This window comes from Macaca fascicularis, chromosome 5 (assembly GCF_037993035.2).
Source record: "Macaca fascicularis isolate 582-1 chromosome 5, T2T-MFA8v1.1".
Lineage (NCBI taxonomy): Eukaryota > Metazoa > Chordata > Mammalia > Primates > Cercopithecidae > Macaca > Macaca fascicularis.
The window spans coordinates 63,927,733-63,990,514 of record NC_088379.1 but is presented as its reverse complement, the minus strand read 5'-3'; the positions used below and the strand labels follow the sequence as shown (position 1 = coordinate 63,990,514).

The following is a 62,782-nucleotide window of genomic DNA, read 5'->3' as shown; positions in this document are numbered from 1 at the left end:
AATGGCAAAGATATCATTTGGACCCAGGTTGTCTGACTACATGTGATTCTGGTTGATCACATGTGAGTCCCAGAGCCCATGTCTTAACCCCCTGATTTTTAAAATAAAATTTATCTATCAATGTAGCATTTGGTGGAAATATGTAGAATTTAATTATGCCTGAATTGGAAAAGTAAGGCCTCTGTGCTGAGTGTGGCAGGGGAGCTTGCCATTAAGGAACTGCTCTTCTAGTTGAGCCTTAGAGAATGAGTAGAATATTGAGAGATGATTAAATGGGGATAGGTATTTTGGCTGAAGAAAACACAGGAACTGAAAGAGCAATATACCAAGTTTGGGGATATTCAGAGAGCATACAATACAAGTTACAATTGCAGAGTCATCAGATCATGGATGACTGTGCATGTCAGACATGCACTGTGACATAATTCACTAGAAGCAAATATATTAGAGATTTGAAAGAAAAATGGATTGTAAAATTTCTTGGATTCTATAACTTTATGACAGTAACTCAGGTAACCTAGTAAAGGAAGTTGTTATGTGATGTTATTACAGTAGCCTAAGACAGACATTATGATGATCTCAAGTAGGGAAGTGGTCCTGGGCATCTTAGGCAATAGAAAGACAAACGTCTCATTAAAATGTGAGAAATGTGAAAAATTGGGGAAATGAATTAATATATTATTCCTGAGTGACTGAAAAGTTAGCCATGTTATAAATCAAGATATGAAACCAGGCTGAAATTAGAAATGAAACACTGAGTAAAATCTCGTACATGATAAATTTGAAGGTGTCCAGAAGATGTTTTAAATTAAATGTGATACTCAAGAAATAATCATGAGTATAATTTTTAAAGGTAATTTCTCCCCTCAAAGGAGTAAGTGAACGTCTCTAGGGAAAGAGTATCAAGTGAGAAAAGAAATTGTACAAAACAAAATTCAAGTATCCTTTCGTTTACAGGGACTGGTATAGTGAAAGGACATAGAAAAAAAACAAAACAAAACAAAACAAAAAAACACAGTATCGAGAAGAAGAGAGTACAGAGTCCGTCCCTTCTCCTTGATACCCTGCATTGCTAGAGGAAGAAACTGAAAGTCAACAGTGAAATGCTACACAGATGATTGAGATACACTCCAAATTGTTAAGAAGTAAGTAATTTGTGAGGAATTGAAAGCAACTTACGTATACTGCCCTTCTGAGAAATTTAGAAAAGGAGACAAGGAGAACTATAAGATTGTGACTAGGTATACAGGGATAGTCAGAACCACGGGAAGGTATTTTTAGGGTAAGGAAGACTTGTAGCTTACAAGAAAGAGGCCACTAAGGAGAGAGTAGAAACATACCAAAGAAGTTGGAGTAAATTAATGGAACAAGTTCCCATAGAGTCATGGTGAAAAGAATAAGACCTATAAAAAATGTACCAGTTTTCCTAAGAAAACAAAAAAGGAAGAAGATAAACAGATATAATACATGTTTGAGATAAAAGGTAGAGAAGTTGATGTTGAATGGTCTTAATTTTCTAGTGAGGTGAAAGCGGGAGTTCTCAACTGAAATTGAAGGACATGGTTATACATAGTTGAATCTTTAAGTGAACTAAGCCAGATACAGAAGAACAGATATTACACAATGTTATTTATATGTGGAATCTTGTTTCAAAAGTTGAATATATAGAAACAAAGAGTAGAATGATGGGTATCAGGGGTTCAGGGTGGGAGATAGATAAGGAGATGTAGGTCAAAGGAAACAAAGCTGCCGTTATGTAGGATGAATACGTTTAGACATGTAATATACACTGTGAGGATGATAATCATTAATATTTTATTATATAATAAAAATTTGCTGAAAGTAGATTTTAGGTGTTCTTACCACAAGATAAAAAGGGTAACCTATGTGAGGTGATGGACTTATTAATTTGCTTGGCTACAGTAATCATTTCACTATATAAGTATCAAAACATCATGCTGTACATGTTAAATATATGTAATTTTGAAACAGTAGAAATTTTTGGTTTATGTGAAAATGAAAATGAATAACAAATCCACAAGCAATAATTATGACTTATATGAGATTATATATCAGATTTTTTATCTAAGTAGATGGATGGCAAGATGGCGGAGATTTAGTATCAATAGGTTAAGAGAATTGTTAGGGTAGGGTTGGGATTAATAGCGTTTGTGTTAAAAATGGCAAACCATGAGGTACTGGTTAAGCTAGCATACTAAAAAGCGGGCTTGAATGACTAGAGATGGCAAGAAAGGCAAAGACCTGGCCTAATAAGAGACCAATTTTGAGAAGTACAAAAACAGATTTTTTTCAGTTGGGAATTTCAGCATTAGAAAGAAGAGAATTTCTGGATGATGACTAGATCCAAGGAATAGCCCTGCATTCAGAATGCTGAAAATAGGTGAACATAAAGTTTGTTAGGGGAAAGTGTATTTCATATTAAATATCTATCTTTGCAGGCATTTCCTAAATTATCCAGAATAAAATGATAAATAAAAGGTGCATATGACCACAAGGAGGTCAAAACCTTCATGAGAAAACAGATACAAAAATCTACTTGTTACAACATGTAAGGGATATGTTAACAAAGCTGTAAGAAGGTGAATTGACAGAAGGAGAATAGCTAGTTAATTTTAGTTGATTCATGGGAGAGGAAAATAGAATCTCCATGAGGCCGTGAGTCCTGAGCAGAATCCTGAAGCCAGATAAATCAGTTAATCTGAAGAGGAAAGAGAATTCTAGCTAAAAGTAGTTAAAGATTGTAGTCTTGGATATGAGAAACAAGTAACCAGAACTAAATCAAGTAGTGAACCTGGATAATGAAGTGCAAGGAAGAGAGTGGATGAAGATGTGAACAGAAAAAGAGAAAGGGATCAGACGTTGATGGAAAAAGCATGCATTGCTCCTAAGGAAGGTGCATTTTATTGTGTAGATGGAGGGATCTATTGAAGGGTTTAAGATGGACAGTAACATTTAGAGAATGGCTAGTTTTAGAGAACAAATGATACAGGTACACATTTATTAAAATGAAACTAACAAAGTTTGAGCTCACGTTCTTTGTTTTTGTTTTCCAGTAGGTAAATGTTGATTGCTAATGTTTGTGAAAGTACAGAAAATGGAGACAAAAAAAAGGATAATGAATCATAGAAAAGAGCAGGGTCTTGGGCAAAGTATGAAAGTAGAGGCTGAGATAGGCTTCAAAATATTTGAGTTGTACCCATTTACAAAATCGGTCTGCAAATTTCCTTGCCTCTTTAGTGATTGCTATTCATAAGTATTTGGCTGACTGTGTTGCATGTTACTAATTCTTATAATTTTTTTTCTATTCACTGCCTATGACACATATATTCAGAACTTAAGCACAAATAGATGCCCTTCTAGATTAAATAAGCAGAGTGTAGATCTAAATAACTATTTTTCTTTATAATATATCTTGCATTAATATCATGCTAGATCTATGAATGAGGGGGACACTCCTGATTGTCACATATATTTCACATTTCTCAGAAAACCCAAGTCAATGTCTACTATACATTTGAATTGGTCAGCTGATATTCATTTTTTGTTCAAACTGAGCCAGGAGGAAGTCAGGAAATCAATGATGAAATTATTCCAGTGTCCTAAGACCAACTAGGAAAGGCCCTAGCTACCCAGTGTGGCTTTGTGGTTTAGCTCTGAGCTGCCAAGGCCACAGGCAACAAAGTAAGATTTCTAAGAAAATAATACAAAAACAAGCATGCTTTATCCATTCTGCTTATCATTTCTATTTTCTTAGAAAAATGCTTTATGCATTATTCTATAAATACAACGTATCCTTGTAATGCTCATCAATTTTTAGTCACGCTAATCAGTATAATTACAGACTTGATTAGGGCAGAAAAGCAGGCAAAACCATGAACAAGGAAAGCTCTAGAATAAGAGGCTTGCCTAAGGAAAAATTGAAAAGCCAGAGATTTAAGAAAAAGCCAGGTGCTAAGAGCCCAGTAAGCATCAGAACACAATGACAAATAAGCAAAATGCCACATGGGGCAACCCAGGCTTTCACAATGAACAATTTAAGAATTGTTATTTTCAGAGGTAAAATTAGAACTGCACCCACTGAAATTTTATAAGACAGCCCTGAATGAGAAGCAGGATATAGTCAATGCAAAGAGTTCTAGTACTACTTGTCAGCAACAGAATTTGTTCACCCAATGCTCTCTTCTATATTGGGTGATGAATATGAGATACGCAAGCATGAGATGTGGGTGAAGCATAAAGGTAATAACTGAAGCAATGTAAATAAAGCCTTGAAGAAAGAAAGCAGGTATGAAGGCAGGATAAAGAGTAAAATAAAAGGACATCAAATGTTCAAGGAATAATAACTGGAAGAGAGGCTACGTATTATCTACGTAACATTCTAAGGTTATTTTAGAGAAGGAAAAACATTAGACCTGCAAAATTCCATGATTTGTTCAAGATTTTATCTCTAATTTAGAGATAGAGTTGGTACTAGAAACCTCTTTCTTCTAACATTTGGAATACTGTTTAAAAACTTCATCAAAATATAGAAGGAAAAAGCAAAATAAATAAATCATATGGATTTATATAATGATTCAAATTTATGAAAAATATGACATGTAATTAACAAATTATTATATAAAGAGAAATAGTGTAGCATTTCTTATACAGATAGAGTATTTTAATTCCTTCAATGGGATTATTTGAATATAATAAATGACATCTCTGAAATATGGCCACTAAAATTAATTAATAAAGGTAATCAAGAATCATGGAATAAGAAAAACGAGCTTAGAGAACACGTTCATGAAGCAAGTATCATGAATGCATAAAGCCCATAACCCTGATTCGTAGGACACACTTCTCATTTGATACTAACTGCTCTTATTTTACATATAATCATAAAATTTCATTCCAGCTCAGGATACACTTATGAAGCACATACTATGCTTTGGACCAGAGTTTCTTAACCTCAGCACTATTGACATTTTAGGCTGGATAAATCTTTATTTATATTTATCGAAATATTTGCTTCACTGTGGTGATCTGGAAGTGAACCTGCAATGTCTGTGAGGTATGCCTGTAAATTTTTTCCTTGATTTTTATTTATTTTATTTCTCTATTTTTTTTCATCTTTTGTGTAAGGTTCAAGGGGTACATGCACAAGTTTGTTATGTGGGCAAATTGCATGTTGTGGAGGATGGGTATACAGATAATTTGGTCACCAAGATAATCAGCGTAATACCCAATAGGCAATTTTCCAGTCCTCACTCTCCTCCCAACCTCTAGCCTCAAGTAAACCATAATGTCTATTTTTCCATTCTTTGTGTCCATGTGTTGCTGATGTTTAGCGCTAACTTAAAAAAGTGAGAACAAGTAGTAGTCTTCTGTTACTGCATTAATTTGCTCAGGATAGCCTCCAGTTCCAACCATGTTGCTACTAAGGACATGATATCATTCTTTTCTATAGCTGCACAGTATTAATATTATATGGTGCATATGCATGATATTTTCTTTATCCAGTCCACCACTAATGGGCTTCTAGGTTGATTCCATGTCTTTGCTATTATTAATATTGCTGCAACGAACATACGTATGCATATGTCTTTATGGTAGAGTGATTTGTATTCCTTTGGGAATATAGCCAGTAATCGGACTACTAGGTTAAATGGTAGCTATATTTTGAGTTAATTAAGATTTCACCAAAATGCTTTCCACAGGGTCTGAACTATTTACATTCCTACCAGCAGAGTATAAGCATTCAATTTTCTCTACAACCTCAACAGCATCGGTTATTTTTTGACTTTTTAACAATAGCCATTCTGATTGGTGTGAGATGGTACCTTACTGTAGTTTTGATTTGCATTTCCCTAATGATTAGTAATGTTGAGCAGTTTTTCATATGATTGTTCACCACATGTATGTCTTCTTTTGAGAAGTATCTGTTCATGCCTCTTTCCCATATTTAATGGGGTCGTTCATTTTTTGTTGTTGTTGATTTGTTTAAGTTTCTTATAGATTCTAGATATTAGACCTTTGTTAGATACATAGTTTCTAAATATTTTATCCCATTCTGTAGATTGTCTGTTTACTCAATAGTTTCTTTTGTGTGCAGAAGCTGTTTAGTTTAATTAAGTCCCACTTATCAATATTTTTTGTTTGTTCATTTCTTTATTTTTTGCAGTTGCTTTTGGAGATTTTTTGGAGTCTTTGCCAAGGCCAATGTCCAGAATGGTGTTTCCTATGTTTTCTTCTGGGATTTTTAAAGTTTTAGACTTAGATTTTACATTTAAGTCTTTAATCCATCATGAGTTAATTTCTATACATGGTGAAAAGTAAAGTCCAGTTTCAGTCTTCTGCATATTATTAGCCAGTTATCATTCAGTGACTAAAAAGTCGGTTTATCAACCAGAAAATCCTTTCCTCATTGCTTGTTTTTGTCAGCTTTGTCAAAGATCCGATCGTTGCAGGTGTGTGGCTTTATTTCCACTTTCTCCAACCTGTTCAATTGGTCTATATGTCTGTTTTTGTACCAGTACCATGATGTATTGATTACTTTAGCCTTGTAGTATAGTTTGAAGTCACATAGTGTGACGCCTTCAGCTTTGTTCTTTTGGCTTAAAATTGCTTTGGTTATTTAGGTTCTTTATGGTTCCAAATGAATTTCAGAATTTTTTTTCTAATTCTGTGAAAAATATCATTAGTAGTTTTATAGGAATAGCATCAATTCTGTGAATTGCTCTGGGCCATATGACCATTTTAACAATATTGATTCTTTCTACCTATGAGCATGGAATATTTTTCCATTTGTTTGTGTAGCTGCTGAGTTCTTTCAGCAGTGTTTTGTAATTTTCATTGTAGAGATATTTTACCTCCTTGGTTAGCTGTATTTCTCAGTATTATATTCGTTTTGTGGCGACTGTGAATGTAATTACATCCTTGATTTGGCTCTCAGATTGGATGTTATTGGTGTATAGAAATGCTACTGAGATTTATACATTGAGTTTGTATTCTGAAACTAACTCAAACAAAATTTGCTGAAGTTGTTTATCATATCTATAAGTCTTTGGGCAGAGACTATGGGGTTTTCTAAGTATAGAATCATAAAATCTGAGAAGAAAGATAGTTTGACTACCTCTCTTCCTATTTGGATACCTTATATTTCTTTTGTCTGCTTGCTCTGACTATGACTTCCAATACTATGTTGAATAGGAGTGACAAGAGTAAATATCCTTGTCTTGTTCTGGTTCTCAAGGAGAATACTTCCAGTTTTTGCCCATTCATTATGAGGGTCTGCCAGAGATTACTCTTATTATTTTGAGGTATGTACCTTTGATACCTAGTTTGTTAAGTGTTTTTAAAATGAAAGGGTAATGAATTTTATCTAATGCTTTTTATGAGTCTATTGAAATGATCATATGGGTTATGTTTTTATTTCTGTTTATGTGAAGAATTACATTTATTGATTTGTTTATGTTGAACCAACCTTGCATCCCAAGAATAAAGCCTACTTGATCATGGTGGATTAGTTTTTTGATGTGCTACTATATTCACTTTGTTAGTATTTTATGGAGGACTTTTGCATCTATGTTCATCAGGGATATTGACATAAAGTTTTCTTTTGTGTGTGTCTCTGCCTGGTTTTGGATGAGAATGATGCTGGCTTCATAGAATAAGTTATGAGCAAGTCCCTCTTTTTTGATTGTTTGGAATAATTTCAGGAGGATTGGTGCCAACTCTTCTTTATATGTCTTGTAGAATTCAGTTGTAAATGCATCTGCTTCAGGGCTTTTTCTGGTTGGAAGGTTTTTTATGACTTACTCAATTTCAGAACTCATTATTGTTCTGTTCAGAGTTTCAATTTCTTCCTGGCTCAATTATGGGAGAATTTATTTTTCTAGGAATCTCTCCATTTCTTCTAGTGTTTCTAATTCACGTACTTACAGGTGTTCCTAAAAGCCTCTGAGAGTGTTTTTTTATATTTCTATGGAGTTGGTGGTAATGTCCCCTTTGTCATTCCTGATTGTGTTTATTTGGATCTTCTCATTTTCTTTTTTCTTATTAATCTAGCTAGAAGTTTATCAATCTTATTTAGTCTTTCAAAGAACCATCTCCTGGATTCATTAATCTTTCATTTTTCTCATCTCCATTTAATTTAGTTAAGCTTTTATTTTGGTTATTTCTTTCTTCTGCTAGTTTTAGGGTTAGTTTGCTTTTGTTTTTCTAGGGCCTCTAGATGGGATGTAAGGTTGTTAATTTGAGATCTTTCTAACTTTTTGATGAGGGTGTTTAGCATTATAAACTTTCCTCAGCACTGCATCATCTATGTCAGAGATTCTGGTATGTTTTATCTCTGTTTTCATTAGTTTCAAATAATTTCTAGATTTCTGCTTTAATTTCTTTGTTTGCCTGAAAGTCATTCAGAAACAGGTTGTTTAATTTCCATTTAATGTTACGGTTTTGAGAGATCTTGTTATTGATAGCTATTTTTATTGCACTGTGGTCTTAGAGTGTGTTTGATATGCATATTAGTCCATTCTTGCATTGCTGTTAAAAGTACTTGAGACTGGATAATTTATAAAGAAAAAAGGCTTAATAGACTTATGGTTCTGCAGGCTGTACAGGAAGCATAGCACTGGCTTCTGTTTGTGGGGAGGCCTCTGGAAGCTTACACTCATGGAGGAAGGCAAAGTGGGAGGTTGAACATCACATGGCAAGTCAAGAACAAGAGTGAAAGAGTGGAGGTGCTACACGTTTATAAACTGCCAGATCTTATGAGAACTCACTCAGTATTGAGAGGACAGTACTAAAAGGGCTGATGCTAAAGCATTCATGAGAAATCTGCCTTCATGACTTAATCTCCTCCTTTCAGGCCCCTCCTCCCACATTGGGGTTACATTCCAATATGAGATTCTGTCAGGGACACACATCCAAAGTACATCAGTATGATTTAGGTTTTGTTTTTGTTTTTTGTTTTTTTTATTTGAGAGAATTGCTTAATGGCTGAGAATGTAGTTAATTTTATAGTATGTGCCATGTGCACATGAGGGGAATGTATAATCTGTTGTTGTGTTTAGTATTCTCTAGATGTATTTTAGGTCCATTACGTCAAGTGTCAAGTCTAGGTCTCGAATATTTTGTAAGTGTTCTACCTCGATTGTCTCTCCAATACTGTCAGTGGGATGTTGAATTTTCCCACTATTATTGTGTGGTTATCTAAGTCTCTTCAACAATCTTTAAGAACTTGTTTTGTGAATTTGGGTGCTTCAGTGTTAGGGGCATATTTATTTAGGATATTTAAATCTTCTTGTTGAACACTGCATTATTATGTAGTGCTCTTATTTGTCCTTCTTGATCATTGTTGACTTAAAGTATGTTTTGTCTGAAATAAGAATAGCAATCCCTGTTTTTGTTTTGTTTTGTTTCTGTTCCCTTAATAGATCTTTCTCTATTCTTTTACTTTGAGCTTATGAGTGTCCTTGCATGTGAGATGAGTCTCTTGAAGATATCATACAGTTGAGTTTTCCTTCTTTATTCAACTTGCCACTCTTTGCCTTTTAAGTGGGGTGTTTAGACCATTTACATTCAAGGTTACTATGATAGAAGCAGATTTATAATGTCATAGTGTTGTTAGCTGGTTGTTATATAGACTTGATTGTGTATTTGCTTTATACTGTTGATGGTCTATGTATTTGAAAGTTTTTTGTTTTTGTTTTGTTTTGTTTTGTTTTTGTGTGTGTGTGTGACCAGTGACAGTTTTTCATTTCCAAATTTAGCACTCCCTTTAATGACCTTTTGTGAGGCAGGTCTGATAGTAAAAAATTCCCTCAGTATTTATTCGTCTGAAGTATTTTATTTCTCTTTTGCTGGTGAAGCTTAGTTTGGTTGGATATAAAAGTTTTTACTGGAATTTCTTTTCTTTAAGGATGATGAATATAGGCCCCCAATCTCTTCTGGCTTGTAGAGTTTCTGCTGAAAGGTCTGCTGTTAGCCTGATGGAGTTCCCTTTGCAGGTGAACTGCTCTTTCTGTCTTCCTGCCTTTAATATTTTTTTCTTTTGCTTTGATCTTAGAGATCCTGATGAGTATGTGTCTTGGGGATGGTCATCTTGTGTAGTATTTCACAGGGGTTCTCTGAATTACCTAAATTTGCATCTTGACCTCTCTAGCGAGGTTGGGAAAGTTTTCATGGACCACATATTCAAATATATTTTCCAAGTTGTTTACTCTCTCTCCCTTTCTTTCAGAGACACCAGTGATTTGTAGATTTGGTTCTCCTTACATAATCCCATATTTCTCAGAGATTGTGTTTATTATTTTAATTTTTTTTCTTTAATTTTGTCCGACTGAGTTAATTCAAAAGAACCTGTCTCTAAGCTCTGAGATTCGCTCCTCAGTTTAATGTATTCTGTTGTTATATTTCTGTTTGTTTGTATTATGAAATTCTTGTAAGTGAGCTTTTCAGCTCTACCAACTCAGTTGGGTTCATTCTTAAAATGACTATTTTGCCTTTCATCTCTTGAATCATTTCCCTGGATTCTTTAGATTCGTGAGAATGGGTTTCAACTTTCTCCTAAATCTCAATGATCTTCATTGCCATCCAAATTCTGAATTCTATGTCTATCATTTCAGCCATTTCATTCTGGCTAAGAGTCATTGCTGGGGTGCTAGTGTGAACATTTGGAGGTTAGAAGGATACTGTGGCATTTGGAGTTGCCCAAGTTCTTGTAGTGGTTCTTTCTCAACTGTGTGGTACAACTTCAGTTGTAAATGCATCTGCTTCATCTGATGTTCTCTTAACTGTGGTGTAATTTGAGTACAGTCAGTTGCCTTCATTTCTGGATGCTTTCAGAGGGTAGAGGCTTTGTGCAGGCTCTTTATTTGTAGCTGAGTTCTTGTCTTTGATTTCACAGGGAGGAATATTAGCAAAGTATTTTTGGTGTTGGAGTTTGGGCTGTGATTTAGTAGATGGCGCTTAAGCATAATGGCCAGTAGGCCGGCTCTTGCTCCTTTGTATTTCCTTGCATTTTCAGCCATGCTTCCACTCAGTGCTCTGAGACTATGAGCTCCTTTCCCACTTGAAGGCTGGCTGCAGATCTCAGCATTGGACTCCCTGACTGTGAACTACAGCCCCATTATGAGCTCATACATTATGTTCTCTCCCCAGCTTGGGGGTAGCTAGGGTGGAGGCCTCGGCAGTGCCAATGGCAGAAGGTCTTTCATTTGTGTCCTGGGGCTTCACCTCTGAAAACACAGGGCTACTGCCAATCAGAATGATGAGTGTGGGTTGGGACAGCTGTGTTGCAGGCCCTAGTTGGGGGGTTCTGCCTAGTGATGAGCAGAAAGGTAGAGAGGGCTCATAGGAAAGAGAGACTGGACTCCTCTCCATATGATAGCTGTAGTATTCTGGAGGTGCCAGCAAAGCAGTCAGGCTCTTTGTCCCTCCTCAAACCCAAGGACAGCAAGGAAGGTACTCCTGCAGTAGGAACAGCAGAAGGAAGTTGCCTCTGGGAGCTCCACCCTAGAGAGACAGAGAGCTGCTATCAATGGAAACATTCAGCTAGGGATTGGGTGGCTGCACTGTAGGACCACACCTGGGCCCTTCCTGGGGAAGAGCAGAGAGTCGGGGGCTCACAGGGAACAGAGACTGGACTTCTCTCTGTATGGCATTTACAGCGTTGGAGGTTTCATCAAAGGGCTTATGGTCTCTATTCTTTCCCCAGCCAGAGGGCAGCAAGGGTGTTACAACTGCAGCCGCATTGGCAGAGAGCCTGAGGGTTGTCTCTGGGAAGTCCTCCAACACAGAGCTGCCACCAACTGAAGTGCTCTGGTAGGGGCAGGGCAGTTGTGCTGGAGGCCCAGCTAAGGAGGCCCTGCCCAGTAGGAATAGCAGGGGCAGAGACCCACACAGAAAAACATCCTTCCCACTTCTCTGTAAGTCAACTGCACTGTGATGGAGGCCTGCAGTAGTTCCTGGGCTCCCTCCTCAGCCAGATGACAGTAGTGGTTAGGGTTACAGAGCTGGTCTAGGACGATTCTTTATTGTGGGGGCTATTCTGCTCATTGTAGGATGTTGAGTGCATCTCTGACCTCCCACCTATCAGATGCTATTAGCACCAACCAACCAGCATGTAGAACCAAAAACGTCTTGAGAAAATTCCAATGTGTTCTGAAGAGACAAGAAAAGCCCCAGATTGTGTTAGATGATGCAAAAGACAACACTATAAAACAAAGATGAAAAGGCCATGTTCCCTGCTAATGAGTAGATCATAATTATAAGGTAACACATATCTGGATCGTGTCATATATATTATTTTGTTACTCCATAATTTTATCATTATCCTTCCTAGTCTCCTATGCTTTAAACCCTCTTTAAAATTCCAAAGAGAAAATTATTTGCTCCCACCAGAACCAAGTACCTTCCAATGATCTTGTCCATATTTGAATACCTTTAAACCGCTTATATGTGTTGTCCTTTGCCTACTTTGATTTTCATGGTAATAATTATTATCAGGCTCTTGCACATATACCCAAATGCCTTACTTGTCTCTGACTTTACTATACTGGCTTAACTAAATCATCTTCCAGATTAACCCAAATTATACCTTCTGAACCAGAGAAAATGGCTGAGAAAAAATATTCAGACATGACCACTGTTCTGACTATAAATTAAAGGTCATTAGCATATAATAATTCCTAAAGAAGATAGGCAGTCACATTAAATATTGGCTTCCACGTTCCCAGACCACTATTTCATCCTTAAAGCAGCAATAGCATTTCCCTTGTCTTCATGTTTAGTAGCAGAGGACCTTGCTTCCCATTTTACTGAGAAAATACAAATACTCAAAGTAAGATTTTTAAAAGTTGCATTACCATATCTTTCCCCACCTACATCTTTTTCCATGTTCTCCCTCAGTTACATGGTTCACTCTTACTCTGTTCTTTCTTTCTTTGGCTTTTATTATAATTTTTATTGACACATAATAATCATATGTATTTATGGGGTACACTGTGATTTCAATAAATGTATACAATGTGTAATAATCAAATCAGGGTAATTAGCATATCCATCACCTCAAAATAGATTATTTCAATGGAAACATTCAAAATTATCTTTTTCTAAACTATTTGAAAATATACAATAAATTGTTGTTAATTATAATCCTACTATGCTACAAAATATTAGAACTCATTTCCTTTACCTTGTTATAATTTTATATTGGGTAATCAGTGCCTCACTATTACCCTCATCCTCCCTATACTTCTCAGTCTCTAGTAAACATTACTCTACTTTCTACTTCTATGAGATCAACTTTTTAGCTTCTGCATGAGTTAGAACATGCAGTATTTGTCTTTCTGTGTCTGGCTTATTTTGTATAACATAACGTCCTTCAAGATCATCCATGTTGTCCCAAAGGACAAGATTTCATTTGTTTTTCTGGCAGAATAGTACTCTATTGTATACAAATATTTTCTTTTTCCATTCATTTCTTGATGGCAACTTAGGTAGATTCCATATCTTGGCCATTTTTAATAGTGCTGCAATGAACGTGGAAATGCAGATACCTCTTCAACATAATGAATTTCTTTCCTTTGGAATATACCTAGTAGTGAAATTGCTGGATCATATGCTACTTCTGTTTTTAGTTTTTTGAGATATGTTTATATTGTTTTCCAAAATGTCTGTACTAATTCATATTCCTGCCAGAGGCATTGAAACCAGAGCAACTCTATCTTGAAGAGGAGCTGGGTAAAATAAGGCTGAAACCTACTGAGTTGCATTTTCAGATGGTCAGGCATTCCAAGTCACAGGATGAGATAGTAAGTCCGCACAAAATACAGGTCATATAAACCTTGCTGATAAAAAATGGGCAACCAGCAGCCCTTGTGGCTGCTCTGTCTATGCAGTAGCCATTCTTTTATTCCTCTACTTTCTTAATAAACTTGCTTTCACTTTACTCTGTGGACTTGCCCTGAATTCTTTCTTGTGCAAGATACAAGAACCCTCTCTTGGGGTCTGGGTTGGGACCCCTTTCCAGTAACATTCCACTAACAGTGGATAAGAGTTCACCTTTCTCTGCATTCTCATTTATTACGTTTTGTCTTTTTGATAATAGCCTTTCTAACCAGGGTGAGATATTTCATTGTGATTTTAATAAGCATTTCCCTAATGATTTGTGAAGTTGAGCACTTTTTCACATACTTGTTGACCATTTGTATGTATTCTTTTGAAATAATTTATTTAGTTTATTCTTTTTACTTAAATTCAGGTTGAAAATTTGCATCACCATATCTTTCTATACCTAACAGTTTTAAGTTTTTAATTTATTGTCATAAAAGAAACGAGATATTTAAGTCAAGGATGTTATGCATATTAGACAGACTATCTGAAGCCTGAGATGAAAACCTTTCCCTTCTTCTTCTTGCCCCTTCTTTGCTCCCAATCTGCCCTATGGATTTGAGTTCACGTTCACTTCTCTCACTTTTGCCTCTAATCTCTAACCTTCTTAGAGGTAGAGGGTGGTAACTGTGGCCTGCAGGCCAAATCTGGCCAGAGATCATTTTAAAAAATATATTTAAATGTCTGAAAAAATTATAAAGAAAATATTTTACGGCATGTGAATAGTATATGGAAATTCATATTTCAGTGGCCAGAAATGAAATTTCATTGACACACAGTCACACCTAATTCTTTTACACATTGTTTGTGATGACTTGGACTTTTTGCTACCAAAACAAAGATAAGCAGTTGCAACAGACACTGTATGACTAGAAGATCTGAAATATTTATTCTCTGGCCCTGTACAGAAAAAAAAAAAAAAAAAAAAAAATGTTTGTTGACCCTGCTCTAAGACAAAGCCAGATTTACTAAACTGAGATTTATTGATGAATTCCACTGCAGAATTAGGAAAAAACTATTAACTACTCACTCTTCTGTAAAAATCTACATTTTTTTTCAAGGAGGAAATCTATTGTGTTCGTCAGAGCTGTGTAAAAGTCTGTGAATACACATCAGAATGTTTCTCCCAACTGGGAAGAGGTAAGACATTGGTAATCATGTTATATGTATGTATTAATGTAAATTATTATTAGTAGATGTATATTTGCTCTTTTTAATAAATGTGTTAGTTGAAAATATAATTTTTTTCTTTGATAGTGTCATTTTGGTACATAAAGAGTAGGAATACATTTAAAACATGAATACTTTGTATTAATGATGGTGAAAAATTTTTTTGGTTTAATGCCATGAATAATTCAGTTAAGCGAGGTTTATTCTTGCATAGCATCACTAGTCATCTACCTTCCCTAATTATTTTAAGTAATGGAGACCTTGTCATCGAGTGTGTTGCATTATTGTAAACAAGTGTTTCCCAAACTTACCATTTCAAAAATTTACCATTTTATTATCTACTTATGCTATATTTAATTATTTTTAATTAGTACTATTCAGTATGTTTTAAATAGAAAGTTTATGTAATCATAACCCAATCACAGGTTTATTATGCAAGTATATTTACATTTAAAAAATAATTATTAATACAAGCATAAAATGCAACTTCAAGTACTGCATGAAATAATCTTGTACTTTTATTTGTTCATTCATGTACAGAATATTCATAGAACACGTACTACATGGGGGATATTATTCCAAGGCACTGCAGATACAAGAGTGTACAAACTGAGAAAGTTTCTAACATTACAAATAGCAATGTATATTATTTTTAAAAAATGTCTTTATAGTGAAGAGAAAAGATACTCTTTAGCAAAACATAGGGAGCAGTGGGTCTAATTCTTCTTTGGTTTCCCTAGGGAAACCCGAAGGAAGATAGACAATGGGGTAAGATATTTCTATATATATGAAACTATTTAGAATTCTCAATATAATTTATACTCTCAAAACCTATCTGTAATATTTTTGTATGGTTAATAGGCTAGATCCCTTCTCAATTATACTGAATTCTTTCCATTAAGATATTTCTACCAAATGTAAGGTGTTTATCATATTTCTCATCTTCTTTTCTGGAAGCAATTAACATTCAAGAGCTAAAAAATACAGAATTTATTGATTTTCCCTGATAAAAATCCTTCCCTTTTACTTGTTACTCTAATAATTATGTTCATAATATAAGAAAAATCTAAAGTCATCATGACACTTGACAAGAAATGCTGACATCTCAATATCCTCCAGACCCCGGCTTTGTCTTTCTTTCTTTTTTAAAACTCATTATGAAGCATTCTAACAGCACATCTAATAAGGCAAGATTTATTTCAAAATCAAAGAATTAATTAATAGAGACTAGTGTTTATTCCTATTATTTTGTGGTATTATGTAACACTGCTAATTTTCAGCTAAATCAAACTTGCAATTAGGAAAAAGTAATACAAAAGTTATTACACACAAAATCCAAGTTATTTAGTGGGCTGAATGTGGCTGTCAGAACTACAGTGTGTCAAGGAAAAGAGTCAAATTCTGTGAAATATATAAAAGGTTTATATTGAGCCAAATATGAGTGACCAAGACCAGTGACACAGCCCCAGGAGGTCCTGAGAATATATGCACAAGATGGTTGGGTTATAGCTTGATTTTGTACCTTTCAGAGGGACAGAAGTTACAGTCAGACATCGATCAATACATGTAAGGTATACATTGGTTTGGTCCTGAAAGGCTGGATGACTTGAAGTAGAGGAGCTTCCAGGTCATAAGAGGATTCAAAGTTTTTCTGATTGGCATTTGGTTGAAAGAGGTATGTTATTATCTACATACCTGGAATCAACAAAAAGGAGTGTCTGGGGTTGTGAAAACAACATTCTACAGATGAACCCTCCAGGTAGCAGTCTTCAGAGAGAATAGATGGCAAGTGTCTCTAATCATACCAAAAAAGGTGAAAGACTCAGTCTCTCCTCGATCAAAAAAAGACCTGTAAAGGGAAGGGGATTCTCTGCAGAGTGTTGATTTTCCCCACAAGAGACAAATTTACAGGATAATTTCAAAATATTCAAAGAAATATATTTTTGAATAAAAATACTTTGATTTTTTTTTTTTTTAAGGAAAATGGATGTGCTGCCCTCAAGAATAGGCCAATGCAAATAGCTGGTCCAACATGACTCAGCGAGTTTGGAACGCAGGCACACAACTCCACTCATTATGTAACCTGTTTTGTGTAAGCTCATACTTGGCTCTGAGCCACTATTGTCTTTAAGGAGTATAACTGTCCTGCCAGAGATGGGGAGAGAGAGGGAGTAAAGTTGCTGATGCTGTGAATAGTGCTGCTGCTGCTAATGTGCCTGCATGCGTAAGACAGCTGGCCACCTTGGAGGCAGACAGGAGAGATGAAGGAAGGGGCATGAGCTCCAGGGAGTGCAGCTGCAGGTGTGGGGGCAGCAGGAGCTGTAGAGCTGCTGCTGGAAGGCGAGAGAGAGAGTAAAGCTGCTGATACTGAGGGCAGGGCTCTCAGAGAGAGAGAATAAGGCCATGTCCCAGCTACCTACAGTCCCCCAGGTGCTCTTTCAGCAACCCACTACCCCTGCACCCACTCCCCTCACACCTCAGCTTGGGCTATAACCTGACAGATTTCTTTCAGGGCCTGTTAATATATCTGATGTGATGCTATTCTAGAGTGAGGTTGGAATTTGGTATTTTATTGTTACAGACTGCTTCGTCAGTCTTAAGTTCTCTGTTTTAATGTTAATGCTGGTCAGTTTTGCCTGAATTCCAAAAGGAGAGGAGTATAATGGGGCATGTCTGACCCCTTCTTCCTATTATGGCCAGAATTAGTTTTTCAGGTTTACTTTGGAATGCCCTTGACCTAAAGAAGGGATTCATTCAGTTGGTTGGGGGGATTCTTAGGATTTTATTTTTGGTTTACAAGTGTCAGCAGGTAGTATTTTTATTTTTTACTTCACATTTTTTCCCTACTCCTTATCAATATACATCTGAACTCTGTCTCCAAGCTTATACCAATTGATGGCAATTGCCTTTACCTGGTCACTTTCTCAATATTGAAGGAGTAAATCAGTGGTTGGTAGGCCACTGACACAAGAAACACTTGGAGTAGATAGCAGTAGCAGGATGCACCTGCACCCCAGAAAGGGCTATTCCAGGAGAGACACAAAACACTTCTGGGGCACGGTCTAAGGGTTTCCTATGGAGAAATTAGTATTCACCCATTAACTCTCCTTCAATTTGGAGTAATCTGAGAGTCAGTGGTCATATATAGCTAGCAATTGTAACCTTAGAAAGGACATATATTTTAGCTGTACCAGAAATTTTTTTGCTTATTTTATATTTTATCTGCCTGCCCCCCACCCCCCACCCATGGACATTAAAAGCTCTGATAAAGCAGGTTTTAACTTATTTAATTCTTAATAAATTCCTATATTGGGTAAATTGGGACTTTATTTCTTTATTTTATTTACTTATTTACTTATTTATTTATTTATTTATTGAGATGGAGTCTCACTCTGTTGCCCAGGCTGGAGTGCAGTGACCCGATCTCGGCTCACTGCAAGCTCCGCCTCCTGGGTTCACGCCATTCTCCTGCCTCAACTTCCCGAGTAGCTGGGACTACAGGTGCCCACCACCATGCCTGGCTAATTTTTTGCATTTTTAGTAGAGACGGGGTTTCACTATGTTAGCCAGGATGATCTCGATCTCCTGATCTCATGATACGACCTCCTCGGCCTCCCAAAGTTCTGGGATTACAGGCGTGAGCCACTGCGCCTGGCCTAGGCCTTTATTTCTAAGTAGGGGTGGTTTCCAGTCACTGCCAGTAGTATTTTGAAAAGTGTTTTGTTGCAAACACTGACATGTCAATAAAGTAAATTTGATTCTTATTTTCCTTCCAAAAGGAATTTAAGAAATAATTTGGGTTGATTATCATGAAATGGGAGAGTTCCCTGAACCCCTTGCAAGATGTGTGACAGGTGTGTGGCTTGTCTGTTCAGCCACCACACCTGCTCAAACCTCTTACAGGAGGGGAAGCATGCAGATGGACAGGTACAGCAGCCAGATCAAGCGCTTTGGGACTCCAGCCCCATGGTAGCATCTAGGGGTGGGTGCCCATGACTCCCAAAGCCCAGGTGGGTGTGTATTACAGTGCACTCTTGTAGCTTTGCTGTCTGCAGATAGCTTGTTAACCACCTCAGTGCCCTCTTGGTACCCCGGTCCTTGTCCGGCGTCCAAGAAGAATCAGGTTGCACACAGACTTGAAGGATGAATAAGCAGGTGTTATTGAGTGGTGGAGGTGGTTCTCAGTGGGATGAGTGAAGAGCTGGAAAAGGGATGGGGAGTGGGAAGGTGATCTTCCCCTAGAGTTTGGCCGTCCAGTGGCTGATCTTCTCTCTGATCATCCCCAGCCGAATTCCTCTTAGCATTCAGACGCCCTTTCTCTGCCATCCCATTCTGCCATTCTTTGGCTTTTCTGCTCCTCTACTCATCTGCTTCTGGAGCTTGGGGTCTGGGGTTTATACAGATACAGGATAGAGGGGCATGGTGGGCCAAAAGGCAACTTTTGGGCATAAAAACAGGAATACCTGTTCCCATTTAGGGCTGTGGGTTTCCAGGTTTGAGGGTGGGGCCTTTGCAGGGGAACCACTCTCTTCTACCTAGTATTTCCCTGTCTCCTGTTTGTATCAATTGTTTTTCATTTAAATAAAATTAATTTGATATTATCTAGTGCTTTGGGGTCTGTGTGTTTTTGTAACATAAGTATTTTTTATTCTTAACAGAAAGTTGACCTGACTAAAGAATAAAAGCATTACCTAAACCAACTTGCAAAATTAAACTGCAAGTTCTATTTATGGGATCAAGTCTGAGGACAAATAATGTATTTAAAAATCTATTATGTGGGTTTTCAAACTTATAGTACACAAAGAATCACCTGGAGATATTGCTAAAATGCAGGTCTGGTGTACCACCAAGATTCTGAGTCAGAAAGTTTGGCAAGGGGAATTCACAATTTGCGTTTTAACAGGCACCAGTTGATGTTGATTCTGATGGTCTCATGTGACACCCTCAGAGGAACAATGGACTAAGTTTTACAACTTATTTAAATTTTACAAATGATTTTCTGATATTCATTTCTATGTAAGTTGAATTATCTAATCAGCTGCAAACAGCTGATAATTATCAGCTGCAGATAATTATTTCTAGAAGAAAGTAAAATAACAATATAAATGATGATTTATAGAAAAATCATTTGAAATAATGAGTTTAATTGTATTATGTGTTATTATTCATTAGAGAACTTGTAAATTTTTGATAGAAGAAATATTTCTATATTTCTTCATAACAGTGTGAGAACAGAATACACAGAGAAAAACACATAGGTGTTCTCTATTAGTTTATAGTAGCTTTTGAACTACTATAAACACATTCATATAAAAAATAAATGCGGGGGCGGAGCAAGATGGCCGAATAGGAACAGCTCCAGTCTCCAACTCCCAGCGCCAGCGACACAGAAGACCGGTGATTTCTGCATTTTCAACTGAGGTACTGGGTTCATCTCACTGGGGAGTGCCGGACGATCGGAGCTGGTCAGCTGCTGCAGCCCGACCAGCGAGAGCTGAAGCAGGGCGAGGCATTGCCTCACCTGGGAAGCGCAAGGGGGAAGGGAGTCCCTTTTCCTAGCCAGGGGAACTGAGACACACAACACCTGGAAAATCGGGTAACTCCCACCCCAATACTGCGCTTTAGGAAACAGGCACACCAGGAGATCATATCCCACACCTGGCCGGGAGGGTCCCACACCCACGGAGCCTCCCTCGTTGCTAGCGCAGCAGTCTGTGATCTACCGGCAAGGCAGCAGCGAGGCTGGGGGAGGGGCGCCCGCCATTGCTGAGGCTTAAGTAGGTAAACAAAGCTGCTGGGAAGCTCGAACTGGGTGGAGCTCACAGCAGCTCAAGGAAACCTGCCTGTCTCTGTAGACTCCACCTCTGGGGACAGGGCACAGTAAACTAAGACACACAGACACCTCTGCACAGACGCAAACGACTCTGTCTGACAGCTTTGAAGAGAGCAGTGGATCTCCCAACACGGAGGTTGAGATCTGAGAAGGGACAGACTCCCTGCTCAAGCGGGTCCCTGACCCCTGAGTAGCCTAACTGGGAGACATCCCCCACTAGGGGCAGTCTGACACCCCACACCTCACAGGGAGGAGTACACCCCTGAGAGGAAGCTTCCAAAGCAAGAATCAGACAGGTACACTCGCTGTTCAGAAATATTCTATCTTCTGCAGCCTCTGCTGCTGATACCCAGGCAAACAGGGTCTGGAGTGGACCTCAAGCAATCTCCAACAGACCTACAGCTGAGGGTCCTGACTGTTAGAAGGAAAACTATCAAACAGGAAGGACACCTACACCAAAACCCCATCAGTACATCACCATCATCAAAGACCAGAGGCAGATAAAACCACAAAGATGGGGAAAAAGCAGGGCAGAAAAGCTGGAAATTCAAAAAATAAGAGCGCATCTCCCCCGGCAAAGGAGCGCAGCTCATCGCCAGCAACGGATCAAAGCTGGACGGAGAATGACTTTGACGAGATGAGAGAAGAAGGCTTCAGTCCATCAAATTTCTCAGAGCTAAAGGAGGAGTTACGTACCCAGCGCAAAGAAACTAAAAATCTTGAAAAAAAAGTGGAAGAATTGATGGCTAGAGTAATTAATGCAGAGAAGGTCCTAAACGAAATGAAAGAGATGAAAACCATGACACGAGAAATACGTGACAAATGCACAAGCTTCAGTAACCGACTTGATCAACTGGAAGAAAGAGTATCAGCGATTGAGGATCAAATGAATGAAATGAAGCGAGAAGAGAAACCAAAAGAAAAAAGAAGAAAAAGAAACGAACAAAGCCTGCAAGAAGTATGGGATTATGTAAAAAGACCAAATCTACGTCTGATTGGGGTGCCTGAAAGTGAGGGGGAAAATGGAACCAAGTTGGAAAACACTCTTCAGGATATCATCCAGGAGAACTTCCCCAACCTAGTAGGGCAGGCCAACATTCAAATCCAGGAAATACAGAGAACGCCACAAAGATACTCCTCGAGAAGAGCAACTCCAAGACACATAATTGCCAGATTCACCAAAGTTGAAATGAAGGAAAAAATCTTAAGGGCAGCCAGAGAGAAAGGTCGGGTTACCCACAAAGGGAAGCCCATCAGACTAACAGCAGATCTCTCGGCAGAAACTCTACAAGCCAGAAGAGAGTGGGGGCCAATATTCAACATTCTTAAAGAAAAGAATTTTAAACCCAGAATTTCATATCCAGCCAAACTAAGTTTCATAAGTGAAGGAGAAATAAAATCCTTTACAGATAAGCAAATGCTTAGAGATTTTGTCACCACTAGGCCTGCCTTACAAGAGATCCTGAAGGAAGCACTAAACATGGAAAGGAACAACCGGTACCAGCCATTGCAAAAACATGCCAAAATGTAAAGACCATTGAGGCTAGGAAGAAACTGCATCAACTAATGAGCAAAATAACCAGTTAATATCATAATGGCAGGATCAAGTTCACACATAACAATATTAACCTTAAATGTAAATGGACTAAATGCTCCAATTAAAAGACACAGACTGGCAAACTGGATAAAGAGTCAAGACCCATCAGTCTGCTGTATTCAGGAGACCCATCTCACACGCAGAGACATACATAGGCTCAAAATAAAGGGATGGAGGAAGATTTACCAAGCAAATGGAGAACAAAAAAAAGCAGGGGTTGCAATACTAGTCTCTGATAAAACAGACTTTAAACCATCAAAGATCAAAAGAGACAAAGAAGGCCATTACATAATGGTAAAGGGATCAATTCAACAGGAAGAGCTAACTATCCTAAATATATATGCACCCAATACAGGAGCACCCAGATTCATAAAGCAAGTCCTTAGAGACTTACAAAGAGACTTAGACTCCCATACAATAATAATGGGAGACTTCAACACTCCACTGTCAACATTAGACAGATCAACGAGACAGAAAGTTAACAAGGATATCCAGGAATTGAACTCATCTCTGCAGCAAGCAGACCTAATAGACATCTATAGAACTCTCCACCCCAAATCAACAGAATATACATTCTTCTCAGCACCACATCATACTTACTCCAAAATTGACCACGTAATTGGAAGTAAAGCACTCCTCAGCAAATGTACAAGAACAGAAATTATAACAAACTGTCTCTCAGACCACAGTGCAATCAAACTAGAACTCAGGACTAAGAAACTCAATCAAAACCGCTCAACTACATGGAAACTGAACAACCTGCTCCTGAATGACTACTGGGTACATAACGAAATGAAGGCAGAAATAAAGATGTTCTTTGAAACCAATGAGAACAAAGATACAACATACCAGAATCTCTGGGACACATTTAAAGCAGTGTGTAGAGGGAAATTTATAGCACTAAATGCCCACAAGAGAAAGCAGGAAAGATGTAAAATTGACACTCTAACATCGCAATTAAAAGAACTAGAGAAGCAAGAGCAAACACATTCGAAAGCTAGCAGAAGGCAAGAAATAACTAAGATCAGAGCAGAACTGAAGGAGATAGAAACACAAAAAACCCTCCAAAAAATCAATGTTCCAGGAGTTGGTTTTTTGAAAAGATCAACAAAATTGACAGACCACTAGCCAGACTAATAAAGAAGAAAAGAGAGAAGAATCAAATCGACGCAATTAAAAATGATCAAGGGGATATCACCACCGACCCCACAGAAATACAAACTACCATCAGAGAATACTATAAACACCTCTACGCAAATAAACTGGAAAATCTAGAAGAAATGGATAATTTCCTGGACACTTACACTCTTCCAAGACTAAACCAGGAAGAAGTTGAATCCCTGAATAGACCAATAGCAGGCTCTGAAATTGAGGCAACAATTAATAGCCTACCAACCAAAAAAAGTCCAGGACCAGATGGATTCACAGCTGAATTCTACCAGAGGTACAAAGAGGAGTTGGTACCATTCCTTCTGAAACTATTCCAATCAATAGAAAAAGAGGGAATCCTCCCTAACTCATTTTATGAGGCCAACATCATCCTGATACCAAAGCCTGGCAGAGACACAACAAAAAAAGAGAATTTTAGACCAATATCCCTGATGAACATCGATGCAAAAATCCTCAATAAAATACTGGCAAACCGGATTCAGCAACACATCAAAAAGCTTATCCACCATGATCAAGTGGGCTTCATCCCTGGGATGCAAGGCTGGTTCAACATTCGCAAATCAATAAACATAATCCAGCATATAAACAGAACCAAAGACAAGAACCACATGATTATCTCAATTGATGCAGAAAAGGCTTTTGACAAAATTCAACAGCCCTTCATGCTAAAAACGCTCAATAAATTCGGTATTGATGGAACGTACCTCAAAATAATAAGAGCTATTTATGACAAACCCACAGCCAATATCATACTGAACGGGCAAAAACTGGAAAAATTCCCTTTGAAAACTGGCACAAGACAGGGATGCCCTCTCTCACCACTCCTATTCAACATAGTGTTGGAAGTTCTGGCTAGGGCAATCAGGCAAGAGAAAGAAATCAAGGGTATTCAGTTAGGAAAAGAAGAAGTCAAATTGTCCCTGTTTGCAGATGACATGATTGTATATTTAGAAAACCCCATTGTCTCAGCCCAAAATCTCCTTAAGCTGATAAGCAACTTCAGCAAAGTCTCAGGATACAAAATTAATGTGCAAAAATCACAAGCATTCTTATACACCAGTAACAGACAAACAGAGAGCCAAATCAGGAATGAACTTCCATTCACAATTGCTTCAAAGAGAATCAAATACCTAGGAATCCAACTTACAAGGGATGTAAAGGACCTCTTCAAGGAGAACTACAAACCACTGCTCAGTGAAATCAAAGAGGACACAAACAAATGGAAGAACATACCATGCTCATGGATAGGAAGAATCAATATTGTGAAAATGGCCATACTGCCCAAGGTAATTTATAGATTCAATGCCATCCCCATCAAGCTACCAATGAGTTTCTTCACAGAATTGGAAAAAACTGCTTTAAAGTTCATATGGAACCAAAAAAGAGCCCGCATCTCCAAGACAATCCTAAGCCAAAAGAACAAAGCTGGAGGCATCACGCTACCTGACTTCAAACTATACTACAAGGCTACAGTAACCAAAACAGCATGGTACTGGTACCAAAACAGAGATATAGACCAATGGAACAGAACAGAGTCCTCAGAAATAATACCACACATCTACAGCCATTTGATCTTTGACAAACCTGAGAGAAACAAGAAATGGGGAAAGGATTCCCTATTTAATAAATGGTGCTGGGAAAATTGGCTAGCCATAAGTAGAAAGCTGAAACTGGATCCTTTCCTTACTCCTTATACGAAAATTAATTCAAGATGGATTAGAGACTTAAATGTTAGACCTAATACCATAAAAATCCTAGAGGAAAACCTAGGTAGTACCATTCAGGACATAGGCATGGGCAAAGATTTCATGTCTAAAACACCAAAAGCAACAGCAGCAAAAGCCAAAATTGACAAATGGGATCTCATTAAACTAAAGAGCTTCTGCACAGCAAAAGACACTACCATCAGAGTGAACAGGCAACCTACAGAATGGGAGAAAATTTTTGCAATCTACTCATCTGACAAAGGGCTAATATCCAGAACCTACAAAGAACTCAAACAAATTTACAAGAAAAAAACAAACAACCCCATCAAAAAGTGGGCAAAGGACATGAACAGACATTTCTCAAAAGAAGACATTCATACAGCCAACAGACACATGAAAAAATGCTCATCATCACTGGCCATCAGAGAAATGCAAATCAAAACCACCATGAGATACCATCTCACACCAGTTAGAATGGCAATCATTAAAAAGTCAGGAAACAACAGGTGCTGGAGAGGATGTGGAGAAATAGGAACACTTTTACACTGTTGGTGGGATTGTAAACTAGTTCAACCATTATGGAAAACAGTATGGCGATTCCTCAAGGATCTAGAACTAGATGTACCATATGACCCAGCCATCCCATTACTGGGTATATACCCAAAGGATTACAAATTATGCTGCTATAAAGACACATGCACACGTATGTTTATTGCAGCACTATTCACAATAGCAAAGACTTGGAATCAACCCAAATGTCCATCAGTGACAGATTGGATTAAGAAAATGTGGCACATATACAGCATGGAATACTATGCAGCCATAAAAAAGGATGAGTTTGAGTCCTTTGTAGGGACTTGGATGCAGCTGGAATCCATCATTCTTAGCAAACTATCACAAGAACAGAAAACCAAACACCGCATGTTCTCACTCATAGGTGGGAACTGAACAATGAGATCACTCGGACTCAGGAAGGGGAACATCACACACCGGGGCCTATCATGGGGAGGGGGGAGGGGGGAGGGATTGCATTGGGAGTTATACCTGATGTAAATGACGAGTTGATGGGTGCAGCACAGCAACATGGCACAAGTATACATATGTAACAAACCTGCACGTTATGCACATGTACCCTACAACTTAAAGTATAATAATAATAAATAAATTAAAAAAATAAATAAATAAAAAAAAAAAAATAAATGCAAAGTTTCACTTTTTAGTTTGTACTCCCTTATCTATGATGATAAACTTTCCCTGCCTTTCACATACAAAAGAAATACGAATCAAAGCGAATTGATATTTAAATATAGGACATTAACTATAGAAATACCTACTGTTAACTCACTTTAAAGATGTTATGAACTAAAAAATAACAGCTTAATGTATCATTTACCTATAATTTTGTCTCCATTCTGCTTAATCATAATTGTGGCTAAGTGTATTTTTATACTCAATCTTGTATTATAAAATTAAGATATAAACTATTCTCTCACTTTCTTTTTCTTCAAGAGAGCCGATACATCTAAGGAGGTAAGACACTTTTATTCACTGGAAAACTGAATAATAAAACATGTATTGAACTATTAATAATTTCTTAATTTTTCAAAGAAATGTCATGGGTAAAGAAGAAAATTCTATGTAAGTATTTTCCTGATGATGTTGTGGAGTCCAAACATGTTTTATTCTCCTGGAAGAATCAATACTTACTTCTGAAATATATGCATATTATGTATGGCTAAAGTTGCATATTGATTGCATTATTTACAGTACACTGACAAAAGTCCCAAATGTCTTGTAGAATTTAGATGGAAACTCATAATACCAATCTGAGGAAGACAATTATTCTCTGAGAACTTAGGTTAACATTGCCTGGTGAATAATTCCATTGGCCTAAAAAATGGTTCAATTTCAATTCTATTAAGCATAATATATAACCTACAGTGCATAGATGCTGACAATCACACACCTAATATAGTAAGTTCCCACCTTCTCATTTTTTGATGGTGATAAAGTCATTAAACTGGCTATCATATGTAAGATAGAAAATGTTATTTTAACATTTCTTGATGGGTGCATGCTTGATATCTCATATTATTTTGAGCTGTCATATCAATGTGATACGGTTTTTTAAATTATCCTTACTAATACAGTAAATATATTGTTAAATATGGGACTGTTTTAGTCAGGGTTCTTCATAGGCACAGAACTAATAGGATATGTGTACATATGAAAGGGAGTTTATTAAGGAGAAATGATTCAGACAGTCACAAGGTGAAGTCCTATGATAGGCCATCTGCAAGCTGAGGAGCAAGGAAGCCAGCAGTGGCTTAGTCTGAGTCTCAAAGTCACAAAGTAGGGAAGCTGACAGTGAAGCCTTCAGTCTGTGGCCAAAGACCCAAGAGCCCCTGGCAAACCACTGGTGTAAGTCCAACAGTCCAAAGGCCGAAGAACCTGGAGTCCAATATTCAAAGACAGGAAATATCCAGCATGGGAGAAAGATGAAAGCCAGAAGACTCAGCCATCCAGATTATTCCACCTTCTTCCCCCCGCTTTTGCTAGCTAAGAGGAAACCAATTAGATGTTGCCCATCCACACTGAGGGTGGGTCTTCCTCTCCCTGTCCACTGACCCAAATGTTAATCTCCTCTGACAACATCCTTACAGACACACCCAGAAACAATACTTTGAATCCTTTAATTCATTCAAGTTGACGCTTAATATTAACCATCACAAGCACCCAACACGAAGATGCACAAAGAGAGAGGATAGCTATTCGTGTTAACAGAAGAGAGTATTAAAGAATGTAGGAGTAGTGGCCTGGAGAAACTCCACCTAAGTTGGATGTAGTAAGAGTCTCCCCCCCATAATGCCCAAGGGTGGACAAAGTAGTAGCTAAAGGTATTATTTTTAAGAAGACTTCAGCCCAGTTTGGACTGATTGCCTGTAATCAGTGTTCCCACATGTATAATAAAACCACAGACTCTAACAAACAGTGAAAATGTAAATGCTTTATCTTTTTTTATAACATTCTTTTAACCATTTGTGTTTTAGAAAAGGGACAATATCACTAATAGTTCAAGTGATTATGTATATTATATATAAGATACTAACAACTTTAACAATCTAAGCTTTCAAGAACAATTGTGAAACCCTTACATGGTCATTGTCTGAATTCCCTGCAATTTTCTATATTCCTTTGTGTGTATCCAGGGGAGGTATCACCAATATAATCCATATTTATAGTATCAGCTGTATCCAGCATATCCAACATATTATCCTTATTCTTATCCATATGATTACAGTGCACCTCAGTAAACACAGGACATAATTACAAAGGTAAGCTAAGTCTAGTGACATGTTTTTACTATCGAGAAATATCAATGCTGACAGTTAAAAAAGGAAAAACAAACACAAACCATAACACCAACAGTTCCAGTCTAAAAACTCTAGCCTTCTGAAACCCCTTGAGATGTATTCGTTTATTTAAGTGCATCTGAGATAAAGCCTCTGTCCCACTATGGTTAAAAGTCTGGGCTTTGTGGAGAAGAATCTCTATCTTGGTCCTGACAACTACTGTTGTTTACTGTTGTTGTTTTTAAACCTCAGTTTTATAAACAAAATATGCATTAATATAATACTTAAGAAATTTAGAGAATTGGTGACGCTTCTGAAAGATATATGACATAAAATCTTGGAAAAATATATGGTTATGACTGCAGGCTTTTCTGCCACTAAATCTGTCCCTGGACATTGTTTAAATTTTGTGCCCCAAAATGTAATCTTTGGAAAAGCTGCATAAGCACCATCTGTAACACGTGAGAAATTTACATATTATGGCCTAAATAACTCTAATAAGCAATTACCATGGGAACTAACATAATACTAACAAGGGAATATAAAAATATTATCAATTTCCACTTCAAAAAGTGAGTTTTATCTTTCTGTGTACAAAATTAGTTGTTTCGAACTCTATGAGAGATGAAATATTTCACTACAAAATAAAGCAAACTTTTGGAGATAAAAGAGGACTCCTCTACAATTCAACATTAAATGGTTCATAAGATTGCAATTATTTTTCAGAGCATTTGGAAGACTGTATTCCAATAGGATTCCCTGTTTCTATTAATGATATTGGAAGATTGTATTCCAATAGGATTCCCTGTTTCCTAATGATATGGGAAGGGGTTGAACTTGATCCCCTAGGCAGTAGATAATAGCTGATGACGTTGAATCAAGAAAGGATATATGAAAAATATTATTTTGGGAAGTTAAATAGAATGCAATACTTAAGCTGTATGTAAGTTGGAGAATAAAAGAGGATGATGACAGAAAAACAAGAGAAATTTACATTAGAATTGCAGATGGTGGATAATAACTTTATTCAGATACTCATTTAATGAGTATTTAATTGTCTCCTGTGTGTCAAATGCTGTTTTGGGTGCTGCATTATATTAACTAAAATTATCTATAAATATCTAGTCTGCATCAGGCCAGGACCTACCTGTATTTACAGAAAGAAACATTTTATAGACAATCTATTATATTCTTTTCCTGTACCTATTTGAGTGGCCAATCCAGTTTCTACATGTGTATTTTCATCCCTCATGCCATATCACACTACCACCAATTTTTGCAAAATTGACAAAAAGGCAATGTGAAGTAAAACAAAGGCCATAATACTTGCCTTCGTAGTTGACGTTTAATTAGATAGTTCTAATATCAAACTGCTAAACTGGTTTTACTGCTGTTCCGAGTAATAAAAAACTATTCTTTTCATAAAAGTAGTGGATATCAGTACATTTTATGTATATGCTCTTTAGTTCTTTTTTTTATATTTACAGACGTAAAACATTTCTTTCATCAATTCCTTTTTCAAGTTTGAGTAGCACTGACTGAAGCACCTTGTATCATAGGTCCTGTGAAGTCACATATTTCTAATTTGGTCTGTCATCTTGTATATCTAACCAACATAGGGACTTCAAGTGCAGCTAGATTATTGCACATACTTATTCTAACATTTGATTTGCTCCTGGATGCGTTTGTCACAGCACATATGCTAAGCCTCCAAAGTCCTCACGTTTCTTATCTCAGTCCCTACAGACCAGAAGATAACCCCCATGTCACTCCATAGCTTTAGGCAGGAATTCAGAACACAGCAATGTTCTCCACGAGTTTGTCAGCAATGACTTTCCTTCATTTATACATTGAGTGACACTAGCTGTCAGGCGCTCTTTAGATACTGCACATGTAGCAAGGTCTAAGAGAGATGAAAGTTGGCCTTAGGCAGTTTACATTGTAGTTGTGAGGTAGAAACAACAAGTGAAAAAATAACACATAGTATCTCAAGTAATGATAAGTGTGCTTAAGACGTATAAGGCAGGGCTAAGGCAAAGAGGCTATTTAAAATAGGATGGTCAAGAAAAACCTCTCTGGCACAGTGGCATTTTAGAAAACATATGAAGTACTTATGTTCATAAGTTAGCATGAAAAATAAATTTCCAGCAGAAGAAATAGCAGGGCTGCATTCTACTGTGGTAGAAATATATTTGTTGCATTTGGGAAAACTTTAATGAAAACAGCATGAATAGAGAAGGCAAGACGTGGATCAAAATAAATTGTATAAAGAAAAGAGATGAATAGATGATTGAAGCTCCATAGGTCAAAGATAGCCTTTGGATTGAGATAAATGCCATTGGATCAGGCCTTGATCTGATTTATATTTTGGAAGAGAGGCAAGGGTTGAAGAACAGATCCCTTATTTTGACATTACAGAAACCTGTTGGCCCTTAATATTTTTACATCCTTTTGTTCCACCTGTTCATTCTTTTTTTCCATATTCTCCTAACCTAGAACTTTATATTTATGATTTGAATATGATTCATATTATTGTACATACTTGCAATAACTCAACTCCAGTGAAGCCTGGTTTTGAGTAATTATATTTGCTAAAATCTCAATCCTACAAATTGTTAAATCTTCTTACACTGCAGCTCTACCAAGAAAACTCAAATGTACAAAGAGAAGAATTTATTTTATGTTTTATAAATTTGGCATACAGTGTTGCTAAGCAAATATTATTCTTTCATTTAGTTTTATAGCTCTCACCCTTTCCCTTCAATAAAATGTCCAAATGTATCATTAAGTTTTCTGAACTATCCAACTCATCTTATCTTGTAGTCAGTTCCAGAAAAAAATCTACTCTGAATTAAAAACTGAGCCTATTCGATCTAACCCATTTAAGCTCTCTACTTTCACTTGTTTGTAAATTAATCTATACTTGACCAAATTTGTAACTCTCTGCAACATCTTGATCATTGATATGATTCTGTTTTTCCAGAGTTATATATTCCTATTGTTCCTTGTTTTGTGTTTCCTCCTTTATACTTGGAGAATTTTAAAAATTCAGATGTTCTTTTTCATGAAGATTATAATGGTGAAAATTATAATAAAGAAACTAATATTTGCATTTCAGTCATTTTAATTGACAATGTGTTTTTTATATATTCTCCTTGAAGTTTCAAGTATTATCGTAACACTTTATAAATAAGAAAATTTTAGTTCAAAGACATGAAGCAAACTAAGCAACCTCTAATGTCACTGCAACATGGTAATTAACATTTCCTTCCCAGTGTTTCATCCTCTTGGCTTCCACAACATATAAACAGCCGAGAAATACCTCTTCTACTATTCTTTTCCACCACAGATTTTTTTTCATAGACTTTCTATTTTCTCTTGCACATTACATCAGTACTAAGTAGGATATCTGTCCTCAGCCTATTCTCTTCTGACTCTACACATCTTGATTGTATAAGCTGTAATAATCTCATAGTTTGATTACAATCAATAAGATAGTAAGTACCCAATCTGCAGCTCCAGTGTTGACCTTTTTCTCCCAATTTTAGACTCAGGTAATTAGCCCTTTCCTGGGTTTCTCTGTCTTAGCCTTTATCCTTGTCTGATTCACAAATTATACTGTAAACTGCTTAAGAACAACAGTAAAGCTTGTCATGCCATGTCTCTAGAATAAACAACATTCTATCTTATGTAGTAGATTATCATGTTGTTCAGAATTTGTCAATCATATATTTCATTTTAGTAATTTAAGCAGGAGCATAATGTAACATTTTTAGTTAAATAAATAAATATCATGGATATTGGTCATAAATGGTTTCATGTTTCCATCATAGGAGAATTGCAGAATAAGGAGGAGGAGCAGCAACTGGAGCAGCAGGAAGACAAAGAGGAAGAAGAGGAAAAGGAGAAGGAGACGGTAGTAAAGAAGGTGGAGAAGCAGGATTGAGGAGACCCCAGCATAAACATCACTACAAATATCCGTTCACGAGTTGCATCCTTAAGCAAAAATTGTATTGCCTCACCTGTGATAAAGCAGTAGTTCTTTGTTGATGTTTCCTTTTTAACAAAGGTCATGACATTTTCAAAGAGAATAGTGTTTGGTATAGAGAATAAGATATCTGTTTTCTTTAATTATAAAATACGAAGTCATGTTCTGATTCATCAGTCTTCTAAATTGGCCTACTCTTCCTGGAGGGTGAGACCATAACTAACACGAGAAGGTCACTCCTGTGTTTCTAGTCCACTATCCTTGTTTGACCTATCATACATAATCCCCACACTTCCTAACTTGGGGAAGCAGAAAATGATGAGTGGAATAATGCCTACATGTTGGTATTCCAACATAAAATGAAGATGAGTTAAGTTTAATTGTAATTTTAAAGTGTGCATATTAAGATGTATCAATATTTCTTAGCATGTAGTTTGCTGTTTATTAGTGCCTTTGGGCTACTTGTTAGCTTTATGTTCACTAGAACATGAATACCTTAGATCTACTAGAACTGTACCTAATATTGTTGGATAAATGAAGTAGTGAAGAAAACCAGAGGGAAGGAAGGAGAAGAGAGGGAGAAGAAAGAAAGAAGAAAAGAAGGAAATCATTTGCCTTTTCCCAAGTAATCAAAGCAGAATTTATTTTTAAAATCAGATATAGTTCAGTAGTTACTGAACCATGGGCCAGGAACAATGGCTCAGGACTGCAATCCCAGTACTACTTGTAGGCTAAGGCAGAAGGATTTTTGAGGTCAAAAGTTCAAGATCAGCATGGGCAACATAGCAAGACCAAGTCTCTACTAAAGAAAAATTTAAATTAAATTAACCAAGAGTGGTAACACATGTCTGTAGTCCTAGCTAAACATGAGGCTGAGGTCGTAGGACCACTTGAGCCTAGGAGTTCCTGCCATCTGTGAACTATGATCTCACCAATGCACTCAAGACTATGCTATGCAGCAAGACCCCATCTCTGGAAAAATAAAATAGTTACTGAACCCTATGTAACTTTTTTCCACTCAAAATGTAAAGAGATTGTATTTGTTTTACATGAGAAGAGACTTTGTAACTGTAATGCTTATAAATCTCATGACAAAAGAACAAGAGTAATATATATCTAATTTGATTTGAATTATTTATTTGCCTTAAGAAATGACTTTTATTTTCTTGTATATGACCCAGAGAATAATCACAATTTTCAGTAAGACTGTTCTAATACAGCATAAAAAATTTACCTAATAAATACTTCCTTAAAAAATCTGATATGAAATTAAACCACAAGTTTAATTCTTTACTGGATAAAGCCTAAGGATAACTAATGCATTCACAAGACAAATATGTGGTTGCTTATTTTTTTATTTTTTGTTTTTATTTTTTGTAGAGATGCGGTCTCACTATGTTGCCTAGACTGTTCTTCAACTTGTATACTCAAGCAATCCTCCTGCCTTGGACTCCCAAAGCGCTGGGATTACAGACATGAGCCACTGAGACCAGCCTTGTTTCAAACTTCACAGTACCCAAAGAATCACCTGGAGATACTGTTAAAATGCAGGCTCCTTAGGGCAACCCCAAGATTCTGACTCAGCAAGCTTGGGAAGTGGGACTAAGAATTTGCATTTCCACAAGCTCCAGCTGATGCTGTCTGTGATGGTCCCATGTGGCACACTCTGAGGAACAATGCACTAGGCTGTATAACTTACCTCAACTTTATACATAAGTTTTTAATATTCAGTTCTTAGTACATTGAATTATCTAACCAGCAGTGAGTAGGGTAATTTTTACACAAATTTTCCTAGGAATGTAATTAAAACATTTTATCCTTCACTCTAGTGTAATCATGTCAACATATAGCTGCTATGGAGAAATATGCAGCCTTAAAAACTCCAGGAAATTAAATTGAATTTCCAAATATGTATATATTCAGTCATATGTGAGATATATATCACTGAGCACTTAGAGTCATTTCACCATAAATATAAGAATTTTTTATCATATTGTAGCCAAAAGATTACTGAATTTGGCAAATGTTTGCATTCACTTTGTAACTTAAAATATTCTAAAGTCAATGGAAGATGGTAAAAGTATGAGATAAATAATGATTCGAAGAAAAACTCTTGAAGTATATGATGACTATAATTTCATTATGCCAGTTATCACCATTTATCAGAGAACATCAAGTAAAATCTTGATGACATGGTAAGTATTCTTTTTGTCATAGAGTTGTTCCACGTTGGACACATACTTGTGCAAACATCTTTATCACTGCAATCATTTCTATGCCTGGTTTCCTCCAGCATGCTTTTCCGTCATCTGACTCACTCATGGCTAGACTAACACTGGGATTAACATGCGATAAGTATAGTTGTTTCCTGATTACTTTGTCTTCACAATTATCTATTGCAAAATCACTTTGTTAGGGTTATTTTTATCATTTGTAGAGACAGATTTTGGGCACTACTTTTGGTTTCCATAATATGATCTCACAATTGCCATTATTTAACAACCAAAAAAAAAAGGGGGGAGAGGGGGGAATTTCAGAGTGTTTAAATACATTGGCCCTCTAGGGAAGCACATCATCTCTTGAAGCTTCACTTCAACTTCACTACTTCTGTAGTCTCATCTTGGGTAAAAGGTAATATGTTCATGTGTAATCGAATATGATATCTTAATCTAGAGTGTTGCTTCCTAAAATCTTTTGAAAACTAATTATAAAAATGCGTATTTGTGTAATGATAATTTCTCATAAAGAAACAATTGAGAGATATGGTGACCCTCTTAGGATCTGAAGATAAGTTGAGAATCTCAATTCCTATACGTTGAAATCAGCAATCATCATGCAAAGTAAATAATGTGGAATATGGAGACATATTCCAGCTTCTCTCCTGATGGAACTTTCTAAAAACCTTTTTATTTCCTTGTCTACATACTGGCATCTACTCTCCTACTTACTACTTTTACCCTTAACTTAAATTCAAAGTTCATATTTTAATAAAATAGCATATGTTCTCTTTTTTACAAATGTATATATTGTTTCACAAGTTTCACTTTTAAAAATTTACTTTATTCCCATAAGTAAACATTTCTCACTACCTTTGCATTGACCTTCCCATCATTTTAAACAGTTATGTTATTCTGTATAATAAAAAATATTATATAACAGTTATGCTTTTCTACCTTACTGTTTTATATTACTGAAGTTGTTTTCATTCAGTTGTGATGTGGCAGAAAAGAAAGATTTTACTATTTCATATTTTTATTATTTTGTCATTGGGGAAATATTTTTTAAACCATTGTGTATATATTTATACATCTATGTCTGTATATCCATCTTTCAATTTATCAAGGTTAGTAAAAGAAAACTACTCTTCTATAAGTATTTTTTGATTCCATACTTTCAATACAGTTTACAGATATAAAAAACACTAAAGTTTTTGTTCTTTTTGTATCATAAAATGACTGATGGGTAGGTTTATCTATCAGGTGATAGAAAAACCCCAAGGTACATATTATTTTTACAGTTGCTCTTAATACCAGAGATTTCCTTTTTTTTTTTTTTTTTTTAATTTGAGACAGAGTTTCACTCTTGTTGCCCAGGCTGGAGTGCAATGGTGCAATCTCAGCTTACCTTAACCTCCGCCTCCCGGGCTCAAGCGATTCTCCCGCCTCAGCTTCCTGAGTAGCTGGGATTACAAAGGCGCTCACCACCATGCCCAGCTAAATTATTATTATTATTATTTTTAGTAGAGACGGGGTTTCTCTATGTCGGTCAGACTGGTCTTTAACTCCTGACCGCAGGTGATCTGTCTGCCTTGGCCTTCCAAAGTGCTGGGATTACAGGCATGAGCCACCATGCCCGGCCAGAAATTTCAATTTAAATAACTGAGGCAAATCAGTGAATAAGTAAAAAAGCAAATGCCATAAATAATGAGTTCTGCTTTATATTTTGGAGATTTTGGGTTATTAATAACAGCAATTTTTTATAATTAAGTAAAACATATTCTTGTAATGTTTTATCACAAGTTACTGGTAAAAGAGATTAGAATAATGAAGACCATTACCTTTATATGGATTACTCTATAGTTTTCAATAAACAGGTAAAAATGTCATTTATTTGTAAGTCTTGTGGCAATTATGTGTTTCACTGAAAATATCTCTATTTAGATGTTTATAATTTACAAATAATCTGTTTAACTTTTTTTTTTGTTTAATAACCAAGGAACTGGGTTAACTGGCTTATACATGTTTATGATAACATATCATAGTCCCAGATTAGGTTAATTTTGTTGAATGAGATTATTTAAAATATTAAGTCTTCTTCACCAATTCCACTTCTCAGAGGAGGTATGAATATTTTCTCTGTGACTTCTTATCAGTTTGATTTTTTTCTACCCAATATCATTAATGTTCTAAACTGAATGTTACACCATTTTTGCAACTCTCAAGACAGAAATCTGGCTCATTTTCAGTGATGTTATTACAAAGCGATTGCCCATTGCTTGTCATTCTAACATCCTAAGATCTCTTTACACTGTACCTTAAATATCATCCCTAATGCCATTATTTAAGGTGCCCCATAATGTTACAAAACCTAAGTAATCAAGTAATCATGTTGTCTCCAGTTTTATCCTCCCTACATTTTGAACTGCTTGCACTTTCAATATGGTATCCTCTCTCTTTTTCATTTTCTTATAGTTGCCCAACACCTCTTTACTCATCCCACAGAATCCAACTCAAGCTTTACTTTATTCTTTACTTTCACACCCCTATTCACTTGGTCTGTGTAAGGTGTTGGTTTGTGTGTTTCTCTAACGCCTTAGCATTTCCATATCGGAGCTCTCACTTTTACTTATCAATGTCTCCAAAAAGTCTCCAAATTTCATTATGTCAGACAATGGGTTTTAATTGTCTTTCTATCTGGCATGTGTCTCCCAGTGCTTTGGAGCATAGCATAATCAATAAAATTTTGATGGGCTAATACAAGAAAAAATGTGATACTGAATTTCCACGTATGTTTTCAGAGAACCCAGCCAACTATGAAGTTCCTTGTGTTCGCCTTCATCTTGGCTGTCATGGTTTCCATGATTGTAAGTATATCAGGACATTTGAAGAATATATTCTCAGTACCTATCCCAAGAGTCTCTCTATTCTTTGTATTCTGCATATGTTGGTGTTTACTTGAATACAGTTTTATATGTTTTAAGGTTTCTATATGAACATTTTTTTGTATTAACCTACATAAGCTCTTTAAGCATTTAGAATGAATATTCATTATTCACCTACAGACACTAAAGTATATTTAGTTTAATGTGAAATAAAGTTTTACTGAACTTCTTAAATATGTGGAACTGAGAGTTTGTAAAAGTCTCTTTAAACATGTAATACTCTAGACCATCTGAAGCTAGAAATCTCAGGAATGAAGTAGGTGCACTTGAGTGGAATTCAAGTATTAAAAGATATCAAAGTAGAAATTTTCAAGTCATTCTTTGCAAAGCCTAACTTAAAATTAGTTCACAATTATTTAGCACACACTTTCCAAAATAAAGCTGCTTATTTTTAACTTTAAAACAAAACTTCAGATCTATTACATGCTATGAGTTCCCAGTCTGTATTGTCATTTACTACTCTGTATCACCAGGTAAAGCACTTGACTTCTCTGGAGCTCTTTCTTCTACTCTACTTCCTTCTCTTTCTCCTGTTCCTTTTCTGTCTATGACATTAGTAGGAAACTGGCCATGAAAGAATAAAAATACTCCAACTTATCTGGTAAATTCTAACAGATATTTCAAAAACTAATTTGATTATAAAATCATAGTATACCACATTATTTGTTATAAAAAGATAGGTGTCTGAAAAATAAAACATAAAAATGTAAGGAAAACAGAGAAAAACATAATGCTTGTCTCTGTCAGTAAATAAAAGTTATATGTAAGTAGCCTTTGAGCTACTGAGAACATATGAAAAACTACAGTTTCACTTTTCATTCATCAATGATAACCATTTACTCCCTTTCACACACCAAAGAAGTATAAATCAAAATAAATTTATATTTGAATATAGCACACTAATTACAGAAAAGCATACTCTTGACACATTTTAAAGATGTCATAAAGCAAAAATAACTAATTTAGTGTCTATTGATGATTTGCTTACATCCTGTTTACTCACAATTGTAGCTGCTGAGTTCATTTTTGTACTCAATCTGGAATTATAACATTAAGATAATAACTATTGTCTCATTTTCTGTTTTCTAAGGGAGCTGATTCATCTGAAGAGGTGAGTCATTTTCATTCACTGGAAAACTTGTTTTCAGTTTTGTCCTCCCTACATTTGTATTGAATTATTAAGCTTTTCTTCATTTTTCACAGAAATTTCTTCGTAGATTGAGAAGATTCGATGTAAGTATTCTCTGATAATGCTGTGTAGTCCAAATAAATTTTATTCTCTGATTACTTATTCTTCTAGAAGAGTCAATATTTATTTCTCAAATATATGTAGTAGTTGCAAAAGTGTACTTGTTTTCATCTATTTATGATACACAGGTAACAGTCACAAATGTATTGTGTCCTAACAACATTTCAATTGAAACTTATAATGCCAACCAGAGAAACCAGTTACTCTCTGAGCCCTCAAGTATCATCTCCTGAGTAATCACATTGACCTAAAAAATAGTTAAAATTCTAATTCTATTAATTATAAAACATGCCTCATAGAGCATAAAGGCTGATAATTACACATAAAATACGGTAAGTTTGCATCTTCTGATTTTTTTTGAGGGCAATAAACTCATTAAATTAAACAGACCATGATAAATGAGATAGAAAATTTCATTTCTTTAACATTTTTTCTTAATGTATGTATCTTGATGTCCCCGTATGTTGGCATATAATGTCAACCTGATAGGGTTGCAAAAGATCTCCTAACTAATATAGTAAATACATGGATTAAAGTAACACCAAATAAAAAGGTGCTCTAAAAGGGATGATGGTTATTTGTGTCAACAGAAGGCAGAAGTATTAAAGAATGTAGGAATCATAAGAGACAGTAAGCTCATTAAAAGAGTGACCACATAAGCTGTCACCACATAAGCTGAATTTAGTAAATATCTCCTTCCCATAATACTCAAAAGTGGGCAAACTGGTTGCTGGGAGGTAGTATTTTGAGGAAAATTTAAAACCTCTTTGGAGTGATAGCCTATAATCAGTGTTCCTGCATGTAAAATAAAACCACAAAACTGTGAACATACAGTACAAAGGTAAATACTCAATCATTTTTACCTGCTTTTAAAATGTGTTTATAACCAAAAAGAAAAATCTAATTAAAAGTTTGGAAAAAATCTTATAAGTAATATGTAAGTTCCTAAAACTTTAACAATCTGAGCTTCTAATAAAAACATTTGCACTGTCAATATCTCAATTTTCTGCAATTTTCTTTCTCCTTGTGTGTATACAGGAAGGGAGGTATGGCCCTTATCAGCCATTTGTACCACCACCACTATACCCACAACCATACCAACCATACCAACCACAATACTAACAATATCCCTGTTAATATCATCAGTGACTGCAGGACGTGATTATTGAGGTAAGATGGGGTTAGTGACATTTTTACTTTCTGTATCAGTGCTGACAGTTAAAAGAAGAAAAACAAAAACAAACCATTAAACCAACAGCAGTTCCAGTATAAGAAAGCAGCCTGATATAGCTCCTTGAAGTGTATTAGTTTATATAAATGCTTCTGAGATAAAGTCTCTGTCCTGCTATGGTTAGAAGGCTGGGTTATAGGATGGGGAACACCAGGGTTTGTATCCTGGCCCTGACAACTACCAGTTTCATGACTTTGAACTACTCTTAATGCTCCCAAACCTCAGTTTTCTCATCAAAAAATTGTGTATTGTAACACTGAAATATACTTTTTAGAATTGGTGACACTTTTGAAAGACATATCACATAAAATCTCTTGATCAGAAAGGTTTATAGTTATAACTGCAGGGCTTCCCTGCCACTAAATCTGTACCTAGATGTTGCTTAAAGTTTTCACTCCCAAAATGCAGTCTTTGGAGAAGCTTCCATCTGGGAACCGTCTGGGAACTTGTGAGAAATTTGCACTTTATACCCTAAGTAACTCGACTGAGCAATTACTATAGAAATTATTAACATAATGCTAACAAGAAAATACGAAAATGTCATCAATTTCTTTTTAGAAAGTCAGTTTTATCTGTGTCTACACAACATTAAATGTTCTAAATTCTATGAAAGACTAAATATTTCACTACAAAATAGAGCAAACTGTTGGAGATAAGGGAGGATTGTTCTACAATTCAAAGTTAACACAGTCCAAAGGATTTCAATCATTTTTCAGTGCATTTGGGAGATTATATTCCCATTCAATTCTCTATTGCCATTAATGATATGAGGAAGAGCCTGAACTTGATCCCTTAGGGTTTAGGTAATAACTGATGACATTTAATCAAGGAAAGATGTACTAAAATATTATTTAGGGAAAATGTATATAAATGAAATGTGTAGACTATATTTAAGTAGAAAAATAAAATAGTATGATGATTGAAAAACAATTTAAATTTGAATTTAAATTATATATGCTGAATGATCATTTTTATTTGTTCAGATACCAATTTAATAAGTGTTTAATTGTCTACTCTGTGTCAAATATTATTTTGGGCCCTGCATTTTATAAACTAAAATTTTATATAGTATCTACTCTGTACCAGGCCAGAATATAAATGTATTTACAGGGGTAAAAATTTTACAGATAATGTTTCTTTCTCTGTGCAGGTTTGATTGGCAAATACAACTTCTACATGCATATTCTCATCCTTCATACCATATCACACTACCACCACTTTTTGAAGAATCATCAAAAAAACAATGCAAATGAAAAACAGACTATAATTTACTGTGTACTCTTTGTTTCAAGATACTTGCCTTTTTAATTATCATTTGGTGATGGAATTGCAATTTAAACTGTTAAGCTGTTTTCAGTGCTGTTTCTGAATAATAGAAATCACTTCTTCTCTAAAAGCAATAAATTTCAAGCACATTCTTATGTGTATGCTCCTTATTTTTCTTTTTCCTATTTATGGGAATAACAATTTCTTTCATCATCTTCTTTCCCAGTTTGACTAGCACAGACTGAAGCACATAATGTCAGAGGTCCTTATTTGTAATTGAGTCTGTCATATTTTAGATGTTACAAACATGGTACTCAAACTCCCTTATTATTAGAGCTATTTATGCCAAGATTTGATTTGCCCATGGTTTCCTTTGAGACACCACAGTTGCTAAGCCTCCAAAGCACTCACATTTTTTATCTCAGCCCCTGTAGGTCAGAAGATAACCACCGTGTCACTCTACAGCAGTATGTAGGCGTTCTGCATGTAAACCATCTAATGCCCTCCATTAGTTTTTCAGCAACGACTTTTATTCAAGAAATATTTATTGAATGACCCCAGCTGTCAGGCCGTCTTCTAGATGCTGCAGACAAAGAGATACAAAAGTCCTGCCTTTAGAGAGTTTACATTGTAACTGGCAGATGCAGATACAAAGTAAATAAATAGTACATATCTTAGGCAATGATAAGTGTGCTAAAGAAGTATAAGCATGTCTAGGGCATAGAAACAAATTTAAACAGGATAGTCAACAAAAGACTCTCTGATATAGTGACATTTTATGAAACTTATGAACTAAGCATGAGAGCCAATATAGAGAAATAAATTTTCTAGCAGAAAAATAGCGAATGCAAATTTATTTTGATAGAAACATGTTTGTTTCATTAGGGACAAATTCAAGGAGACCAATATAGACAGAGAAGGCAAATGGATCAAAATAAATTACTTCACAGTGTAAGGGATACACAGGTAATTAAAGCTTTGTAGCCCATGTTAAGTCTTTGATTTGAGATGGATAACATCGGAGAAAGATACAATCTTACTTATATTTTGGAAGGGAATCAAGGGTTGAATCATAGATATCCACACTTGGGCCTTACAGAAATCTGTGAGTCCTTCCTATTTTTATGTCCTTTTATTCTATGTGTTCCTTTTACAATTTATTTTATTTTCCTCTAACCCAGTACTTCATATTTTTCATTCCCTATATACTTGCAATCATTCGAACAACTCCAATGACCTCTGGGTTTGGGTTATCCTACTTGCTAATATCTCAATCCTACAAATCCCCAAATTTTATATGTTTCTTTATCAAAACCTAGATATATAGAAAAAAATGTATTTTTTTTTCTAAATTTGGAGTACGACATTGCTCACCAAGTTTTACCCTTGTATTTGATGCAATACCTCTCTTATTAACCTAAAATAAATTGCCCCAATATTCATTTTCTGAAGGATCCAACTCATCTCAGTCTGTAGTCAATTTCAAAATAATAATAATAATAACAATAGTCTATGTATTTGAAGGGAGAAATGAATTCATTAGGCATAAGTGTCTTAAACTTCTTACTCTCACTTTTAATAAATTAATCTATATCTGACCAGATTTCTAATTCTCAAAGTCTTAAAGGTGAAGATGACCGTCATGTTTTCCAAAGATATTTTTTCATTATTCTTTGTTTTGCATTTTCTCCTTTATTTTCAGAGAAATTTTTGAAACTAAGATGTTCTTTCAAATGAATACTATGATGCTGAAAATAATAATAAAACTACCTAATGTTTACCTTTAAATAATTTATATTTTTAATTTCTCATATATATGAAATAAACATTTCATATAATATATAAATCACATTTCATATTATATATTAATATATGGAATATATATCTTTATTTAATTCACTTTCAACTATTATTATAACATGGTCTGGGTAACTAAATTGTCGTTTAAAGAAATTACAGAATCCCCTATTTCACTACAACTTTTGTTCATTGTGATTAACATTTTCCCTTTGAAATTTCATCCCTTTTGCTTCCATTATATATATATATTGCTTGAAAATACTATACTATTCTTTTCCTTCTCAGAGATTTTCATGGGCTTTCTATTTTCTCCAACATACTACCTCGGTGTTGTCTAGGGGATCTTTTCTCAACCTTCTTTTTTTTCTGGCTGTACACGTCTTTCTTGTATGATTTCATTTCTTTTCATAGGTCATTTTCATAATTGATTAAAATCAATGAGCTGATAAGTCCAAAGTCTACAGTTCATGTGTGGGAAGAAGAGTTCCTTCTTCTCTCAATTTAGACTTATATAATAAACACTCCTCTAGATTGATGTGCAGTTGCCTTTAACCTTGTATGTTTTATTAATTAAACTGTAACCTCCTTAGGAGCAGAAAAGAACATTTACTTTGTATCACCAGTGTCTAGAATGTTTCATCTTATATAGAATACAGTCCAGTGTTGTTTCACATTTGTCATTTGAAGTATTTTTCCTCTTAATATGGAAACTGGAATATAATATATTTTTATGTAAATAAACATCACAGATTTTTTCATAAACTGTTGCATACTTTCATCATAGTAGAAATAGAAAAGAAGAAAGGAGAAGAATAGGAGGAAAGCCCAGCATAAATATGACTGCAAATACCTATTCATGGGTTGCATCCTTAAGACATCAATTTAATGACATGCTTGTGATAAAGCCTTCACTATTTTTTCATGTTTCCCTTATAAATGAAAGACATTGTATTTTCAAAGAGCATAGTGTTTGTTTATAAATAATTAGATAACTGTTTTATTTAATTATAAAATGTGAAGATGAGACATGTCTGATCCATCAGTCTTCCAAAATGGCCTACTGTTCCTGGAGGGAAGGTCACTCCTGTGTATCTAGTCCACTATGTTTGTTCAAACTGTCATACACAATTCTCACACTCCCTAACTTGGGGAAACAGGAAACGATGTGTGAAATAATGCCTATATTTTAGTGTTCCAACACAAAATATAGATGACATAAGTTTACTTGTAGTTGTAAAATGTTATATTAAAATATATCAACATTTTTACCGGGTAGCTTATTGTCTGTCAATACCTTTGGACAATTACTTTGCTTTGTGTTCACTAGAACATGAATATTATAGAAGTAATACAACAGTGCCTTACATTGTTGTTTAAATGGTTAGTGAAGAAATAAATAGTGGAAAAAAGGTAGAGGAGAAAGACAGGAAAGAAAGAAGAAAGGGGAGAAATCATTTCACAGTTCAAACATATCCAAAGCAGTGTTTACTCTTCAAAGTCAGACATACTTCAAGTTACTGAACTATATATCTCTTTTCCATTAAGAAGTGATGAGAGATTGTATTATTTTGAGCATGAGAAGAAACCTTGTATCTCCAGTGCTTAGAATAAATCTATTTTGAATTGAATTATTTATTCGCCTTAAGAAATAATTTATCTTTTTGTATTTACCTAGAGAATAACCATTATTTCCAATAGGACTGTTCAATTATAACATAGAAGTTTTACCTTATAAATATTTTCCTAATAAATCTGACACAGTAAGCCATAAGTTCTATTTGTGGGATGAAGTCTAAGGACAAATAATACATTTGTGAGTTGACCATGTGTTTTTCCAAACTTTACAGTACAGAAAGTACCACCTAGAGATACTGTTAAAATGCAAGTTTCTGGTGTACCCCCAAGATTCTGATTCAGCAAGTTTGGAAAGTGAGACTAAGAATATTCATTATAATAGGCTCCAGCTGATGGTGATTCTCATGGTTCCATGTAGCACACACAGAAACAATGGATTAGGCTTTATAATTTATCTTCAATTTACAGATGAGTTTTTAACATTGAGTTCTAAGTGTTTGAATTATCCAATCAGTCACCAGTTGGTTAGGTTTTGAACAAATTTATCTAGGAACTTAGTGAATGTTCTTTTTTTTTTCCTCCTTTCTGTCTAGTGCAATCATGGCAACACATGGCTTTCATGTAAAAATATGAGCCTTTAAAAACTCCAGAGAAGTACATTGAATTTCCAAACATAAGTATCCAGTTATTATGTATGATGTATATTATTATACTAAACACCTAGAACTATTTGGCTGTAATTATAAGAATTATTTTATTACATAGTAGTAATCAAGAGATTACAGAATTTTGGCAAATGTTTACATCCACTTTATGAATTAAAATATTTTAAAGTCCATGGAAGAAATTAAAAGCACAGTATTTATCATAATTTTTAGAAAAATTATAAAAATATATAATGACTCCAATTATATTATGTCAGTTATCACTATTTCCTAGAAAATAGATTAAATTTTGGAAGGATTTTAGTATCATTTTTGTCAGAGTTGTTTCATCTTGGACATATAGTTGTTGAAATAAAATAGAATGTTGTCCACGCAAACATATTATAGATGTAATCATTTCTATGCTTGGTTACTATAGCACGATTTTTTCCCTCATCTTATTCTCACATGTCTAAACTAATTAACATATGATGGATCCATTTGTTTCCTGATTTCTTTGTCATCACAATCTTTATCGTAAAATAATCCAGTCGAGTTCAATCTCAGTATTTTGTAGGAATTTCTTTCGGTCATTTGTTGCTCAGCAATTGCAGGGCATGTCTATAGAGGTAAGACGAGTCTAGTGATTTTTTTTTTTTTTTTTTTTTTTTTTTTTACTTTTCAAACATATCAGTGCTGACAGTTAGAAAGAATAAACACATAAGCAAGTCATAAAACAGTTCTAGCTTTAGAAATGTAGCCTGGGATAGCTCCTTGAAATGTATTCATTTATATAAATGATTCTGAGGGAAATCTTCTGCCCTGTTATGATTAAAAGGGTGAGCTCTGGGGAGGGGAACGCCTGTGTTTGTATTCTGCTCCTGACAACTACTATTTTCACGATCTTGAAGTATTACTAATCCTTTCCAAACTTCAATTTCCTCATCAACACAGTGGGTATTATGATAATACTTGCACTCTTTGTAGAACTAGTAAGGCTATTGAAGGACATATTACATAAAAGCCCTTGATCAGAAAGCAGCATAATTGTGACGGCAGGCTTCACTGCCGCTGAAGCTATATCTGGATATTGTTTAAAACTTTTCCTCCTAAAATTTAATCTTTGGACAAGCTACGCAAGCACTATCTGGGATCTTGTGAGAAATGTAGATTCTAAACCACATCTAAATCAAACGAATCAGAATCTGCATTTTAATAACATCCCTATGTGATGTATAACACAATAACTTTGAGAATTTTTGTCTTAAGTAATTCTAATAAGTAGTTAGGATAAAAACCACTAATATCATATCAAAAATGAGAGAGGAAAATGTTATTAATTTCCTTTTTAGAAAGTCAATTCAATTTTACCTATTTATATGCAACACAAACTTTCAAATTTCTAGGAAAAAAATAGTATTTCTAGGAAAAAATAGTTTTTCACTACAAATCAAAGTAAACTTTTAAAAATATGAACACTGTCCTGTGATTTACTGTTGAAATCATCCATAGGATTTCAATTATTTTTCAGTGCAGTTGTAGATTTTATTCCAGTCGAAATCTCTGTTGCCAATAATGATATGGGAAAGAATCTGAACTTGATACTCTAGGCATTAGGTAAGAGTTGATCACATTTGATCAAGAAAGGATATATTTAAAATATTATTTTGGAACAATAAATGTGAATGAAATATGTAGGCTATATTTAAGGAGGGGACTGAAAGAGGTTATAGAAAGACTTAAAAGAAATGTGGAAAAGGAGTCTTTGTAAAGTATATTAACAGGTTTAATGATGGATTGAATGAGAGACCAATTCAGCAAAGGAGAAAAAACAAATGGGTGCAATGTGTCAGGATTGGATTAGCAAATAAAAGCGCAAAGCACTTTTATGCCTTTCAAAAAAGAGATAATGGTTGGCGGTTATTTATGTATTTGTTTCTTTTTTTCCCAAGGAATTTTGCCATGTATATGGTTTCTTTGGTTTAGGTGGAAGACGTTGAAGAAATTAATTTGGCTATGCTAACTTAGAACAATTGAAAAAGCATTTAAACTAAAAATCGAAGCAAGTTAAATGTTAGAACTGAACTACTGAACTCCTCAAGAACTTTTTATCTATTTTTGGAGATAGGTGGATAAAATACAGGCAATCTTCAGACAGTTAGAATATCACGTAATTAAAATGTCAAGTGATTGGATGAGTATTTAGGCATATTATAACAGCAGGAATATGGCAGTTAAGATAAGAGAGCATGCAGAGAGATAATAAGGAAGACCACTGGAAATCTAGCAAAATAATTTAGGATGAGAGATCGGAGCTAGAACTAAGAAAGAAGTGGTAGAGATATCAGCAATTTATTGGAAATTCTGATCATATATTTTAGAACATTTTTGGCAAAGTGTTTTTATATGCATAACTTTAACCAAGACACAAGTTTTAGGCAAGGATTTTTTTATCACCTCAAATACAAACATACATTGAGAGACTTTATTCAGTTGAAAGATCATTAAAATAGGAAGAAAGATCTGATCTCAAAAATGTGCAAGCATGTCAACACCAAACATAACAAGAAGTTTCTCAACTGGTAAGAATTTTGCTTACCACTGAGACAGAGGTGGTAAGCAAAGATTAGCAGAGCCTTTAGGGGGAATTTGGGCAAACAAGGGAAAACAACCAGGAGAATCTGATAAGAAAAGTATTCCACTGTGGTCTGCTGATTCTCAGGATAAGCTAATTAAGGGACACATTCCAATGTTTAGTGCTTGCTCAGGCTTGAAGAGCAGCAGAATTTCGAGGCCTGTAGAATGGAGAGAAGCCAGAATAATATTTGGTCAAGACAAAGCAAAGAGTAAGAAATGGGTAATTGTGAATACTTAATCAGTCACTCAGGAATATGTCTGCAAAACATAAGAGAATTAGGAATGATTAATCAGTAGTTCAAATTTAATAAAAAGAATTTTTATTAAATTTTTTCCTTTACCTACAGGGGTAGAAGTCTTATTTGCTCTGTACTCATATGATTCTTCCTATTCAAAAAATCCCTTTACCTATCTAACAACACGTTAAGCCACATACAATATTTCCAGTGTCTAAAAAGCATGTTTTATAGAATAATTCGAAAAAGTAGCGAATTATTTGCATTGTCTTTTTTATTATATTTATCTTAAAAGTAACGACAAAAATTGTCAAAAATCAATTCCAATCTTCAATCTACAAAGAGTTGCACGTAGCACAGAGAGTCGTTGTTGGGACCAAAATCATTTTTAAGGGAGAAGAAGGAGAGTGCTAGGGTTCAGATTTTGAAACCAGAGTCAGAGAGTGAGAGGAAGTCACTGAATGCTGTGAGATGGGTGTAGTGCGTGCTTTCTCCTGAATTGCCTTTGACAGTCCACCTTACACACTTAGCATGTGAAAGACTGTGGAAGTTTGACAAATTAAATTAGATGTCTTGTTGTATCCTTGTCTCATTGTCCATTAACTGCACCATCCTCTTGCTCAGATTAAAAGCTTAAGGATATAATTGATTGCTTTTACATCTCTGGCAGAGAGTCGCTCACTTTTTAAAAAACATTTATTTTTATTTCCATAGGTTTTGAGGGAACAGGTGGTATTTGCTTACATTAGTAAAATATTCAGTGGTGATTTGTGACATTTTGGTGCACCCATCACCCAAGCAACATTCACTGAACCCAGTGTATACTCAGTTATCCCTCACACCCCTCCCATCCTTTCCCCGAAGTCCTCAAAGTCAATTATGTCATTCTTAATGCCTTTTCATCCTCATGGCTTAGCTTCCACTTATGAGTGAGAAAATATAATGTTTGGTTTTCTATTTCTGCATTACTTTGCTTAGAATAATATTCTCCAGTTCCATCCAAGTTGCTGCAAATGCCATTGATTCGCTCCTTTTTATGGCTGAGTAGTATTCCATCATATATATCCACTCGTTGATTGATGGGCATTTGGACTGGTTCCATATTTTTGCAATTGCAAATTCTGCTGCTATAAACGTGCATGTGCAAGCATCTTTTTAATCTAATAGTTTCTTTTCCTCTGGTTAGCAATCTAGTAGTGGGATTGCTAGATCAAATGGTAGTTCCACTTTTAGTTCTTTAAGGAAACTCCACACTGTTTCCCTTAGTGGTTGCACTAGTTTGCATTCCCACCAGCAGTGTAAAAGGGTTCTCTGTTCACCACATCCATGCCAATCAACTATTTTTCGATTTTTTATTATGGCCATTCTTGCAGGAGTAAGGTGGTATTGCATTGTGATTTTGATTAGCATTTCCCTGACAATTAATAATGTTCAGCATTTTTCATATGTTTGGTGGCCATTTGTCTATCTTCTTTTGAGAATTGTCTATTCATGTCCTTAGCCTACTTTTTGATGACACTGTTTGTATTTTTCTTGCTAATTTGTTTGAGTTCATTGTAGATTATGGATATTAGTCCTTTGTTGGATGTATAGATTGTGAAGATATTCTCCCACTCTCTGGATTGTCTGTTTACTCTGCTGACTGTTCCTTTGCTGTGCAGAAACTCTTCAGTTTAATTAAGTCCCACCTATTAACTTGCTTTTGTTGCATTTGCTTTGGAGTTCCTAGTCATGAACTCTTTGCCTAAGTCAATGTCTAGAAGGGTTTTTCTGATGCTATCTTCTAGAATTCAGATCTTAGATTTTAAGTTCTTGATCCATCTTCAGTTGACTTTTGTATAAGGTGAGAGATGAGGATCCAGTTTCATTCTCCTACATATGGCTTGTCAATTATCCCGCACTATTTGTTGAATAAGGTGTCCTTTCCCCACTTTATGTTTTTGTTTGCTCTGTCAAAATTCAGTTAGATATTAAGTGTTTGACGTTATTTCTGGATTCTTTATTCTGTTCCATTAGTCTAACTGCCATACCACGATCATGTTGTTTTGGTAACTACGGCCTTACAGAATAGTTTAAAGTGAGGTAATGTGATGATGTGATGCCTCCAATTTTTTGTTTGTTTGTTTGTTTGTTTTTGTTTTTGCTTAGTATTGCTTTGGTTATGCGACTGTTTTTTGGTTCCAAACGAATTTTAGAATTGTTTGCTCTAGTTCTGTGAAGTATGATGGTAGTATTTTGAGGGGAATTGCATTGAATTTGTAGATTGCTTTTGGCAGTTTGGTCATTCCCACAACACTGATTCTACCCATCCGTGAGCATGGGATGTGCTTCCATTTGTTTGTGTCATCCATGATTTCTTTCACCAGGGTTTTGTAGTTTTTCACTGTAGAGATCTTTCACCTCCTTGGTTAGGTATATTCCTAAGTATTTTATTTTTCTTGCAGCTATTGTTAAAGCGGTTGAGTTCCTGATGTGATTTTCAGCTTGGTCACTGTTGATGTATAGCAGAGCTACTGATTTGTGTACATTAATTTTTTATCTGGTAACTTTGCTGAATTCATTTATCAGTTCTAGGAGCTTTTTGGAGGAGTCTTGGGGTTTTCTAGGTATACAATTATACTATTTGCAAACAGCGACAGTTTGACTTCCTCTTTAATGATTTGGATGTCATTTCTTTCTTTTGTCTAACTGCCCTGGCTAGGACTTCCAGTACTATGTTGAATAGAAGTGGTGAGAGTAGGCATACTTGTCTTGTTCTACTTCTCAAAGGAAATGCTTTCAACATATCCCTGTTCAGTATTATGTTGACTGTGGGTTTGTCATAGATGGGTTTTATTACATTGAGATATGGCCCTTGTGTGCTGATTTTGCTGAGAGTTTTAATCATAAAATGATGCTTGATTTTGTCAAAGGCTTTTGTTGTGTCTATTGAGATATCATGTGATTTTTGTTTTTAATTCTGTTTATGTAGTGTATCACATTTATTGACTTCCATATTTTAAACCACCCCTGCATCCCTTGTATAAAACCCACTTGATCATAGTGGATCATCTTTCTGATATGCTATTGGATTCAGTTAGCTAGTATTTTGTTAAGGATTTTTGCATCTATGTTCTCCAGGAATATTGGTCTGCAGTTTTTTGTTGTTTTGCTATATCCTTTCCTGGTTTTGGTATTAGGATGATACTGGCTTCATAGAATGATTTAGGGAGGATTCCCTCTTTTCTATCTTATATAATTGTGTCAGTGGAGTTGGTACCAATTCTTCTTTGAATGTCTGATAGCTTCAGCTGTGAATCCATCATGTCCTGAACTCTTTTTGTTGAAATTTTTTATTACCATCTCACTGTTAGTTATTGGTCTGTTTAGGGTTTCTAATTCTTCCTGATTTAAGCTAGTGGGGTTGTGTATTTCCAGGAATTTATCCACCTCCTCTAGGTTTTCTAGTTTATGTGCATGAAGGTGTTCAGAGTAATCTTGAATGTTCTTTTGTATTTCTGTGGTGTCAATTGTAAAATCTCCTATTTAATTTCTAATTGAGCTTATTTGGATTTTCTGTCTTCTTTTCAAGGTTAAATTTGCTAATGGTCTATCAATTTTATTTATCTTTTCAAAGAACCAGATTTTTCTTTCATTTATCTTTTTTTTTTTTTTCCCTTGTCTCAATTTCATTTAGTTATTCTCCCATCTTGGTTATTTCTTTTCTTCTGCTGGGGTTGGATTTGGTTTGTTTTCTCTTCTCTAGTTCCTTGAGGTGTGACTTTAGATTGTCTATTTGTGCTCTTTCAAAACTTTTTGATCTAGGCATTTAGGGCTATGAACTTTCCTCTTAGCATCACGTTTGCTACATCCCAGAGGTTTTGATAGGTTGTGTCTTTATGATCATTCAGTTCAAAACATTTTATATTTTCATCTTGAATTCATTGTTTACACAGTGATCACTCAGGAGCAAGTTATTTACTTTCAATGTATTTGCGTGGCCTTGAAGTTTCCTTTTGGAGTTGATTTCCAATTTTACTTTGCTTTGGTCAGAGAGAGTACTTGATATTATTTCGATTTTCTTAAATTTATTGAGAGTTGTTTTGTGGCTGATCATATGGTCTATCTTGGAGAATGTTCCATGCACTGATGAATAGAATGTATATTCTGCAGTTGTTGGATAGAATGTTCTGTAAATATCTGTTAAGTCCATTTGTTCTAGGGTATAGTTTAAATCCATTGTTTCTTTGTTGACTTTCTGTCTTGATGACAACCTGTCTAGTGCTGTGAGTGGAGTATTGAAGTCCCCCACTATTATAGTACTGCTGTCTATGCCATTTCTTAGATCTAATAGTAATTGTTTTATAAATTTGGGAGCTCCAGTTTTAGGTGCATATATATTTAGGATTGTGATACTTTCCAGTGACAATGCCTTTTATCATTATAAAATGTACCACTTTGTCTTTTTTAACTGCTGTTGCTTTAAACTTTGTTTTGTCTGATATAAGAATAGCAGCTCTTGGTTGCTTTTGGTGTCCATTTGCATGGAATATCTTTTGCCACCCCTTTAGCTTAAGTTTTTGTGAGTCCTTATGTGTTAGGTGAGTCTCTTGAAGGCAGCAGACACTTGGTTGGCAAAGTCTTATTCATTCAGCAATGCTGGGTTTTTTTGTTTTGTTTCATTCTGTTTGAGACAGAGCCTTTCTCTGTCACCAGGCTGTAGTGCAGTGGCATGATCTCAGCTCTCCCGGGTTCAAGTGATTCCCCTGCCTCAGCCCCCTGAGTAGCTGAGACTACAGGCACATGCCACCATGCCAGGATAATTTATTGTATTTTAGTAGAGACAGGGTTTCACCATTTTGGCCAGGACAATCTTGATCTCTTGACCTCATGATCCACCCACCTCAGCCTCCCAAAGTTCTGGGATTACAGGCGTGAGCCACCATGTTTGGCCAATTCTCTATCTTTCAAGTGGAACATTTAGACCATTTACATTCAACATTAGTATTGAGATGTGAGGTACTATTCTATTCATTGTGCTATTTGTTGCCTGAAAATCATGATTCTTTTCTGCTGTTTTTCTATTTTTGTTTTGTTTTATGTCCTGTGAGAGTCAACCTTTAAAGTGTTTCTCTTTTTATGTGTTTCCATTATTTGTTTCAAGATTTATAGCTCCTTTTAGGAGTTCTTGTAGTATTGGCTTGGTAGTGGTGAAATCTCTCAGCCTTTGTTTGTCTGAAAAAGACTGTATTTGTCCTTCATTTTTGAAGCTTAGTTTCACTGAATACAAAATTCTTGACTGATAATTGTTTTGTTTAAGGAAGCTGAAGATAGACCCCCAATCCCTTCTAGTGTGTAGGATTTCTGCTGAGAAATCAGCTGTTCATATGATATGTTTTTCTTTGTAGTTTATCTGGTGCTTTTACTGCACAGCTTTTAATATTCTTTCCTTCATCTTGACTTTAGATAACCTGATGACTGTGTGTCCAGGCGAAGATCCTTTTGCGATGAATTTCCCCAGTGCTCTTTGAGCTTCTTGTATTTGGATGTCTAGATCTCTATCAAGACCAGGGCAGTTTTCCTTGACTATTTCCCCAAAAATGTTCTCTAAACTTTTAGATATCTCTTCTTCCTCATGAATGCCAGTTATTCTTAGGTTTGGTCATTTAACATAATCTCAAGATTCTTGGAGGCTTTTTTCATTTTTTTAGGTTCTTTTTCTTTGTCTTTCTTGGATGGAGTTATTTTAAAAACCTTGTCTTCAAGCTCTGAAGTTTTTTCTTCTGCTTGTTTGATTCTATTGCTGAGACTTTGCAATACATTCTGCATTTCTCTAAGCATGTCCTTTATTTCCTAAAGTTGTGATTGTTTTCTATTTATGCTATTTATTTCACTGAAGATTTCTCCCATCATATATTGTATCATTATTTTTTATTTCCTTAAGTCAGACTTCACCTTTCTCTGGTGCCTCCTTGATTAGCTTAATAATTTGACCTTCTGAATTATTTTTTCTGGCAATTCAGGGCTTTTTTCTTGGTTCGGAATCATTGCTGATGAGCTAGTGTGATTTAGGGGGTGGGGAGTGTTAAATAAGTTTGTTTTGTCATATTACTAGAATTGTTTATCTGGTTCCTTCTCATTTGGGTAGGTTGTGTCAGAAGGAAGATCTGGGGCTCAAGGCTGCTGTTCCAATTCTTTTATCTCATGGGTGCTCCCTTGATATAGTACTCTTCCCTTTTCCCTAGGGATGTGGCTTCCTGAGAGCCAAACTGTAGTAATTGTTATTTCTCTTCTGGATCTAGCAATCCAGCAGGGTTACTAGGCTCTGGGACAGAACCTGGGGATGTCTCCACAGAGTCCAAAAATGTGACCTGTCCTCCGGCCTCTCAGCTGTGGATACCAGCACAGTATATTAGCTGTTTTCTAGGTCCAGCAGGAGCAATTCACTTCCTTCAAAGCGTATGTGGATTCTCTCAGCTTTACTGATATATTCCTGCAGTAGTTTTTGGAGCAAAAGTTCACAATGTGAGGCGTCTGTCAGAGTGGGAGCTGCAATTTAGTCCTGACTCCTATTCACCATTTTTTTTTTCATCTCCTTAACAATGTGCTGACAGGTTCTTACTTCACTCTACTTTCCTCGGTTGGCTTATTGAAGTCTTGTAGAAGAGACTGCCTAGCTGCCAAACCAATTTCTTCTTTCTCCTGGATATCTGCCATTCACTCTGTATACATAATCAATGTATATCGATCTGATGGGGTTCTACATCATATATGTGTGTGTATGTATACATGCACACACACATACATATATATAGAGAGAGAGATGTATGTACACTGTTTAATAAAATCTAAGCTGGCTCTTATGACTAGTTATTATGCATGAAAGTTTCATTCATAAAGGAGTTCAAGTACAGGGTGCTCCAAAATATATACATTTTTAAGATGGCAAGAGGTTGTATAGACATTCTATTAATTAGTCATTGTTAATAAATCAGGCATTGAGAGACAACTTTGCTTTGAGGTTTTCTTTTGGAAGAGGCTAGATTGAAGTATTAGCTTTTAGATGTCAGAGCAATGGCCTGGCCCTCAATATGCATATATATATATAGAGAGAGAGATATATATATATATATGATTTTAATTTTTTAAAAAAGTTTTAATTATGACTCTTTCACTTTCTGGTGACATTATTTTGGCCCTGTCACTTACCCTGCCTGAACCCAAGTTTTATCTTGGGTAAGGTCATCCTAAAGGAGTTGTTGGAAGAATTAATGTCATAACAAATGTAAGACACCTATTCAATGCCTGGCATAGAACAATTACTTTAAATGGCAGCAATAATGTTTATCACTTACTGTTCTCGAGGGCTAAGTGCTTTACCACAAGGTATTTATTTAATCATTATACAATTCTGTTGAAGCATGCATTGTTATAGCCAAAGAAATCAACATTGGACAGGATTAAGTTAGTTACCCAATGTAATACATTTAGTAAATTAGTAGAGGAAAAAATATCTATATTTAGGTCTATAAGATTTCAAAAGCCAAGCTGAGTATCATACTCCCTATATGTAGGCACACTACTCACTGCGTCCATTAGCTTCCTATTGCTGCTGTAACAAATTACCAGAAACAACAAAATTTTTTATCTCAATTCTAGAGGTCAGATGTTCAAAATGGGTCCTGTTAGAATAAGATCAAAGTGTTAGCAGGACTGCATTCTTTTCTGGAGGCTGCCAAAGAACGTCCAGATTTCTCACCTTTTCTAGCTTCTAGAGGCTGCTTGTATTCTTTGGCTTATAGGCCTCTTCCTCCATGTTCAAAGCCAGCAATAGCCACTTGAGTCTTCTCACATTACATCACTCTGAACTCTCTGTCTTTCTCTTCCACGTATTAGGACTCTTGTGATTTCATTGGGTCCACCTGAATAATCTCAACGTCTAGTGATTAGCAAATTTAATTCCATCTGCAATCTTAATTTCCCTTTGCCATGTAACCTAATGTATTCCAGGATTCCTGGAATAAAAATGTGGACATCTTTGAGGGATGGGAAGGTGTTGGTTTGCCTACAACACACCCTTAGGATGTAATCAGCTTCCGACTACTAGACGTTAGAAATACCCTGCACTCAAAGGTAATGCCTGAAAAAAACAATAAATTGATAATTCAAGTAGATATAATATGACTGTTTTCAAGAACTGATAAAGAACTAGTATATGCCATGTACAGAAAATTTATCTATGCATTAAAGTCACTTTTGGTTTTAATATTTTATGATTCCTTAACTATAACTTTGAATGAGAACAAAAGACATTGAAAGAAAGTAAATACAAGCTGAAGTCAAAAAACCGTTCAATATTCATGGTACTTTTGCCATACTTCAATTTGGTATCTAATTTTCTGAAATATAATTAAATATGAAATTACAGTCATAAGAAAGATAGTTGTATATAAAGATAAATTATACATTTCCACAATGAATGATCATCAAAGTTGCCTCTTCTCGACTGTGTTATATAATCCTAATCATTATCATTAAAATTGAGTACCTTAACTGAAGACACGTTTGACTGAGCAGTAATTCACTTTATCGGTGATCAATTATTCCGTCTATTATATACAGCATTAGAATATGAAAATGGAAGAAAGAAAATTTCAGTTTCCAAATATTATGGAATCTAAAAATGATTTTGTGAACTTTTAAGTTGGAGTCAAATCCATTACTTTCAGAAATTCTACCTAAGCTGTAAAAAAATCCAATTTCCATATAATAGCTCCTTAAAGGAGAGAGCAAAGCAGTTTAAAAATTCCAATTGAATATCCTGTTGACATTAATGATATGGGAAACAGCCTGAACTTGATCCTCTAAGCATTCGATAATAACTGGTGAAATTTAATCAAGAAAGGATATATTTAAAATATTATTTGGGAAAATAAATATGAATAAAGTGTGTAGACTATATTTACGTGGGAAAAAATAAAATAATTGAAAAATTTAAGAGAAATTTAAATTTAACTTGCAGATGCTTGAAGATAATTTATATTTATTCTGATACCCATTTAACAAGTATTTAATTATCTATTCTATGTCAAATATTATTTTGAGCCCTGCATTATATTAACTTAAATGATCTATAAATAGCTATTCTGCACCAAGAAGAATATAAATGTTTTTACAGGAGTTGGCTGAATTATCAAAAAGACAAAATAAAATACAAGAAAGAGTATGACTTAGTGTATTTTCTCTGTTTCAAGATACCTGCCTTCCTCATGGATGTTTGATTGGATGGTTGCAATTTCAAACTATTAAGCTGTTTGCAGTGCTGTTTCTGAGTAACAGAAATCCATTATTTTGATAAATGCAATATATTTTAAATATACTCTTATGTGAAATTTCTTTATTTCTGTTTTTTATGTCAGAGGTCCTTTAGAGTCAGTTATAACTAATTTAGTCTGTAGTATTTTATATTTTCCAAGCATGTAATCCTTAAGCTCAGCTAGATTATAGGGCCTATTTATCTAACATTTGATTGGCTCCTGGTTTCCTCTGTTACAGCAAATTTTCTCAGCCTTGAAGGTCCTCACATTTTTTATCTCAGTTTCCACAAGACGGAAGGTAACCCCCTCCCCCACACATTATCACTGCACAGTAATGGGAACACAGAGCACAAATAATTAAATGCCCTCCATAAGTTTGTCAGCAATGACTTTCATTGAACAAATACTTATTGAGTGATGCTAGCTGTCAGGCCTCTTCTAGATGCTGGAGACACAGCAAGGTATAAGACAGAGGAAAGCCTGCCTATGGGGAGTTTACATGGTTGTTTGGAAATATAAACCAGATACTACCTACATTAATAGGTAGTATCTCAGTAGATAAGTATACTGAAGAAATATAAGGTAAGTCAAGGGCATAGATGATATTTTAAATGGAATAGTCAAGAACAGTCTCTTTGGTATAGTGATATTTTAGAAGAGATATGAACTAATTATGTGCATGAACATGAGGAAAGAGATTCTCCAGCAGAAGAAATAGCAAATGCCAATCTATTGTGGTACAAATATGTTTGTTGTATTTGGGAAAACTTCAAGGAGATTAATATGAACAGAGAGAGCAAAAAGTGAATCAAAATAAATTAGGTCACAGAAAAAGGGCATGCAGATGATTCAAGTTCTGTAGATCAAGCATAGTCTTTGAATTGGGATGGATGTCATTGGACGAGTACATGATCTGATTTATATTTCGGAAGTGAGAAAAAGTTTGAAGTGTAGATACCTGTACTCTGACCTTACAGAAAACTGTAGAGCCTTAATATTCATATGTTGATTTATTCTGTCTGTTCATTCTTATTGTATTTCATTCTTCCAACCCAGGACTTGATTTTCATCATCTAATACATAATAATATAACCGAGACAATTCTAATGAATTCTGGGTTTTAGAATCTCCATTCACTAAAATCTCAATCCTAGTAATTGATAAATTGTCCTACACTGCACCTTTACCAAGAAAACTCTAATGTACAAGAAAAAAAAATGTTTCTTTTTTGTTTTCTAAATATGGAGTACAAAATTGCTTAGCAACTATTTTTCTTTTATTTAGTTTTATACTCTCATTCTTTCTTTCCAACAAAATGTCCAAATATATTATTAGTATTCTGAAGCATCCAATTCATCTCACCTACTAGTAAATTCCAGAAAAAAAAATCTAGCTATTTTGAAAAGAAAAAATTAAGCCCATTTTGCATTACCTCTTTAAACTTCCCACTTTCACTCCCCTATAAATTACTACACATTTAATCAGATTTCTGACTTTCTCCAACATCTCAATTTTGAGGTGATTCTTAGGTTTTTCAAAAATACTTTCTTACCGTTATCTGTTTTGCATTTCCTCCTCTATTCTTAAAGAAGTTTTAAAATCAAGATATTCTTTCCAGTGAAGATTTTTATGGTAAAACTATAATGATATAACCTCCTGTTTGCATTTAGGGCATTTTTATATAAAATGTATTTTGATATATTCTCATTTAATTAAATTCTAACTATTATTATAATACCTTAAATATAAGAAAAATTTAGTTAGAGAAACTCAGCAACCGCTAAGTTCACAACAACATTTGTTTATGGAAATGCTTTCCTTCTTGTTGTTTCATCCTCTTAGCTTCTGCAATATACAAACTGCTTAGAAATACATCTCTTCTCTGTTCATCTTTTTTATCACAAATATTTTAATGAGCTTTCTATTATCTTCCACATGTTACATCAGTGCGGACCAGGTTATCTCTCCTCAGCCTATTTTCTTCTGATTCTATGCATCCTTCCTGTATGATCTATTCCAATTTCAATTTTATTATAATCAATTGGCTTGTAAGTCCCCAATCTGCAGCTCCAGTGAGGCTCTTCATTTTCCAATTTTAGTCTCATGTCATTAGTCTTCTCCTGAATTTCTCTATCTCTTTGTCTATTAATATTGTCTGACTCTCAAATTATATGAAAATCTCCTTAAGAGTAGGAGTAAAGCTAGTCACATGGTATCTCCAGAATAAAGGAGGTTCTATCTCATCTAGTAGAGAGTCACATGTTGTTCCATGTAGGTCAATAGCAGTATTTTTCATTTTAGTTGTTCAAACAGGATTATAACATAAGATTTTTTTAGTTAAATAAATAAACATCATGGATTTTGATCACATAGATCTGGTCCATACTTTCATCAAATGTAATTTGGAGAATATGGAGGAGCAGGACGGGAAGGAGAAGCAAAAAATGGAGGAAGAGAAGCACAAAGAAGAGGAGAAAGAGGAGGAGGGGGCGAGGCAGAAGAAGGTGAAGAAGGAGGATAAAAATCCAGCATGAATACCACTGTAAATACCCATTCATGGATTGTATCCCTAAGCAACCAGTGTATTGCCACATCTGGGATAAAGCAGTAGCTCTTTGTTGATATTTCCCTTGTAATTGAAAGGCATGGCCTTTTCAAAGAACATGATGTTTGCTTAGAGAAGACAAGATATCTGTTCTACTTAATTATAAAATATGAAGCCATGTTCTGGTCCATCAGTCTTCTAAAATGGCCTACTGTTCCTGGAGGGTGAGACCATAACTAGCATGAGAAGGTCACTACTGTATTTGTAGTCCACCGTGCTTGTTCCACCTGTCATACATAATCCCCGCACTTCCTAACTTGGAGAAGTAGAAAATCATGGGTGAAATAATTGGCTACATTTTGGTGTTCCAACATAAAATGTATATGCCTTAGGTTTAATTGTAATTTTTAAATGAGTATATTAACATCTGCCATGTCTTACCTGTTAGTTTGCTTTTGGACTATTAGTTTGGACTATTATTTTGGTAGTGCTTTTGGACTATTAGTTTGCTTTTTGTGCACAAGAACATGAATATCTTAGATCCACTGGAACTGTGCCTAATATTATTAGAAAAATAAACTAGGGAAGAAAACCACAGGAAAGAAATGAGGAGATGGAAAAGAAAACAAAGAAGGGAAACCATTTGACATTTAGCAATTAATTAAAGCAGGGTATTTTTCTTTTTTTTTCTTTTTTTTTTTTGAGACAGTGTCTGGCTCTGTGGCCCAGGCTGGAGTGCAGTGGCCGGATCTCAGCTCACTGCTAGCTCCGCCTCCCGGGCTTACGCCATTCTCCTGTCTCAGCCTCCCGAGTAGCTGGGACTACAGGCGCCCGCCACGTCGCCTGGCTAGTTTTTTGTATTTTTTTTTAGTAGAGACGGGGTTTCAACGTGTTAGCCAGGATGGTCTCGATCTCCTGACCTCGTGATCCGCCCGTCTCGGCCTCCCAAAGTGCTGGGATTACAGGCTTGAGCCACCGCGCCCGGCAGGGTATTTTTCTTAAATCAGACATAGTTCAATAGTTACTGAAACATGAGATGGTGTAATGGCTCATGCCTGGAATCCAGCACTCTGGAAGGCTTAGGCATGAGGATCACTTGAGATCAAAAGTTCAAGAACTGTGTTGACAACATTGTGAGACCCCATCTCTACAAAAAATAATAATAATAGTAAAAATTAGGTAGGAGCAGTGGTGCATATCTGTAGCACTAGCTATTTAGGAGTCTGAGGGGCGGTTCGATTGAGCACCGTAGTTCCAGACTGCAGTTAGCTATGATTGCGCCACTGCGCTCCAGCCTGGGTGATGAATGCGGACCATGTATCTATTAAAAAAAAAAAAAAGAAAAAAAGAAAAAAAAAGTCACTGAATCCTGTGTAACACTTTTTCATTGAAAATGTAAAGAGAATGGGTTTGTTTTGCTCCAGAGAAGAGATCTTGTATCTCTGCTGTTCAGAAATTTCATGCCAAAAGAACAAGAATAATTTAAATCTAATTTACTTGAATTATATATTTGTGAGTTATGGTCTCACCCTCCAGGAACAGTAGGCCATTTTAGAAGACTGATGGACCAGAACATGGCTTCATATTTTATAATTAAGTAAAACAGGTATCTTGTCCTCTATAAGCAAACGTCATGTTCTTTGAAAAGGCCATGCCTTTCAATTACAAGGGAAATATCAATAAAGAGCTACTGCCTTATCACAGTTGTGGCAGTACACTGGTATATGAATGATATATTATATATAAATTACAAGTGCCTAATAATATTAGGCACAATAATATATATTTTTGTATATTACCTAGAGAATAACCACAATTTCCAATGGGACTATTCAAATAAGCATAGAAGATTTACTTAATAAATATTTCCTTTAAAAATCACACAGAAATTTATTTTATTTTATTTTCTTATTTTACAAGTTCTAGGATACATGTGCAGAATGTGCAGTTTTTTGCACAGGTAAATGTGTGCTTTGGCAGTTTGCTGTACCTATTAACCCATCGTCTCGGTTTTAAGCCACGCATGCATCAGCTATTTGCCCTGAGCCTCTCCCTCCCTCCCCAACCACCGGCCCTGATGTGTGTTGTTCCCTTTCCAGTATCAGACACGAATTAAAAACATAATTTCTATTAGTGGGATCAATCTAAAGACAATGCGTTTACAAATCTGTTATACAGTTTTTCAAACTTTAAAGTACACAAATAATCTCCTGGACATGTTCTTAAAATTCAGGTTCCAGGTGTACACCCCAAGATTTTGACTCAGTAAGTTTGGAAAAGTAGACGAATAATTTGCATTTCAGCAGGTACCAGCTGATGCTGATTGTGACGGTAGTATGGGGGACATCCGGAGGAACAATAGACTGAGCTGTACAACTTATCTGAACTTAGAAATGAGTTTTTAATACTCGGTTCTTAGCACATCG

General features: G+C 35.4%; 1 long non-coding RNA gene across 1 annotated transcript; it reads left to right on the top strand.

Annotated features, from left to right (window-relative positions):
- The first annotated feature begins 35,287 nt into the window (after nt 1-35,287).
- On the top strand, nt 35,288-41,772 carry LOC102118601 (uncharacterized). Its single transcript, XR_277162.4, has 6 exons — nt 35,288-35,347; nt 37,734-37,799; nt 38,968-38,988; nt 39,081-39,110; nt 40,165-40,296; nt 41,508-41,772. It is a non-coding gene; the product is annotated as an uncharacterized lncRNA (long non-coding RNA).
- Nucleotides 41,773-62,782: the final 21,010 nt, after the last annotated feature.